Consider the following 71,852-nt stretch of genomic DNA (forward strand, 5'->3'; position numbering starts at 1 on the left):
GGCGTTGCAGAGTAGTATTTCATCCGGTTCGAGGTAAGTAACCATTATAAATCTGGAACTAAGGGTACAAAACCCTGGTGTTCCGTATCATTTTGATAAATGAGGTGACGCACATGTTAGGTGACGAGCGTGTAAGCGTGCACCGGTATGGATTATGACTTAGTCCATCCCGTAGCGACTATTAAGCCGCGTACTTGATTTGAAATCTTATGATATCCCGTATTTTAGAAATTTATACTGTATTATGGGTTGTATGCCATATTTGGGGCCTTGTGTCGACCTGTTGAGACCCTTAGGGGCATTTCTTTACTGTTTTCCCCGCTCTATTTGTTTGAAAGCATATCCTCAGTCATGTTTTACCTGTTTATTATTTAAACTGGTTTTATCACTCTATTCTTAAAGTGTGAGAACTGTTTGGACTGAGTTCCCTGATTTCCACTGTTATGCCTAAGTGGCTGTGAGGTTAATGACTGAGAGAGGTTGAGGACCTAATGGTGAGGATTATAAATATATATCGGATCGGGTTGCACGCCACAACAATATTATATGTATATATTATGGATCGGGTTGCATGCCGTAGCGATACTTATATGGATTGGGCTGCATGCCGCAACAATATATATATTGGATCGGGCTGCGCGCTGCAGTGATGTGACGCTTGGGCTGTAGGAGCCCCTCCGGAGTCTGTACACCCCTAGTGAGCTTAGTCGACTATAATATGGATCGGGCTGCACGCCGTAACAGTTATTATGATCATTACTATTATGAGGTGTATTTGAGCCTTAGTGCTGAGTGTGAGTACTGAGTCACGAGTGACTAAGAGTCTTGCCCGAGAGGCTATATTTATGAGTGATACCTTGCCCGAGGGTCCTATTTATGATAGTTTTGCTGATTTCACTCTCCTTTTAAAATGAGCCTCTGTTGAATACTGCTAGGTAAATGATTTCAAAGTATTTCAATTGAAACTGAAGCTTTATGAGGAAACTGGTTTTAAAACTGTTGAGTTTGACTTGATATTCTATTGTTTACTCTTTTATATGATTTTTAACTACACGTCACTGCTTTCAGACCTTATTGACTTTAGTTACTTACTGAGTTGGCGTACTCACGTTACTCCCTGCACCTTGTGTGCAGATCCAGGTGCCCGAGCGGCTGAGTGAGGGTTCTCAGCATTTCCAGAGCTTATCGGAAATTGCAAGGTAGCTACACGGCGTCTGCAGCCCTGCTTTCCTCCTTCCTATCCTTGTTTTTCTGCATTTTTAGACTTGTTATGTAGTAGACAATCGGATCATTGTATTTAGAGGCTCTAGACTCGTGACACCAGATGTTTGGGTTGTATTGGTCTCTTTTTTGTAATGTTTTCCGCACATTTCAGTGATTTATGAATTCCTTATAAAAATTGAGACTTAATTAAATGTTAGAAAAATGTTTTTATTAAAAGGAATTGGTTGTGTTTTGCTTGTTGGGTTGGCTTTCCTAGTAATGTGATAGGCGCCATTACGACCAGGTAATTGGGGTCGTGACAAGTTAGTATCAGAGCCTAGGTTACATAGGCCTCGCGAGTCATGAGCATGTTTAGTAGAGTCTCGCGGATCGGTATGGAGATGCCTGTACTTATCCTCGGGAGGTTGCAGAACCTTTAGGAAAAAAAACTTCATACTCTTGAAATTCTTGTCGTGCTAATCTGTTGATCCGAGTACTAAACTTCTATTATTCCATTCTATCACAGATGGCGAGGACACGTGCTACCTGTCAGGATGGATGACCACCAGTACCACCAGCTGGGGCCACTAGAGGTCGAGGACGCAGTCAAGGCCATGGTAGGGGCATGAGTGTAGCCCGCACCGCAGCTAGGGCAGCACCTGCGGATCCACCAGCCACCCCAGTTAAGGATCAGGTCCCAGTTGTGGATGCTCCAGCAGCACCAGCTCAGGCACCAGCTGTTCCTATTGTGATTATAGGCCTAGAAGAGGCTTTAGCTCAGATTCTATCAGTGTGCCCCGGGTTGGCTCAAGCGGTCTCAGTTACTATGGTTGCGGCTACTTCTCAGGCCGGGGGAGGCACCTAGACTCCCATTGCTTGCACATCTGAGCAGGTTGTGTAGGGACTTCAGACACCGGGGGCACCTCCAGCCCAGCCGGTTGCACCAGCTCAGGAGTATGTGGTACCAGTTATGCCTGACGATGAGCAACATTGATTGGAGAGGTTTGGTAGACTTCAGCCTCCGACTTTCAACGGTACTGAGGGCGAGGATGCCCAGGGTTTCTTGGACAAGTGTAAGAGGATTCTTTGTATGGCAGGTATTCTAGAGACCAGTGGTGTAGTATTTACTACCTTTCATTTTTCTGGAGCTTCTTTTACTTGGTGGGAAACTTAAGAGAGGCATAAGCCTGTTAGTGCAACGCCTCTTACCTAGCAGCAGTTCTCTGTTCTCTTTCTGGAGAAGTATGTACCACAGTCTCGCCGAGAGGAGCTGCGCAGGCAGTTCGAGTAGTTGCGTCAGGGAGATATGAATGTGACACAGTATGAGATGTGGTTTTTTGAGTTAGCTCGTCATGCGGTATGGTTGGTTTCCACAGATCGAGAGAGGATCAGAAGGTTTGTTGATAGCCTCACATATCAGCTTCGGATTCTCATGAATAAGAAGAGGGTGTCAAGTGCTACTTTTGAGGAGGTTGTTGACATCGCCCGCGATATTGAGTCGGTTCGTCGCTAGGAGAGATAGGAGAGGGAGACCAAGAGGCCTCAGGGATCTGGTAGCTTTGGTAGTGCTCCTTCGAGGGGTCAGTTTCAGCACGGCAGAGGCCGTCTATTCAGGCAGGCTCAGTCAGCTCGCCCAGGTTATCATGGGGCATCATCGGGTCATGGTTCTCACAGTTCTCATCAGGGCCATTCCTCACTCAGTGTCCTTCCAGCCTAGAGTTCGTCCCATGCTCCATCAGTTCAGGGTTCTTCCATGCCAGGTCCTTCTACTAGTCATTCTGGTGTCAGGGGTTCCCTTCAGTCTCCGTCTCCAGCACCAGGGAGTTGTTATGACTGTGGAGAGTTTGGGCATATGAGGAGGCAGTGTCCTTGTCTTCTTGAGGGTCCGTCTCAGTAGAGGGGTCAGCCCTCAATTTCAGCTCCAGTTACTTCACCATCCGCTCAAGCAGCTAGGGGTGAGGGTTAGTCAACTAGGGGTCACCCCAGAGAGGGAGGTCGATCAGGTGGTGGTCAAGCTCGTTTCTATGCCCTCCCAGGTAGACCAGATGTTGTGATTACAAGTATTGTCTCAGCCTGCCATAGATATGCCTCTGTGTTATTTGATATCGGTTCCACCTTTTCTTATGTGTCATCATACTTTGCTCATTATTTGGATACGCCTTGTAAGTCTCATGTTTTATCTGTTCATGTATCTACTCCAGTGGGCGATAATGTTATCGTAGACGGTATGTACCGTTCCTATGTGGTGACTATTGGGGGTCTTGAAACTTGAGTGGATCTATTGTTGTTATGTATGGTAGACTTCGATGTTATATTGGGCATGGATTGGCTATCTCCGTGTGGTGCTATTTTGGACTGTCATGCTAAGACAGTGGCATTAGCTATGCCGGGTGTGCTACGGATTGAGTGGTGAGGTTCGACTGATTATGTTCCTAGTAGGGTAATTTCTTTCTTGAAGGCCCATCGTATGGTTGAGAAGGGTTGTCTTTCATATTTAGCCTTTGTGAGGGATGTAGGTGCAGAAACTCACAGTATTGATTCTGTCCCAGTTGTGAGGGATTTTCCCGATGTGTTTCCTGCAGACTTGTCGGGCATACCACTGGATAGGGATATTGATTTTGGTATTGATCTGGTGTCGGGCACTCAGCCCATCTTTATTCCACCGTATCGTATGGCACCAGCGCAGTTGAAGGAGTTAAAGGAGCAGCTTCAGGAACTCCTTGATAAGGGGTTCATTCGGCCTAGTGTGTTACCTTGGGGTGCGCTTGTTCTATTTGTGAGGAAGAAGGATGGCACTATAAAGATGTGCATTGATTATAGGCAGTTGAACAAAGTAACAATTAAGAACAAGTATCCTCTGTCTCGTATTGATGATTTATTTGACCAACTTCAGGGAGCGAGAGTGTTCTCCAAGATTGATCTTCGTTCAGGTTATCACCAGCTGAAGATCAGGGACTCGAATATTCTTAAGACGGCTTTCAGGACTCGATATGCTCATTATGAGTTCTTGGTGATGTCTTTTGGGCTGACTAATGCCCCATCAACGTTCATGCATTTGATGAATAGCGTGTTTCGGCCCTATATCAACTCATTTGTCATAGTTTTCATTAATGATATTCTAGTATACTCGCATAGTTAGGATGAGCACGCGGAGCATTTGAGAGTTGTGTTGCAGAGATTGAGGGAGGAGAAGCTTTATGAAAAGTTCTCCAAGTGTGAGTTTTGGCTCAGTTCAGTGGCTTTTTTGGGGCACATGGTGTCCAACGAGGGTATTCAGGTTGATCCAAAGAAGATAGAGGCGGTCCAGATTTGGCCTAGACCGTCCTCAGCTATAGAGATTCACAACTTTCTTGGTTTGGCGGGCTATTATCGCTGGTTTGTTTAGGGATTCTCATCTATCGCATCGCCCTTGACCAAGTTGACTCAAAAGGGTGTTGTATTCAGGTGGTCAGATGAGTGCGAGGAGAGCTTTCAGAAGCTCAAGACCACCTTGACCACAGCTCCAGTGTTAGTATTGCCATCAACTTTAGGTTCATATAACATGTATTGTGATGCTTCTATAGTTGGTATTGGGTCTATGTTGATGTAGGAGGGTAGAGTTATTGCTTATGCTTCACGTCAGTTGAAGCCCCATGAAAAGAACTATCCTGTTCATGATTTGGAGTTGGCTTCCATTGTTCACGCGTTGAAAATTTGGAGGTATTATTTGTATGGTGTGTCTTTGTGAGGTGTTTACTGATCATCGTAGCCTCCAGCACTTGTACAAGTAGAAAGATCTCAATTTGAGGCAGCGGAGATGGTTGGAGTTGCTAAAGGATTATGATATTATTATTTTGTACCATAGGGGGAAGGCCAATGTGGTGACCGATGCTTTGAGCCGGAAGGTGGTGAGTTTGGGGAGTTTGGCATATATTCTAGTTGGGGAGAGACCTCTTGCAGTTGATGTTCAGGCTTTGGCCAATTGTCATGAGGTTAGATATTTCAGATCCCAGACGGGTGTTGGCTTGTATGATTTCTCGGTCTTCCTTATATGATCGCATCAGAGAGCACCAGTATGATGATCTTCATTTGTTTGTTCTTAAGGACAAAGTTCAGAACGATGATGCCAAAGATGTGACTTTTGGTGATGATGGGGTATTGAGGATGCAGGGTCGGATATGTGTGTCCAATGTAAATGGGCTTCGGGAGTTGATTCTAGATGAGGCCCATAACTCGCGGTATTCCATTCATCCGGGTGCCGTGAAGATGTATCAGGATCTGAGATAACATTATTGGTGGAGGAGAATGAAGAAAGACATTGTGGGATTTATGGCTCGGTGTCTCAATTGTCAGCAGGTGAAATATGAGCATCAGAGACCGGGTGACTTACTTCAGCATATGGATATTCCAGAGTGGAAGTGGGAGCGGATCATCATGGACTTTGTAGTTGGACTCCCACAGATTTTGAAGAAGTTCGATGCTATTTGGGTGATTGTGGATCGGCTGACCAAGTCTGCACACTTCATTCCTGTGTATACTACCTATTCTTCAGAGCAGTTAGCAGAGATCTATATCTGGAAGATTGTTCGTTTGTATGGTGTCCCAGTTTCCATCATTTCAGATAGGGGCACTCAGTTTACTTCACATTTTTAGAGGTCTGTGCAGCGAGAGTTGGGTACTCAGGTTGAATTGAGCACAACTTTTAACCCTCAGATGGACGGGCAGTCCGAGCTCACTATTCATATATTGGAGGACATGTTGCGCGCTTGTGTCATTGATTTCGGAGGGTCATGGAATCATTTTCTACCGCTCACAGAGTTTGATTATAACAACATTTACCAGTCGAGTATTCAGATGGCTCCATATGAGGCTTTGTATGAGAGGCGGTGTAGATCTCCAGTCGGTTGGTTTGACCTGGGTGAGGCTAGGCTATTAGGTACAGACTTGGTGCAGGATGCTTTAGACAAGGTGAAGATGATTCAGGAGAGGCTTCATACAACGCAGTCGAGGCAAAAGAGTTATGCCGACAGGAAGGTTCGGGATGTGTCCTATATGGTTGGTGAGAAGGTTCTGTTGAAGGTTTCACCCATGGAGGGTGTTATGAGATTTGGGAATAAGGGTAAATTGAGTCCTCGGTTCATTGGGCCTTTTGAGGTGTTTCGGAGGATTGGGAAGGTGGCTTATGAGCTTGCTTTGCCACCTAGCTTATCGAGTGTGCATCCGGTATTTCATGTTTTTATGCTCCGGAAGTATATTGGCTATCCGTCTCATGTTTTGAATTTCAGCACGGTTTAGTTAGATGATGACTTGACTTATGATGTGGAGCCAGTGGTTATTTTGGAGCGTCAGGTTCGAAAGTTGAGATCAAAGGATATAGCTTCAGTGAAAGTGCAGTGGAGAGGTCGGCCCATGGAAAAGGCTACCTGGGAGACCAAGTGGGAGATGCGGAGTAGATATCCTCACCTATTTGAGGCTTCAAGTATGTTTCTTGACTCATTCGAGGATGAACGTTTGTTTAAGAGGGGGAGGATGTAACGACCCGACCGATCATTTCATGAATTACTACTCCATTTTCCCCATTTCTGCTTCTTATTGTTCTATTCAGCTGTATTATATGTTATCAGATTGATTGGTTCGGGTCTGGAGAGGTTTTGGTAAAGTTTGAGACACTTAGTCTCTTTTGAGTAAGCTTAAGTTGAAAAAGTCAACCAAATGTTGGCTTATGTGAAAAAAGGCTTGGATGGGAATTCTGATGGTTCGGATAGCTTCGAGTGGTGATTTGGGACTTAGGAGTGTGATCGGAATGTGTTTTGGAAGTCCGGAGTAGATTTAGACTTGAATTGGCGAAATTGGAATTTTGCCGTTTCCGGTTGATAGTCAAGATTTTGATATAGGGATCGGAATAGAATTCCGGGAGTTGCAGTAGGTCCGTTGTGTCATTAGGGATGTGTGTGGAAAATTTCGGGTCATTCAGACGTGGTTTGATAAACGTTTTGATCGAAAGATAAAGTTGGAAGATTTAGAATTCTTAGGCTTGAATCCGATGCAAATTTAGTGTTTTGATGTTGTTTTGAGTGTTACGAAAGTTGGAAGAAGTTTGAATGATGTTATGGGATATGTTGGCATGTTTGGTTGAGGTCTCGAGGGTCTCGGGTGAGTTTCGAGTGGTTAAATGGACCAAATGCATAGTTGAGAAGTTGTAGATTTTTTGCTTCTGTTCTTGCAGACTTTGGGCCTTCGCGTTCGCGAGTGGGCCCTCGCGTTTGCGAAGGGTTAGGATGAGAGGATGTTTGGCCTTCGCGTTCGTGAGGGAGGTCCCGCGTTTGCGAAGGGTTGGAGTCAGGAAGCATCGTATTCGCGAGATGGCTGACACGTTCGCGATGGTTTGAGATGCTGAGGCATCGCGTTTGCGATGGGGTGGTCGCGTTCGCGTAAGAGAATTTTCGGTCAATGGCATTTTGTGCTTTGCGAACGCAAGACTTTGACTGCGTTCGTGAAGAAGGTTTTCTGATTGCTGGGCAGAATGTTTAAAACGCCATTTTCTCGAGTTTTGGCCTAAGTTCACCATTTTTACTCGGTTTTGGAGCTTTTTGAGAGAGACTGAAGAGAGAATCAAGAGAACTTATTGGAGATAAGAATTTTGGACTTAATACTCGATCCTATTGTGATTTTTACCTAATTAAACATGAAATTCGGGGCATTTGAAGCCTAAATTGGGGAGTTAGGGCTTGGAAACTTAAGACTTTAATCTAGGGATTTGAGGAGGCATTTGTGGTCGGATTTTGGTGTTCTTGGTATGTATGAACTCGTGGGAGGATAAGGATTCCGTTAATGTGATTTTTATCGAATTTCGAGACGTGGGCTCGGGGGTCGAGTTGGTCCAATTTCTGGATTTTTGGTATAATTTGATTATTTTTGTTTGGGCTTTGAACCCTTAGCATATTCTAATGTTATGATTCTGATTTTGGGTAGATTCGGCGCGAGTTGAGGCCGAGCGGAGAGGAAAAGGCATTGTGGAGTAGTATTTCATCCGGTTCGAGGTAAGTAACCATTGTAAATCTGGAAATGAGGGTAGAAAACCCTGGTGTTTCGTATCATTTTGATAAATGAGATGATGCACATGCTAGGTGACGAGCGTGTGGGCGTGCACCGGTAGGGATTGTGACTTGGTCCGTCCCGTAGCAACTATTAAGCCGTGTACTTGATTTGAAATCTTATGATATCCCGTATTTTAGAGATTTATACTGTATTATGGGTTGTATGCCATGTTTGGGGCCTTGTGCCGACCTGTTGAGATCCTTAGAGGCATTTTTTTATGTTTTCCCCACTCTATTTGTTTGAAAGCATATCCTCAGTCATGTTTTACCCGTTTATTGTTTAAACTGGTTTTATCACTCTATTGTTAAAATGTAAGAACTGTTTGGACTGAGTTCCCTGATTTCTACTGTTATGCCCGGGTGGATGTGAGGTTAATGACTGAGAAAGGTTGAGGACCTAAATGGTGAGGATTATAAATATATATCGGATCGGGCTGCACGGCGCAACAATATTATATGTATATATTATGGATCGGGTTACACGCCGTAGCGATACTTATATGGATTGGGCTGCACGCCGCAACAATATATATTGGATCGGGCTGCGCGCTGCAGTGATATGACGCTTGGGCTGTAGGAGCCCCTCCGGAGTCTGTACATCCCTAGTGAGCTTAGTCGACTATAAACTATGGATCGGCCTGCACGCCGTAACGGTTATTATGATTATTACTATTATGAGGTGTATTTGAGCCTTAGTGCTGAGTGTGAGTACTGAGTGATGAGAGCTGAGTCATGAGTGACTGAGAGGCTTGCCTGAGAGGCTATATTTATGAGTGATACCTTGCCCGAGGGGCCTATTTATGATAGTTTTGCTGATTTCACTCTCCTTTTAAAATGAGCCTCTGTTGAATACTGCTAGGTAAATGGTTTCAAAGTATTTCAATTAAAACTGAAGCTTTATGAGGAAACTGGTTTTAAAACTGTTGAGTTTGACTTGATATTCTGTTGTTTACTCTTTTATATGATTTTTAACTGCACGTCACTGCTTTCAGACCTTATTGACTTTAGTTACTTACTGAGTTGGCGTACTCACGTTACTCCCTGCACCTTGTGTGCAGATCCAGATGCCCGAGCGGCAGAGTGAGGGTTCTCAGTATTTCCAGAGTATATCGGAGATTGCAAGGTAGTTGCACGGCATCCGCAGCCCTGCTTTCCTCCTTCCTATCCTTGTTTTTCTGCAGTTTTAGACTTGTTATGTAGTAGACAGTCATATTAGTGTATTTAGAGGCTCTAGACTCGTGACACCAGATATTTGGGTTGTGTTGGTCTATTTTCTGTAATGTTTTCTCCACCTTTCAGTGATTTATGAATTCCTTATAAAAAATTGAGACTTAATTAAATGTTAGAAAAACATTTTTATTAAAAGGAATTGACTGTGTTTACTTGTTGGGTTGTCTTGCCTAGCAATGTGATAGGCTCCATCACGACCGGGTAATTGGGGTCGTGACAAATTCGAATATCATATCAGTTTGTTAGTAATAGTGATTTTTTAAAGACGACACATAATGTAAATTTAAAAAATATTCTAAGATATCTTTCTCTTATAATCTATGTATTTGAGTTGAAAAAAATATATTTGAAATCGATGAGATTAACTTTCAAATTTTTTATACTCAACAAAGATGAAACATAAGAAAAAATTTGTTGTCATATTTTATTTCTCGTTTCTAGATCTTTCTAACATTTGTTTTTCAATATTTATTTTCTTTTATCTTATTTTTTATGTAATTATTTCATTTGTTACAAAAAATTAATTTATTTCACTATAAAAGGATGAGTTTTAATAAAAATTCTCTACATATGAACTTTAATTATATTTTTAGTCTTTGGTTGAAATTATTTCATATTTTTCTTTTGGCTTTATCTAATCAGCCTAAATAGGTGCTCACCCGACCACTTAAATTAAAAAACTGAATGATGTGTAATTTATATATAATCCATATATATAATATGTGTATAATCATGTGTTATCGATATATCATCTATTTATATTAGCTATAAAAAGTAAATAATAAATATGGCCGGATATTATGTAAATATTCTATAAGATTTCTGTTTTTTGAGTTTATCCATGATATAACTTCTATTATAATAATTTTGAAATTCTCTACTAAGTTTTTTCGAAATAATTTGCTTACACTTAAAAAAATATTTCACGTCATACCAATTTTTTCTTTATATATACTCTTTGTTACACTTAAAAGTCGCTATATAAACTATCAATTAGAAACCAATTTCTCTCTAGTTGAGTTTGAAAAAAAAAACCTTTCACATAATCTAATGATTCAAAACTAATATTCTTCAACGAAAAAAATATTATACCCTTGCAATATTGGCCTGACTACAGCTAAATGAATGGGTTTTAGCTTATACCCTTCAATTCCTTGAATGTGCTAAATTGAAATTAATGATAGAAATTGTATAGCTAACGTTTTTTGTTTGATGTCCATTTATGCAAATTGACTCTTCAAACAAATATTCTTCAAGAAGAAAAAAGAAACAATTTTTTTTATATTGACTGATTTTGTGATGTTTCTTTCTCCAGCATGTATGTTTACTTTATTATATATGTAAGTAAACCTTATTTGGTTTTGTAAACTCTTTTTTGTTATTTAGATAAACATAGACGTGTACCCTATATATTACATTTATTTTAAAAAAATTTCATTTTATTCAATTCTAGCTACAATGTTTCAAAGAACTATACTTATAAGATTTTAAATGTAAAAGAGTTTTATAGTTATATGGAGTAGGCTTTTTTTGTTGCTAGAGACGAAGTAATATTTAAATAATTAGAAAAAATAACAAAAGTTCATAACATGATTGCATATGATAACATGATAAAAAAGATAAATTTTATTTTTAATTTAAATTCGAATTTTAGAACTTTATCTATAAATTCAAATTATATATATATATATATATATATATATATATATATATATATATATATATATAACTAAAATAGTCAAATATAGAATAAAGTTACCATATACTATTGATATTTATTAGTTTGCCACTTGGTTTAACCATAATATCAGTTATATGGTAACTTTTTATATATATATATATATACATATATATAGAAGATGGGTAAGTTTAGTGTTAATAAGAGGGAGATATTTTTGGTTGGAAGTTATTCCCTGTCCTAAAAAATAAGCATAACTGAATGGAGAGATTGGGAGGCTTTAAGGATTAGCTAATTCCTATTTTAATGGGATCATGTTTCGTGGGTAAGTTACTGTTAATAGAATATAAATTGCAGCTGCCACATTTCTTATCTGGGTGATGCTGCTAAAAATATGCATGTATTATTTTTTAAAATCTTGTTGTTTACCTCGAAAATACAAGTAACAATTAGATTTGGTTTGTGGTCTTAAAGATATGTGATTTAATTCAATACCAATTAATAATCAAGAAATATGAAGTAGAAATGCAAAAGACAAGTGAATCAAACTAATATTACTTGAAAGCAGTGACCTCGAGCTTAGTGACCTCGAGGTGGGCTTAGAGCAGTAAGAACAATTAAGTAAGAAAAGTGAAGTAAGAGCAGTAAAGCTAAGGACAATTCTGATAAACAGTAGGCAAAAAGGTAGAGAACATATTCTTTTATCAATGATTAGATTATGTTACAAATGATTGGGGTCCCCTTTTATATAATAGGGGAACCCCTAAATAAGGTATATTTCTATTTACAGTAAGGAATATTTTTGGTACAACTGTCTAACCGCCTAGTACGGAATCGTACAATTCTATTCCAGGATTTGCGCCATGACTTTGGGGACGTGGAAGGAATCTAGCTCATTCTAGTACAAATCCATAACGGTACAATTTCGGGGTCGAGCATACTTGGACCCGGTATTCCTCGAACTCCCATCCTCGGGTATTGCACTCTATCTTCGAGCTCAAGTTTGGTCAGCCGGTCTTGAACTCGACCTCACTTGGACTCGGGCCTAGGACGGACTCTCGAGCCTATAAATCGGAGGCATACGATTTTGACCGTATACAGATAGTCCCCGCGTTTCTTAGAATAAGATGATAAGAAACGATTTGAACCTTGATTTTCCCGAGCCTCTTATGATGATGTCATGCCCGTGACGTAGGAGCTTGAAGTGATTGAAAATATCATGTCAGCACGCTTCCCCAAAACATCAAATGCTCGCCAGCACTGGTCGGCCACTAGCGCCGCCGAACCGTCGTCACCCCTCTATAAATACGAGGCTACTCTGTTGAACAAAGAGTTGTACTCATTTTATCTCCATTTACTTTGATTCTTTTCCTTCTTTGTTTCTGTTTCTAATCATCCGCTTCCGTGGTTCGAACCTACGACCTCCTGTTTGTATGGCAGCAACTTTACCAGTTACGCCAAGGCTCTCCTTTTCAAAGCTTCCATTTGAAACAACGAGAGAAGGGCGCAGAATCCTTCTCGCATTAGAAAATATGCAAACTTCACCCTGCCGCTCATCTCTTCTTAACTTCAACCTGGTGTGGCACTTCATTCTTTTTGCTTTCCATGGAGTGAGATGGCACTATTATCTACTAACTTTTGCATCCTACACTGGTACAATGTACCAAGGATAAATATACTTGGATCGTTGCTCGTGCATCTTGCAACCTTTTTTGTTTTTTCTTGTGATAGAAGGTGAAGCTACATCTTCTTGTCTTCCTTTCAGGTCCTTTTCTTCTACCGCTCTTTTTTAATGGATTATGGCCCAAAATTTCAAGAGAATGCTCAATCCCCGTTGCTGGAAATAAAGTTACATTTATCGAGGGTTTTCTGCCCCAAATTTCTTCAAGCATACAAACATTTCCAAAGATCAAAATGGGGTCCCCAGGAAGGAGGCTCCCGAAAATGCCGCTCTTGAGAACGTGGCCCTAAAAGTAGAATAGGTTATTGGTTTTTGTTTTTTGCTTCTTTGTTCCTGTATAAGGATCCTTCGTGGATGTTGTAAATATATTTTGTAACCATCTATATAAAAGGATCTATTTGTCTCATTTTTGGCTCGTGTTGAATTCCATTCCATCTTTATTCATGAAAAGTTTTGATTCCCTAACTTTGGTGATTAGTCCGAATATCGGACTCAGAACATAATAAACCCTTAGGTTTTTATTCGATCAATATAATACCCCTTAAGATTTTTGTTAATTCTCGAGCTAAGCTTAAATTGATTTGATGCGAGCTAGGGACATCAGGACTCCTGAGTCCGAGTTGAGTGAGGGCAAGGTTTCGAATTTGAAGTAAAGTTAGCCCTTAGGCTTCATAGACAGTCCCCGAGTGAGAATTTTCTCAAAATTGGGTAGCCCGTGAGCTTAGTAGTCGAGTGAGCACTTGCTTGAACTCAAAATAAAGTTAGCCTTAGGCTTTTTTATAGTCCCCAAGTGAGAATTTTCTCAAACTCGGGTAGCCCTTGGGCTTAGCAGTCGAGTGAACACTTGCTCGAACTCGAAATAAGACGATAAGAAACGACTTGAGTCTTGATTTCCTCAATGTCTCGATCATGATGCCGATCTCGTGATGTCAGTGTCTGAAGTGATTGAAAGGTCGCGTCTGCATAGTTTCCAAGGTCATTAATTAGAGGCGACTGATGGTCGGCTTTTTGGCTTCCCCAATACGCTTAAGTGAATTCTATAAATAGGCTAACTTCACAATTTTGCAAACTTTACTTTTTAATTCTTTACTAAATCTTGCTAGTTCTTTCAATTCCCTTAAACTGTACTTTTCTCAATTTATTCTTTACTCCATCAACAACCTTTTCTTCTTTACTTGAACTAAAATGGCTAAAACATCCAAAATCGTTCCCCAAAAATAAAAATCCTCTTCGTCATCACGACCATCCAGAAGTAAACCGGTGGTGCCACCTCGCATCAAGGAGTGTATTCCCCCACCGTGTGAAATAACATCCGATCTCAAAATTGAAAAACCTGTATCGACACCAGGCCAATGTGAGCCCATGTCTCGATATATCTGTTTGATAACCAAGGATGAGCTTAAGCAGGTAAAGAGGGAGTGCAAATGGGATGACAAAGATGTAGTGATTCCTTCCCTAGAGGAGGACATTACTACCCATAAAGCGAGGTACTTAAGTGTGAACACATACCCATTCACGCTGGGCCCGACAAATCCAGCTTTGGGTCCCATAGATCCAGTTATTCTCGACTTCTGCCAATGATACCAAGTGACGCTTGATCAGATCTACCCTTCATTCTAGAGAATTGTTCATTTGATCAGGTTCTTCTCGAGCCAGGTCGAGGGGATGCCTTTCACCCTCGACCATCTAATCAGGCTGTACAAACCTCGACTATACCGAGGTGGCTTGATAAAACTACAACGTCGATCCTCGAAATCTCTCTTCTCCAACATCGATGAGGACAAATACCGAGGATGGATGAGCCTATTTATCCGAGTCAGGACCTCTGACCTGATTCTGGTTGAGAGAATACCATTCCTCGAGGAATAAAATACTAAACGTAAATATACAGTAACTTTATGCCTTGCTTCTCTTTTTCTTTCATGGTTTTATCTTTTTCTCGATATAACCCATTTCCGATGGTGCACCTGTCGCTTGGTTTCCTAGAGCTGTCCTGAACCTAGGGTTGGGTTCACAAACTAGCCTCTACTACTTTCATATGTGGAACGCTAATGGAGCGATTTAGCCAAGGGCCGATGGGAGGCAAAAAACCGCGGTGAGTTTTCTTGTTGTCTTACTTGTGTTCCTCAATGCAATACTTACTTCATCTTTATGCAGGCCTTAGAGAAGCTGTCAAAATGCGGCCGCCCTACCTAGTGAAAAAGAGATCTCAAAGCCTCCCAAAGAAAAGAAGAGAAAGAGGGGGTCGTCTGCAAATACCCCGAAGCCGAAGAAGAGAACGATTCGAAAGCCTAAGGCCGATACTATGGCCTTATCTCTGGAAATGGCTCAATGCCTCCGGGACCAGGAAGAAGAAGAAGATGACGACTGCATGTTGGTAGCTCGTAAAAGAGGAAGCACTGGTGCTTTGAAGTCTGCCAAACCGGTGGCGGCAGATGCGGTTCATTTTAGGACCAAAGAAATTTCCGAGGAGAGCTCGAGTAAAGTCCATAAGCCATTAGGTAGCAAAAGAGCACCTCGTTTTGGAGGTCATTTGGAAGGTGAGATTGAGGGGCCCGGTCCCGAGCCCCTTCAAATAGAAGAGAACACCTAGAGTGGATTATTTGGGGTAATCAATGTGGATGATTCGCCGACTGGCATTGAGTTCTCCGAGGGGAAATTCCGAGATGCTCGGAATATGAGAACTTTCGATGTGGGGATGATCCACGAAGGGCATGATATCTTTCGAGAATGCCTAGCTGAGATCGATGATGGCCCCTACCCAGATGCTTCTTTTATTTTCGATGATGCCCGGCGACTCTTCAAACAAGTAAGTTTTTATCTTTTGAAATTACGCTTGTACTATATCCTTGTTATTCTGAGTCTAACCTATCCTTATTTGTGAAGGCCGTCGTGCTCCATAAGAAATCGTTCTCCAAGTCTCAAACCGAGCTTGCTTGATATGGGGCCGAGCTTAAGAAGATCTCTGAAGAAGGGATAGTCTTAAAATCATCTACGTCAAGAAAGAGGTGGAGGTAAGCGATCTCCGAGTTGAATTGATGAAGGCTTGTCAGGAACGAACCGAGCTTGTTGAAAATGTAATATAGCCTTTGAGGGCCTGTTATGTACTTGTTTGTTTTGATGACTAATGCTTCAATTTCGCAGTTTCAGCAGAAGGGCGAGTTGGTGGAGCAGCTTCGGGAGGAGCTTAAGATAAAGGAGGCCGAGACCCTAGGGTGGAGGCAAGGAATGGACAATCTCACCTCAGAGAAAGAAACTCTTCGAGAGCAGCTGACTTCACTCGAACACCAGTTTCAAAGGGTGAAGGAGGAGAGCCGAGCTCGAGTCCACGAAATTGAGGAGCTTAAAGCTAAATCTGTTGCTGAGCTGGCCAAGGCCAAATCTGACACTGAGGAAATTATATCTTCATATCGAGCCGACGCTGAAGCAACTAATGCTCGGCCAAAGGAGATGTTCACTACTGCCGAGGTCAGGTTATCGTGTACACTTGACCATGCCAGGTGACAGTCTCGAAGAGAAACCCTCGAGGAGGTGCATGTTCGCAGCTTCGATCTCTTGGCCGATATTGAAAAGACTAAGACTTCGGAAGAAGAGGCCTCCATTTTTCTTTCTAATGAAGAAGATTCAGCCAGTGGCTCTAATAGTGGGGGAGACGAAGATGAAGGCCTTGAGGGTGAGGCTCTCGAAGACGCAGCTCCCGAAGGAGATGCAACTGCTGAAGATGCGGCGCCGGAGTAGTTTTAGGTTTCTTTATTTTGCCTTAGTGTCTTTTGTGTAAGGACCCCTCACGGGTATTTGTAAATATCTTTTGGAAATACAAAGGAACTCTTCGTTTCAATCTTGGCTTGTGCTTAATCCCATCTTGTCCTTATTTATGGAAAATTCAATTGTACAACCCAAATGATCAGTCTAAGTATTGGTTTGAACTCAGAACATAATGGACCCTTAGGCTTTTTATTTATTGACATAATGCCTCTTAAGGTCTTTAGTAATTCTCGAGCTTAAATCACCTGGATACGAGCTCAAGATGTCAGAATTCTCGAGTCTGAGTCGAGTGAGAACGAGGTCTCGACCTCTATATGTTTTGGCACTTAGGCTCTTTAAGTTGGCCTTTAGGCTCTTATACATCGGCCCTTAGGCTCTTATATATCGACCCTTAGGCTCTTTAGGTTGGGCCAATTCGGCCTTTAAAGTGGCTATACTTTTTTCCTCTTTTCGGCTAAAAGACTTAGTAAAAATTGTTATGCCTTAGCATGTATTTTTTGTACCCATTGGGTTTTTCGAAGGTTCGACGTATTCGAACCTTATTAGCAACTTGTTTATGTAATAATAATTGAATACCTCTTGAGGTATTTTCCGAAGGCTGATGTTTATCGAAGCCTTTAAATTATTTGAGGGCTAAATTTATCGAAGCTCCTTATATTTTTCTTTTGCCGAGGGTAGCCTGGTTTAATAAGTTTTTCAATGTTTAAAGGCCTTTAATTTATGGCGGAAGTCGGACATCTCCAAGCCGCATTATTTTGGCTATAGCCTTTATATGACCGTAGTCTTTAATATGGCCGTAGCCTTCGGGTATGTCACTTGGACTTGTTTCCCGATAACTTTTCGAACTTGTTCGAAAAGTTAGTCTCCGAATATATTGGCCTTGGCCTTTTTTTTGAGGGGGTGCCTCTTTGAGGTCTTATGAGTTCGAGTTTTTGATGACTCAGATGTACTGACTGTCGATGACAGTCCCCGAGTGTTTCGGGGTGCATTTGTGTTTAGGATTTTGAGCCATTTCCCGTAGGATTATAAGTGTATAGCTCGTATAATAGTATACTTCTTTGAGACACAAAGTGTTTTTGATATTAACAGAATGCTTCTTCAAATAATTGATACATGCGTACATGCTTTGCCGTTGGGGCTTGACTATTCTATATGGACACGGTTCATCTGACCGTTTGGCCCATTATAAAGTTTTCCTATCGAGGTCCTCTTAGGAGTGAAGTATTTTCCTTGAAAATATAAGCTCCGAGGGTGATGCCCCCCAGTATTCGAGGTTGATTGAAAAGAAGCCTTGGATAATGTTGAGTTCTCCTTAGGTAGCACATAATTATTGCCTCGTTAAAAACCTTGCCGGTAAAACCCATTTGGGACAAAATCCGATCTAAGGGAAAAAGAGTACGACACATGCTTTAAAACCTAAGGCCTTCGTGTAAACAGTGTGTCTTCGAGATCGCGTGCCTTTAATAGCTTCAATCGAAAATTTGTAATAAGTTAGTTTTAAACTCAAATGGACAAAAAGGATAAAGTCATACCTGAGCAGTAGTACGTTTGAGTAATGATATGTTCCCATTGTTTGGCAGTTGTTAACCTCTCATTGTGCTAAGTTTGTAAGATCCTTTACCAACAACTATGAGGACTCGGTACGGTCTTTCCCAATTCGGGCCTAGTTTCTCTTCATTAGGGTCTCGAGTATTGAGTTTGACCTTTCATAGAACTAAGTCCCCGATTCCAAAGTGCCGAAGGTTGGTCCTTCTATTGTAGTATCTTTCGATCCTTTGCTTTTGCGTGGCCATCCGAACAAGCATTGTTTCTCGCTTTTCATCTAATAACTCGAGGCTAGCATTCATGGCCTCATGATTTAACTCCTCCGATGCATGTCGAAACCTGGCGCTTGGTTCTCTAACCTCGACGGGGATGAGGGCCTTAGAGCCATATACTAGAGAAAATGGGGTGGCCCCCATTCTAGACTTCGATATCGTCCAATACGCCTAAAGGACCTCGGGTAAAACTTCTCTCCATTTCCCTTTCGCATCGTCCAATCTTTTCTTCAAGTTTTGGATAATAGTTTTATTTGTCGACTCGGCCTGTCTGTTTCCAGTTGGATGGTATGGTGTCGATAAGATTCTCTTGATTCTGTGTGCCTCGAGGAACTCCGTCACCTTGCTGCTGATGAATTGTTTTCCATTGTCACATACAATCTCGGTAGGTATCCCGAACCGGCATATGATGTGGTCCCAAATAAAGTCGATAACTTCTTTTTCTCTAACCTTCTCGAAGGCTTGTGCTTCCACCTATTTAAAAAAATAATCAGTCATAAATAGAATAAATTTAGCTTTACCTGGGGCCGTTGGTAGATGGCCTACTATATCCATTCCCATTTCATGAAAGGCCACGGGGATAGGACCGAATGGAGTTGTTCTCTAGGCTGATGGATAATCGGTGCGAATGGTTGACATTTATCACATTTCTAACAAATTCCTTAGTATTTTTTTCCATGCTATCCCAGTAGTAACCTGCTCTGATATCTTTGCGAACCAAAGACTTGGAGTGATTCCCACGAGTGCCTTTGTGGATTTCTCGAAGGACATAATCGGTGTCCCCTGGCCCCAAATATACCGCAAATGGCCCATCGAACGTTCTCCTATACAATGTTCTGTCTTCATCCAATGCAAACCTAGCAGCCTTGGCTCATAGGGCCCTTAATTCTTTGGGGTCCGATGGTAGTTTTCCATTCTTCAAATAGTCAATATACTTATTCCTTCAGTCCCACCTTAGACTTGTTGAATTTATCTCAGCATGACCCTCTTCAACCACAGACCTTGATAATTGGTCAAAAGCCCCCGAGATGATGTCATCTTCATCGACCAAGGATCCCAGATTGGCAAGTGCATCAGCTTTGCTATTTTGCTCTTGAGGCACATTGGTCGAGAGTCCACTCCTTGAATCGGTGCAAATTTACATGTAACTTATCCAAGTACCATTGCATTCTATCCTCTCGAACCTCGAAGCTTTTGTTTACTTGGTTTACCATCAATAGCGAATCGCACTTGGCCTCGATGATTTCTGCCCCAAGTTTTTAGCTAGCTCGAGACCTGCAATCACGGCCCCATACTCGGCCTTATTTTTAGTTAATCTTGGAGTTTTGACAGATCACCTAATAGTATCACCTGTGGGTGGCTTCAAGACAATGCCAAGCCCGGACCCCTTCACATTCGATACACTGTCCGTAAAAGAGGGTCCATACCCCTGATGTTGTACCCGAGCTTAACAGGAGTTCCTTCTCCACTTTGGGTACGAGGGTCGGCATAAAATCAGCCATGAAGTCAGCTAGGATTTGAGACTTGATGGCAGTTCGGGGTTGATATTCGATATCGTACCCGCTAAGTTCGATTGCCCATTTAGCCAATCGGCCAGATAGCTCGGGCTTATGTAAAAAATTTCGAAGAGGGTAAGTGGTTAATACACATATAGGATGACATTGAAAATATGGTTTTAACTTTCGAGATGCGCTTATCAATGCAAGTGCTAATTTTTCTAAGTGAGGGTACCTAGTTTCAGCATCTCCTAGAGTTCGGCTTACGTAATAAACAGGAAATTGCGTACCTTGCTCTTCTCGAACTAGTACCCCACTTACCGCTATCTCGTACACTGCCAAGTATAGATAAAGTTTTTTATCTATCTTCGGGGTGTGAAGCAAAGACGGGCTCGACAAATATCGCTTTAATTCTTCTAGGGCTTGCTGACATTCTGGGTTCCATGCAAAATCCTTTTTCTTTTTGAGCAAGGAAAAGAACCAGTGACTCCAATTCGACGACCTCGAAATGAATCAACCCAAGGCAGATATTCCCCCTGTTAGCCTTTGCACGGCCTTCACACTATCCATGATCGTGATATCCTCCATAGCCTTGATCTTATCGGGGTTGATTTTGATACCCCGATTTGACACCATAAAGCCGATGAACTTACCCGAGCCAACTCTGAAGGAACATTTCTCGGGGTTAAGCTTCATGTTGTATTGCCTCAAAATTTTGAATGTTTCCTGCAAATGAACTAAATGGTCCTCTGCGCGCAAGGACTTAACCAACATATCATCAATATAAACTTCTATTGTTTTGCCTATTTATTCTTCAAACATTTTGTTAACTAGTCATTGATATGTAGCTTCTGCATTCTTTAGCCCGAAGGGCATTACGTTGTAACAATAAGTTCCAAATTTAGTGATAAACAAAGTCTTTTCCTGGTCCTCCGGGTTCATCTGGATCTGATTGTACCTAGAGTAGGCATCAAGAAAAGTTAGGATCTTGTGGCCAGCCGTTGCATCGATCATACGATGGATGTTTGGCAAGGGGAAAGAATCTTTTGGACATGCCTTGTTCAAGTCCTTATAATCTATGCACATTCTAAGTTTGTTTTCTCTTTTAGGAACTACAACTACGTTGGCTAGCCACTTGGGATACTTTACCTCCCGAATAGATCCTATTTTAAGAAGTTTGGTTACCTCGTCCTTTATGAAAGCATGCTTTACCTCGGACTGAAGCCTCCTTTTTTGCTTTGCCGGTTTGAACCTGGGATCGGTGCTTAGCCGATGTGTGGTGATTTTTGGTGGAATCCTTGTAATATCTAAGTGGGACCAAGCAAAGCAATCTATATTATCAATAAGAAATTGAATGAGTTTTTTTCCTGAGTTCGGGGGTTAATCCCGTTCCCATGTATACCTTTCTCTCAGACATGTACTCGACCAAAGTGACCTGCTCCAGCTCCTCGATAGTTGATTTGGTTGCATCAGATTCTTCGGGAATGACAAAGGTTCGAGGAGTAAGGAAATCCTCATCTTCTTCTTCTATTACTTGTTGCTCCAACTCCATCGAGGCTGGAGGCGGTTATTTCTATTCGGCCGCCTGCTTATCTTTGGTGCTCGACTTCTCCGAGGTTGAAGGCTCTAGAGCCGGCACCACTTCCTCGATTGCAAATATCTCCTTTGCAGCATGTTGTTCCTCGTAGACTTTTTTTACTCCTTCTTCTTTTGGCAACTTCATCATTTGGTGAAGAGTTGAAGGCACTGCTCTCATGTTGTGTATCCACGGTCTCTCGAGGAGTGCATTATACCTCATGTCACCCTTGATGACATGGAACTTCATATCTTGTATGGTCCCGGCTACGTTTACTGGCAAGATAATTTCTCCTTTTGTTGTTTCGCTTTCCATGTTGAAGCCATTCAGGACCCGAGATACAGGCAGAATCTGATCTTGTAGGCTGAGTTGTTCCACGATCCTCAATCTGATTATGTTTACTGAGATACCTGGATCTACGAAAACACATTTAACTTGAATTTTATTCAAAAGGATAGATATTACCAGGGCGTCGTTGTGAGGCTGAGATATGCCTTCTGCTTCCTCATCACAGAATGAAAAGATGACCTCGGGCACATAGCTCCGAGTCAGTTTTTCTCTGGTGATTGATACTTTGGTGCGCTTGAACACAGGTCGTTGAGGGACATCTACTCCGCTAATGATTATGTGGATCACATGTTGTGGTTCTTCTTGCTCATTTTTCCTTACATCCCTCTCTCTGAAGTGATTCTTAGCCCGATCACTTAGGAATTTTCGAAGGTGGCCCTCGTTGAACAACCAAGCCACTTCTTCCCTTAGATTCCTACAGTCTTCTGTTCTATGACCATGTGTGCCATGATACTTGCACATCAAGTTCGGGTTTCTTTGAGAAGGATCGGTCTGTATTGGCCTGGGCCACTTGGTGTCTTTGATTCTCCCAATAGTTGAGACAATCCCTGACGCATCTATGTTGAAGTTGTACTCTGATAATCGAGGGCCTCTGCGGGGCCGAAATGTTTATCGAAACCGCTCTTACTCATGAGTCCGAGAACTTTGACCTCGATCGTTTCTCCGATCGCTCCGAGGAGTGTTACGTCTTGGGCCTCTATTTCTTCGATTGACATATGGCTGATACCATTCTTTGTTAAATCTCGATTCCCAGTCTGTGTCCCTCGGGGACTTGGATGCAAATCTGTTAGGATGAACTGAACCCGAGCGGGCTCCCAACTGGTCGTCTTCGGCCCTAATTTTTGACTGGTAACTATTGTACATATCCGACCATGTCACAACTGGATATTCGATCAAGTTTTGCTTTAATTATCGAGATGCAATTGAGCTCTTTTCATTCAAACCCTGCATGAAAGCTTGTACTGCCCGGTCATCCGAGATCGGTGGTAACTCCATTCTTTCCATCTGAAATCGGGACACGAACTCCCTTAGCATCTCGTCGTTCCTTTGCTTTATTTTGAAGACGTCCAATTTTCTCGTGGCCACCTTTATGGCCCCGGCGTGTGCTTTCATGAAGGCATATGCTAACATAGAAAATGAATCAATAGAGTTAAGAGCTAAGTTGTGATACCAAATCATGGCTCCCTTTGATAGTGCTTCCCCAAATTATTTTCAACAAAACTGACTCGATTTCATCGTCATTCAAGTCATTTCCTTTGATCCCACAAGTGTATGAAGTAATATGCTCGTTTGGGTCGGTTGTCCCGTTATATTTTGGTATATCGGGCATGCAAAATTTCTTGGGAATGGGCATCATAGCCTCACTCGGGGGGAATGGTTTTTGTATGAACTTTTTGGCGTCTAGACCTTTCAAAACTGGAGGTGCCCCTGGTATTTGGTCAACACGGGAGTTGTAAGTTTCCACCTTCTTCTTGTTGTCTTCAATTTTCTTCTCCCCGAACTTGATCCCCTTAGTAAGCTCCTCGAGCATTCTCATAATCGTGGGGTCAGTCCCCGAGCCACTTTCGTCGGTCCTTTCTAGTCCTGGTTAAGTACGCCGAGAGTTTACTGGTTCAGTTGTGTTTGGAGTTTTTTATGACTCTGAAGTTGAGCGATGGCGATTTGCTGAGCTTGCAGCATCTCGAATATCACTTGGAGGCTGACTACCCCTTCTCCCATTCCTTGTGTTCTCTGGCCACCGGATCGGGCTTCCCTATGTATATTTTCTTCGAGGTCTGCACCTAGATCTGCATTCAAAGCAATGTGAGAACTAACATCAATAGGTTCCACATTTGGCACTTCCCGTGGGTTTATCGGTGGTACACTAACTATTGCGTTGCTATTTTCTCCAAGACCTTTGTTGTCATGAATGAGTGCGTTTTGTGAGCTAGACATGTTTCAATCCGAGAATCAAAAAATCTTGACAAGAAAAAATGTAAAGGCAACGTGTGTAACGAGAATCAGTAAAGAAATAATCACTATTATCTTTAGCCCCACAGTGAGCGCCAAACTGTTTATCTCAAAAATACGAGTAACAATTAGATTTGGTTTGTGGTTTTAAAGATATGTGATTTAGTTCAATACCAATTAATAATCAAGAAATATGAAGTAGAAATGAAAGAGACAAGTTAATCAAACCGATATTACTTGATAGCGGTGACCTCGAGCTTAGTGACCTCGAGGTGGGCTTAGAGAAGTAAGAACAATTAAGTAAGAAAAGTGAAGTAAGAGCAGTAAAGCTAAGGACAATTCTGATGAATAGTAAGCAAAAAGGTAGAGAGTATATTCTTTTATCAATGATTAGATTATGTTACAAATGATTGGGGTCTCCTTTATATAATAGGGGAATCCTAAAATAAGGTATATTTCTATTTACAGTAAGGAATATTCTTGATGCAGTTGTCTAACCGCCTAGTATTGAATCGTACAATCCTATTCCGGGATTTGCGCCATGATTTTGGGAACGCGACAGGAATCTAGCTTATTCTGGTACAAATCCATAGCGGTACAATTTCGGGGTTGAGCATACTTGGCCCCGGTATTCCTCGAACTCCCATCACCAGGTATTGCACCCTGTCTTCGAGCTCAAGTTTGGTCAGCCGATCTCGAACTCGACCTTGCCCGGACTCGGGCCTAGGATGGACCCTCGAACCTATAAATCGGAGGCATACGATTTTGACCGTATACACTTGTCTAATTATGGAAGTTGCTCAATGCAAAATATCATGTCGGTAAGGAACTCTTCCTGTTTAATAGGCATTACACAGCGCGAATCTAGCTTATTTGGGCTTTAACAGTGATCATCGGATACTGAGTGGAAAGAAAAAAAAAGCGATCTTTACACAAATAATTATCGATTTATTGTTTACTTTTTCTAGCGTGTATATGACTATTTTCGTTTAAGCAATTGAGTGAACAACTATTTATACTAATAAAAGAGAGAGATGATAATGATGAAGTAAATTAATAACTATTCATAAGTATGGCGAATAGGAAATAGGCAATAATCATGCGTAATGTTACACCTCTTTTTTTTCGGGATTTTGCAGGTGGGAAAAGGCTAGTTTTAGGCCTGTTTTGCAACTATTTTTCAGCTGGTGTTGGATCGTTCTTTGGGGCTGTTTCGGGTCATTTTCGGGGTCGTTTCGGGTTGTTTCATAGCTGAGTTTTGAGCTGACTTTTGGGAGGCGTTTCAGCTGGTTTTGGGTCGATTTTCATGGCTTTTCTGGGCTGTTTTTGGTGGTTATCGGCAGCTGATTTGCGGCTGTTTTCAGCTGCATTTTTGCCCTACTTTTGATGCGGTTTTGGACTGGAATTTGGCTGGTTTTTCAGCTGGGTTTTGGAGTTATTTTGGGGATGTTTAAGGTCAGTTTTTGACTGCTTTCTTCAGCAATTTCACGGCTGATTTCGCTGCTCTTTGGGGATGGATTTTGCAACTAATTTGGGGCTGTTTTGGGGTTAAACAACTGCTCGTTTTTTGGGCTGAACTTTATCGCATTTTGTGAGTGTTTAAGGCTGAAGTTTGTAACTGGTTTTCATGGAGTTTCCGGGAAAGAGAGTGAAGTTTTGTATGGATATAAAGACGGAGAAGGGCGGTGTTTTCAAAGATATGAGTGTGTCGATGTTAGATGAAGAAGAAGACTGTAAACCCAATGTTGAAGAGTGAGGGGTCCATCCCGTTGGTTGGCAATAGTTGGCAATAGCCTTGTGCCTATTTTGCTTGTGAATTTACTTTGGCAGAGAAGCTTGGCGGAAGATTTTATTTGGAGCCAAAGTATGCAAAGTTGTGGAGGAGAATTAAAATTTTCCTGTAGCACACTTGGAGCCCAAGGTTAGTTTCTCCTATAAAAGGAGAAGCTCTCTCACTTCTTCAAACATACCAAAAAGCATAGAGAAGTAACAGAAGTTAGAGAGAGTAATCCACAGATCGTGGTCTGTGAGATAAATAGTGAGTGTGAGTAATATTATTGTGAGGTATTTAAACTAAAGAGTATTATTTCTTTCGAAGTTGTAGTAGCCTCTTGACACTACTAATTTATAATATTATAGTGGTAATATTGCTCCGCTCGGGTAGTATATTTTACCCAGTTAAAAGATTTGGTATTTTTGTTACTCTCTTATGTTATTATTGTAAGCACGTGATTTTTGCTTCACGGACAATCGCTCCAAAAGAAAACAAAAATAGTGACAAATGACTCCGTTGTACAATTCTTTCGATTTTTCGTGGCATGTGCTGTTTAGTCATTTGTGGTTCGGTCCATGTTGCATCTGATCTTATCAATCAAAATACAAAGTATGTCTGTCATGGCAATCAAACCGTAATTCGATCATTGAAAGAAAATTCAAAAAAATATATATATGTGCATCGTCCGTTCTAGGTGGTGATTTAACATACTTAAATATTTTGTGATAATTGTGTTAAAATGTTACATTGTTGTTTGTTTTAATTTCATTGTTTTATTATTATTATTTTCATTTTTTGTTTAAAAAATAGAAAACAAAAGAAAAGAGTGAATGAAAATCTGTTTGGGCCCAAGAAATAAAACAAAAATAGGCCCAAACCAGCACACAAGTCCGGTCCAAACCAGGCCTACCCAGGAACCCCCCAAAACGACGCCGCATCAGGCGTCTGATCTGAGCCGTTCAACCACACTAATCCAACGGTCCACCTCAGCACCCGTAACCCGACCTGTTTAGCCGGTCCAACCCAACCCATCACTTAAACCCAAACGACCCCGTTTTAATACCAAACGACCTCGTTCTCACCCCTCACCATCAGATCCAAGCCGTTGAGATCATCTGATCCAACGGCTCAGATCTAAACCCCTAGACCATATATAAGCTTTCTATCACACCCCACGCCCCCTATCCGAACCCCCCCTTCACTCATCTCCTTCCCCAAGCCTGAAACCCCCCAAATCCTAGCAGCCGCCCTGATTCCCCTTTCACCAGAACCCGGCGGCATAAACGCCGATGACCCCCTCCTGAACAGCCTAAGACCCCCTCACTCTCTTGAACATGGATCTATTACCCCTAGCCTCAAATCCCCTTCCTTCATCTCGAATCTTCATTTGAAGATTCGAGTCGAACCCGGACCTATGCCAAACCTCACAATCTTCATACCAGACAATCCCCTGACCCCCTCGTGACCAAACCAGGCTTGGTTTGGTCCGAATCTACCCACAACTCTTAGAATCTCAAATCTGAGAATCCAAAACCTAGAACATGAATAGCCTTGGAAACCGGCCAGTCTTAACAAGGGTTGAGGTCTAATAGACCTTAATCAAGGTGTTCTCATGTGAGAACATCCTGATTAAAGTATGTTCGGCCTCAAGGGGTCAAAATTGAGTCGGATTTGGTTCAGTTTTGTTTGGACATTTTTCGGTAAGTTTTCTTTTCCTTTTTGTTTTATTCAACTGCTAGTTAAGTTGTCAGCATGTTTCGTTGTGTATGTTTGTTATTTTTTTTGTTATTTTCCATTCGGATTTCTTCCATCTATGTCAAAGACCTTTTATTTGGTCAGTTGATTTTCTGTGTGTTCTGAATGTATTCTGTGGTATACATGATCGTCAATTAAATTAGTCGTCAAATGAGTTAATTCATATAGGTTCCCAGTGATTGAACAAAGTTGTCTGAAGTCATTCGGGACTCTGTACGTGTTGTTTACATGAACGATTGATTGTTATGTGTTACGATTAATATAGTCGAGTCGATGTATGTCGTCAATTAGTTTCAGTCATTAATGGTAACAACTTGATCCGTGTTGTTTATTGCTGCTGTGATCGTATTTGAATTCAATTAGGAACTGAGTGTGTTGCCTGAGATCTATTTGAATTGAATCAAAAATATTTGAGGGTGTGTTATAGTTGCAGTCCAGGCTGTGTGTTTTTTTATGGATAACATGTTCTCTTGGCTTAGACTGTGGGCAACATGTGTATGATTAGCTTTAAGGAATTAAAATAATTGGACAGCATGTGCTGTCAGATTATATTCTTGCTGCCCATACTTTGGCTAAATAAATAAGGGATTAGGACACTTTAACAACAAAAAGAGAGAGGGGCTGTCAGGGATTTCATGGGAGTTTTGTTATTTAAAATAAGTGAGTGGAAAAACAACAGGGAGGGGGAATTATGAGTTGTCCAGCAGGCTGTAAAGTGCTGAGGTTAGGCTATAAGAAGGGGGATTCTTTTTGAAAGAGGAGGGTTTTTTTTGCTGAAGAGGACTGGAAGAAAGAAACATAAATTCAGAGGATATTGTAACCAAACATTGTCTGTAAACTACATAAGAGCTCACATTGGTCAAGCTGTCTTGGCCAAGTTCTGTTGTTTACCCTTTCGAGCTGGTCGTGATTGTCAAACTGTTGGTATGGTTACTTTGAATACTCTGCTGTTTTTGCTGGTTCATTACTCTGTTTCTGGGACTGTTTAGTTTGGTGCTCGACCAACTATTGGGTTTTTCCTCGTGGTGGAAACTGTTGTTGTTACTGCATTGTTGCTCCATTGTTGCTGTGTGTCTGTTTTTGTTGCTGTGCTTGCTGACTGATCCTCTTCCTTCTTTTGTTCTCTATATCAGGTACACGACTAATACACTGTCAATGTAATTGGAAAGTTGAGCATGAATACAAAAGAAAAGACTTGAAGAATGACTTTTATACATAGATTGTTACACTAAATGTCATGTACTGTATAATAATTTTCATTCCTGTTTGGACAATAGAAGTAGCCTGCATGCTTAGTATATATCAATGTAGATTAGTGAATGTTAGTTCACATATGTATGTTGTTAGATGAAAATATTCCCACTGCAATAAGTTGTATCTTAGACTCAGTTTGATTGTGTAGTATATTCTCTAATGTAGGCCAAGTATGAAAACTATCCACTACTAATTAAATTCTTTCCCTTCTGTCAAATTGTCGCATATAAACTGATAAACTCATTTTAAGAACAAAGAACCAGTTCAGGGCCTCAACCTCATGAAGGTCGAGCCCAGGTCGAAACAGACCAAGCAGGCCCGCATCAGATAAACAGTGGCCCAAGTCTGGCCAATCCCGCATGAGCTGGATTTGGGCCCATAATGTTCGATTAGTTGTCCATGTGCGTAATCACATTTTTTTTATTTCTGTAAAAGCATTTTGAATCCTGCTATAAATAATCCTGCAAGCATGTAATTAACTAGGACTATCTCCGTTTTCTATTAGTAGAGACAAACGCGACAAGAAACGTAGTTGCTATAGGATATCCTTTTAAAATAAGGACGAGATGAGCCTCGACAAAGAACAAAGAAAAACGCACAAATTGCGGGGCCCTCGTTAAATATATATATATATTGAAGCATTCAGTCCCTAAGGTGGGTCGTTTTAGCAAATCTCACGACCTCCCGGAATAATAACGCGATAGCCTCTTTAAGCGCGTATTTAATAATTTTACCTTCTTAAATTCGGGTGCGCATTTATGTGATCCAAATCCAAATCTCGACGGATTCGAAATGTGTTTCTAATCACGGGTACATTGATTGTGACGTGGTTCGAGATGCATGTCCATGACGTCGCAAATTCCTTTTAAAAATAGAACGAGACGAGCCTCGACAAACAAAATGTACAAAGCTGCGGGGCCCTCTAGATGTATGTATATATCAAAGTATTTAGAATTCGGGATGTGCCGTTTAACGAATTTTTACGACCTTCCTCAAAATAACAAGACGCTAGTTGCTTTAGGCGCGCCTCTAATAATTTATTTTCCTTAATTCGGGTGCACATTTATGTGACCCAAATCCAAATCTCAACCGAGTCGAGATATATCGATAGCCACGGGTGCATTGATGTAACGTGATTCGAGATATGTTTTTACGATGTTGCAATTCTTGTAAAATAATAATAACGACAAAAGCGGTTAAAAGTTAAAATTTGCACATATGTTCAATTTGTATAAAATCAGATAATCAAGCCGAATACAACAGTTGAGCAACCGTGCTAGAACCACGGAATTCGGGAATGCCTAACACCTTCTCCCGGGTTAACAGAATTCCTTATCCGGATTTCTGGTACGCAGACTATAATATAGAGTTATCCTTTTCCTCGATTCGGGATTAAAATTGGTGACTTGGGACACCCTAAATCTCCCAAGTGGCGACTCTGAAATAAATAAACTCATCCCGTTTCGATTGTCCTTTAATTGGAAAAAACTCCCCTGCCCCCTCGCGGGTGCGGAAAAAGGAGGTGTGACAGCTCTGGCGACTCTGCTGGGGATGAAACCCAGAACCACTGGTTCAGGGTTCAAGAATTCGAGCTTAGAATAATTGTTATATTTGGCTTTATTATCTGATCTTTATTACATGTTTTTGCATAACGTGCTAAATGTTGTCTTTTACCGCTTTGATATTATTTGAACTGTATATAAACTGTGCCGAAACCCTTCTCTTCTTACCCCCGGGGAGAAGCTCGCTGGCCGAGACTCCCTATTCTGTTAGTGTCCATACCTGAAATAAGAAAGAGGTCGGACAAGTTACAAAGCCGGACGATCTCGCGGGTCTCCGGTACGTAGCCCCCTCCTCGACTCGAGTTGTCCGCTCGGGTACATAGTCTAGAACAAATACCCAGGTTGTGAACCTAGTATAACGAAACTTCATACCGGATCCCTAGTAGGAACGCTTATTTGCATCATGTTGCATTTGACTTAGAGGACTCAACACAGGGGTTGGGTCCGTCTAGGACTAGCAACCTGAAATGAAAAGACCATCCTGCTGCATCCTATTTATTTTGCGCATCTATTTGCTTCAGTTCCGCATGCTGACCGGTTTCTAAAAATAAAAGGGAAAAATAGCAGCGTAGGGAGATAATTACTTCTTTTGGAAAAACCAATGTCCGAGTAGTGTCGAAACCTCGCCGAAATTTCTTCTAAAAAATATATATATAAAAAAATTGTTGTCTTCTAGTTGGATTTTAAGAAATAATATAAAATTTTTCTTTTTATCACTTTCAAAATCAAGAAAAAGAGAAGGTATTTATTTAAAAGTAAAAAAATATATATATATATTCTTTAGTACCCCTTTTATAGATTCAGACTAATAGTCCAAATATTTCCTAAAAAAAATAAATATTTTCTTTAGTCTTTACCTCTTTTCAAAAAAAAAAAAACTAATAATAATAATAATAAAAAATATATATTCTCGTTTTCTAGGTTTAGTTGATTTTCTCTATTCACGATAATCCCGAACTACGCCGGTTTGATTCTCACCGGATGTGAGATACGTAGGCAACCCTCGTCGGGTTCAACCCCATTTTTGCTAAAATAGCCAAAATCAATAAATAAAAAAAGAAAAAGAAAAAGATGTGTCAAATTTTAAAAGAGTCATAAATAAGTCAGGTGATGCTGTTTTGTCATAAATAGCCGAATATTCCCGAAAAGGGACGCCGGAAGGCTGACTTTGCATAAACAGCCACCTTTGGGTCTTGTTTAGCATTTTTGTCCAGTTGACCCACACAGCCTTAAAATCTTCGTCCCCGAAGTGTTTAAAAGGCCGTGTTCAAAACTTGATCCCCTTTGTAAAATATTTTTGAGTCAAGTCATTTTTGTTAAAATCACCTTAATAAATGTGCAGGATGAGCACGATGCAAAATGAACATTTTTCAATAATGACCAAAATCTCTGTCAAGTTACGGCTATGGTGGAATGATCTAGGTGTTGAAGGACAAAATGAGGTCAAGAAATATCTGAAAGGTCTCGTGGGTTTGTTGGAAATCCAGCCTCGGGGAGATATCATAAGAGCTTTGGTTACCTACTGGGACCCGGCGCACAATGTTTTCCATTTCTCTGATTTTGAACTCACCCCGACTTTGGAAGAAATGGCCGGGTACATCGGGAATGCTGAACTTCCGTTGAGGCAAAAATACTTGGTCGCCCCAAGAGTTGTCACGGTACATCGGTTCCTAGATTCATTGAAGATACCCAGAACGGTCCACAACCCGGATCTGGCAGCCGGATTTTGTACTCCATGCTTCATATATGATAGGTACGGTCATGAGGGGGGATTCAATAATCCAATCAACAAACTGTGCAGCAAAGGTGTTCGTCAGAAGTGGGACAAACACAGACGGGTAGCTTTCATGATGATGTTCCTGGGCCTTCTGGTATTTCCAAGGAAAGACGGAAACATTGATTTGAAGATATCCGGGGTCGTCAGCACTTTACTCACGCAAAATGACAGTACTCTCGCACCTATGGTGGTATCTGACATCTTTCGAGCTCTTACAGCTTGTAAAGCTGGGGAAATTTCTTCGAAGGTTGTAACTTGCTCCTACAAATATGGATGACCGAGCACCTCTGCCATCATTCCGAGATTTTGAGCCATGGTTCCCCAGAAAAGACTTGCATAGAAGAATTTTACACGAGAACCAAAGAGATCAGTTTGCCCAAAGGAGTCCTGGCATGGACCTCGTTCTTTCAAGCTCTTACTGCCAGCCAAATACAATGGACGCTAGGATGGTTGCCTGTTGATGAGATCCTATATATGTCGGCAGCTAAAACTCATTTCTTACTGATGGGGCTTAAGAGCATTCAACCTTACGCACCCTGCCGAGTTTTGAGACAGTTCGGAAGATGCCAGACAGTACCTCATGAGGAAGATCTTAGCACTCAAGCAGTTGAGATAAGTCCTAACGGACAATTCCCAGAAGCGAAGATTCGCCAAATCTGGAGTGAGTGTCAATATTTGAAATCAGATACTTGCGTGCGGGATCGAGCCAAAGGAGAGACGATGCCAGGTTACCTTGCATGGTATAGAAGGGAATTTGAGCATGAAAGGCCGGCTAAGAGACCCCACATCTGGAATTTCACTGAATCATCGCAAAAGCAGTGGGATTGGTTAGCGAAGGAAAGAGGCTATTGCGCCGAAATCAGCAGGTTGAAGCGACAAGTGGAAAGCTTGAAATATGAGCACAATGTGCAAGTTGCTACCAATCTGGGAGAGCGGAATGGGTTAATTCAGGAAAACGAAATGCTCAGAGCCCAGATCAAACAGATAAGGGTGGATGCGGATAAACAGCCAAGGCGTCGATCAGACGAGCAGCTGATAAAAAGGCTAAAAAGTGAAATCAGGGAATGGCAAGATGGTTTGGAGAAATCCGAAAACGTCATAGCAGAGCTCAGGGCACAGTGGGATACAAGAGCAGATAAGCATCGCCGATACCTGAATCAATTGGAAGGCGACCACGAGAAAACTGTTGCTAAAATGAAGAGAGAGATGGCTACACTTGAAATCAAAGCAGCTAATCAGGCCAAGGATCTCCAAATTGAGAGCAGATACTGGTACAACTTGTTGGCCCGAATGAAGTTAGAAGTACGACAACTGAAGAATCAGCATATCCAGGATGCTCAGGTATTCAAGATGTGCAGCGATCAGATAAAATGCCTACTTATAGAGAAGAAGCAAACCAGAAATAGGATCAAGGCCATTGCCCATGCCATCACCCGACGATGTCTACGATGTGAGAACATGACCAGCGTTACCGTCCTCTCGGCAGTGATGAGTTATGTCAAGCAGACCATGCATGAGCTGGAGCAACTTGAGAGGGATCTCGCACCTAGGACCGCGGCAAGGCCGAACGACGCCCCGCGGACACCAATTTTCAAAACCATAATGTACTCATAAGTCAAAGTCTGTATCTTAGCACTTTTTGCTTGTTTTTTAGGGTGATTTCTGGTCTATTTTTGAGTCTAGGCTTATTTTCAAAGTTTGCTCTTTCGTTTGCAAAATGTAGTTTGTAAAAGGCCCTTTCAACAATAAAAGGTTGTTTACTTTTACGCTCATTTGTGCAGAACTACTCCTGGTCTAATTCGCGCGGGGACGTGATACGTAGGCAATCCCCATAAGATTCGACCGCTTTTAATAAAGAAAGAAAAGAAAATACAAAAATAAATAAAAGGGGAACAAATGAGCAAACCGGGATGACGCATGTTGTTCGAAGCAAAACATGTAGAAACGGTTAACTGCCTAGGAGCATTGCATCCTCTACGTGTTATGATCAAATCTGTTAAGCTCTAACGCTAACAAAGTTTGTTGTTATCTGATCAGACAAGTTAGTTGTTAAAGAACTCTGGCAACACACTCCTATCAAACCAGATCCAAAGGACCGATAGCAACAAGCATGACTACTTCAGAGAATAGTAATGAGGAAGAGAGGCCGATGAGCCAGTTGCTAAAAGAAGCGATGGAAAAGATTGAAAGGATGGGACTAGAGATGAATGCAATGCAGCTAGCCATAGCCAAAACACAAAAGAGCCCTGAAACACTGGGACACATGCCAGAATACCCTCACTCCGGCCCTTCCACAAGCCGCCCAAATCCCCTTTATCATCAAGAAAGAAGCCCTCATGATTCCCAAGCTCCACCACCCCATCAACCTCTCCCAACACCCAATATTCCCATTTTTGTGGGACCAACATCAGCCCCTTTGCAAAGAACGACCAGTGAGCCATTGTTTCAGGCTCACGATACACAATACTACCCCCCCGAGCCTACGTTTCATGCCCCCGAACCACAGGCTTACAATCCACATTTGGAAGTGCCGGCAGAGATTGAGAAGCCGGCTAAGGCCCCTGAACAGGATGAAGTATTGAGAAAGTTCAAAAGCCTGGAGCAGTCCTTCAGGAACTTGCACGGGCTGGGCAATCAAGTCAGCGTAGCATACAAAGATCTGTGCCCTTTCCCAGACGTCCAACTCCCGGCTGGGTTCAAGATGCCTAAGTTTGATTTATATGAAGGGCACGGTGATCCCATGGCACATTTGCGGGGATTCTGTAGCAAAATGAGAGGGGCAGGCGGCAAGGATGAGCTGCTGATAGCTTATTTCGGCCAAAGTCTGAGCGGATCTGCACTAGAATGGTATACCAGGCAGGATTCCAGCAGGTGGTACACGTGGGATGATCTGGCGCAGGCTTTTGCAGGTCATTTCCAGTACAATCTCGAGATAGTCCCTGACCGTCTCACATTATTGAGAACTGGGAAGAAACCCGGGGAAAGCTTTCGCGAGTTCGGATTCCGTTGGAGAGAACAAGCAGCTAGAGTCGATCCTCCCATGAGAGAGGGAGAGATGGTGGACTATTTCTTACAAACATTGGATCCAACCTACTTTGGCCACTTGGTGACAACAGTTGGAAAATCTTTCAACGAGGTGGTCAAGATAGGGATCATGATAGAAGAGGGTCTGAGGTCTGACAAAATCTTGAATTATTCGGCACTCAAGGCCACGACCCAGGCTATTCAGAGCGGCACGGGAGGTGCGCTGAGAAGAAAGAAAGAAGAGGTTGCCACGATCGAGGCAGGCAGTTGGTCCAGGGCTGGCAGGCCACACTACAACCAACCCAGATCACACAGGTCAAACTACCCATACAACCCACCACAAAATTTCTATCCACCTCGAGAACCACATTGTTCCGTACACCAGGCCCAGGCATACACCCAGCCTCCGGTTCGCCCGCAATGGCGCGCGCCGGCTCCCCAGAACATATATGCACCACCACAAAACACCTATCCTCCACCAAGGGCGTATAGAAACCCTTCAGGGGCAGGCTTTCAGGGAAATCTAGATGCTAGGAATGACAGGTTGCGGAAACAGAGAACTTTCACGGAGTTAGGAGAAACCTACACCGCTTTGTTCCACAAGCTGAGGCAATTGGGTTTGGTTAGTCCTATCCAGACTCGAGAACCAAATCCCCCACCTCAGAATTTGGATCGATCAATAAGTTGTGAATACTGCTCAGGGATGCTCGGGCACGATACCGAGAAGTGTTGGAAATTGAGGCATGCCATACAGGATCTTATTGACACCAATAAGATCGAGGTCCAGACACCGGAGGTTCCTAACATCAACCAGAACCCACTGCCAGCGCACCACGAGACTCACATGATTGAGTTGGTGTATGAGGGAGGAGAGTTGAGAAAACCCTCACAAACGGTGATGATGATCCAGGCCGCCCCGAAAGAAGTCTCAACCAGTGGAGGAACGAGTGTACAGTCACAGGGAGAAGGCGTCAAGCCGGTGTGATATTGGGAAAGAGCCCGTCTGCCATACCAAGCAAACCCGAGCCAAAAAAGCTGGTAATATCAGGGATTCCGCCCACACCTGATATTGTGTTAAAGGGGGCATATAGAGAACTGGTAACCATAAAGCTTGTGGTCCAGCTGCCGATGATTGATAGCAAGGCTGTGCCTTGGAAATATAAAAAAGCAGTAGTGATGTATAAAGGAAAACAGGTGGAAGAAGTTAGTTGTGAAGCGCAAGGGCTGACTCGATCAGGTCGATGTTTCGCTCCAGTAGAACTAAGGAGAACCAACCCAGCTGCAACCAAGAAACCTGTGTCCGAAGAAGAGGCTGAGGAGTTCCTGAGGAAGATGAAAGTACTGGACTATTATGTGGTCGAACAGCTGAGGAAAACACCGGCCCAGATCTCACTGCTGTCATTACTGATCCATTCTGAGGAGCATCGTCGGGCCCTGATGAAGATATTGAACGAAGCTCATGTACCCAATGAGATTTCTGTAAACCACCTGGAAACCATTGCCAACAAGATTTTCGAGGTGAACAGGGTAACATTCTCAGATGATGACCTGCCGGTGGAAGGTACGGAGCATAACAAAGCTCTATACCTAGCTGTCAAATGTGAAGACTCGGTGGTAACTCGAGTATTGGTGGATAACGGCTCAAGCGCCAATATTTGTCCATTATCCACTCTGGACCAGTTAAAGATCGACCGCGGAAGAATCCGCAAGAATAGCATCTGTGTCCGAAGATTCGACGGAAACGGAACAGCCACTGTGGGGGATGTTGTACTTGAACTGACCATTGGTCCAGTCTTGTTCACCATGGAATTTCAGGTGTTAGACGCCACAGTATCTTATAACCTGCTGTTGGGACGACCATCGATTCATGCAGCCAAAGCGGTGCCCTCCACCCTACATCAGATGGTAAAGTTCGAGTGGGAAAGACAAGAGGTCGTGTTACACGGCGAGGATACAACGTGCACCATGGGCAGAGCCATTGTACCTTTCATAGAGACCGCTGATGACAAAGGTCCTTGGGTCTACCAAATTTTCGATACAGGGTTGGCCAACAAAATTTCTGAAGGAGAAATCATCCCACACCCTAGGGTAGCTGCCGCAACAGTCATGATGGTCTCAGAAATGCTGGGTAATGGATTCGTGCCGGGAAAGGGCCTAGGAGTCAAGCTTCAGGGGATTGTCCAACCTATCACCTTGCCTAAAAATCTGGAAACTTTCGGATTGGGGTTCAAACCAACCGCAGCAGATAGGAAGCAAGCGCGAGAAATGAAGAAGAGGGTTTGGTTTCTGCCTAAGCCAGTGCCACGTCTCTCAAGGTCTTTTGTCAAAGCAAATGCCAAGGGGTTGCCAGTCCCGAAGATCCTAGGACCGTTGATTGGTATGGATGGGGACCTGAATCAGAGTTTTGAGAGGCTATTCGCTGATGTCAGTATGGTAGAAGCTGGAGAAGGTTCCAGCAGAACAGAGATACAGTTTGTGGGGCCTGAGGCCAAGACCAACAATTGGACAGTTACTCTTCTTCCTGTCCGAGGGGAGTCTTGGTAGTAGGCTTTGATTTATGTTTTGTGTGTTTTGTTTTGTCCGGATTATTTCAGGGTGTAATCCAAATTTTACTTTTGTTTTGTAAAAGTGTGAACCCTTTTATCCCGCAAATTTAATAAAGTTCTCTCCTTTTGCCTATTTTAATTTTGTTTTGTTCTTTTCCTTTCTGAACAGTTCTCTTTTTACTGGTTCTAATGACATGGCATGCACAGCGGATCTTCGACCTAGTCTAATAAATCAATCTGAATCTGACTCAATGATGCAAGAGGTCGTTTGTGATGATGAATCTGAATGTGATGAAGGTGAAGCCTTCGAAGAGATAAACCGAGAACTATGCCAATTTGAAGAAAAACCCAAGCCTAACCTAAATGACACTGAGGCTGTAAATCTAGGAGACGCTGATAACGTCCAAGAAACCAAAATCAGCATCCACATTGAGCCGAAGGTCAGGGAAGAATTGATCAAAACCCTCATGGAATTCAAAGATGTTTTTGCATGGTCATATGACGATATGCCTGGATTAAGCACCAATTTAGTGGTTCACAAATTGCCCACTGACCCGGCATACCCTCCGGTCAAGCAAAAACTAAGGAAATTTAAAACAGAAATGAGTGTAAAAATCAAAGAAGAGGTGATTAAGCAGTTGCAGGCAAAGGTCATTCGGGTCACTCGATATCCCGAGTGGTTGGCCAATGTGGTACCAGTTCCAAAGAAGGATGGGAAAATCAGGGTGTGCGTCGACTACCGCAACCTCAACAAAGCAAGTCCCAAGGACAATTTTCCATTGCCCAACATCCATATCTTGATCGATAATTGCGCTGGGCGCGAGATCGGATCCTTTGTAGATTGCTATGCGGGTTATCATCAGATCCTAATGGACGAGGAAGATGCGGAAAAGACAGCATTTATCACGCCATGGGGAACCTACTGCTATCGGGTAATGTCGTTCGGATTAAAGAACGCCGGGGCAACGTACATGCGAGCAATGACTGCTGTGTTTCATGACATGATACACAAAGAAATCGAGGTGTACGTCGATGATGTGATCATAAAGTCTTGGCGTCAGGAGGACCATGTAGCAGACCTAAGGAGATTTTTCCAAAGACTCCGAAGGTATGATATCAAGCTTAACCCGGCCAAATGCGCATTCGGGGTTCCATCAGGAAAGCTGCTAGGATTCATCGTCAGTCGACGGGGGATTGAGTTAGACCCATCCAAAATTGAATCCATCCGAGATTTGCCACCGCCAAGGAACAAAACAGAGGTAATGAGTTTGCTGGGTAGACTCAATTACATCAGCAGGTTCATCGCTCAACTCACAGCAACTTGTGAGCCCATATTTCGGCTGCTGAGAAAGGATGCTGCGGTAGGTTGGACGGCAGAGTGTCAGGAGGCTTTCGACCAATCAAAGGGTATCTGTCTAATCCACCCGTATTGGTCCCGCCTAAGCCAGGGAAGCCCTTAATTCTTTACCTGACGGTCTTGGAAAATTCATTTGGTTGTGTACTGGGGCAACATGATGACACAGGAAGGAAGGAGCAGGCCATCTACTATCTTAGCAAGAAATTCACAGTACATGAGGTCAAGTACACTCAACTCGAGAAAACATGTTGCGCCCTAACTTGGGTAGCTCAGAAGTTGAAGCACTACCTGTCTTCATATACTACTTATCTCATATCCCGTTTGGACCCATTGAAGTATATCTTTCAGAAACCTATGCCCACAGGAAGGTTAGCAAAATGGCAAATTCTGCTCACAGAGTTTGATATCGTCTATGTAACGAGGACAGCCATGAAAGCCCAGGCGTTGGCCGACCATTTGGCAGAGAATCCCGTTGATGAAAAGTACGAGCCCTTAAGAACGTACTTTCCCGACGAAGAGGTAATGCATACAAATGAGATGGAATTAACTGAGGAGCCGGGTTGGAAGCTTTTCTTCGATGGAGCTGCAAACGCGAAAGGGGTTGGAATAGGAGCAGTACTCATTTCTGAAATAGGACGCCATTATCCTGTTACGGCTCAACTACGCTTCTATTGCACCAATAATATGGCCGAGTATGAAGCTTGCATTCTGGGTCTGCGCTTAGCTGCGGACATGGATGTCCAAGACGTCTTGGTCTTGGGAGACTCGGACCTCTTGGTACATCAAATTCAGGGTGAATGGGAAACACGAGATCTAAAGCTCATACCATACCGACAATGCTTGCATGATCTGAGCAAGCGATTTCGATCGGTGAAGTTCAAACATATCCCGAGAGTTCACAATGAGGTTGCGGACGCCTTAGCCACCTTAGCATCAATGCTGCACCACCCTGACAAAATGTATGTTGATCCTCTGCATATCCAGGTCCGTGATCAGCACGCTTATTGCAACGCCGTAGAAAAGGAACCGGATGGCGAACCCTGGTTCCATGATATCAAGGAATACCTCAGAATGGGGACATATCCAGAACAAGCCACTGGAGACCAAAAAAGAGCCCTTCGGCGTTTGTCGAATGGTTTCTTCCTCAGCGGAGGAGTGTTGTACAAAAGAACCCCGGATTTGGGATTGTTGAGATGTATAGATGCCGGTCAAGCCACGACGGTTATGGCAGAGGTACATGCTGGAGTTTGTGGGCCACACATGAGCGGATATGTATTGGCAAGGAAAATCCTTCGAACAGGGTGTTATTGGCTCACCATGGAACACGACTGTATCACTTTCGTGAGGAAGTGCCATCAGTGCCAGGTACATGGAGATCTGATCCATTCCCCGCCGACAGAGTTACATACAATGTCAGCACCCTGGCCGTTTGTGTCATGGGGCATGGATGTCATTGGACCTATTGAGCCGGCAGCATCCAACGGTCATAGGTTCATTCTAGTGACCATTGATTACTTCACCAAATGGGTTGAGGCTAAAACCTTCAAGTCGGTAACTAAAAAGGCAGTGGTGGATTTTGTGCATTCCCATATCATCTGCAGATTTGGGATCCCAAAAGTAATCATCACGGATAACAGTGCGAATCTTAATAGCAGCCTGATGAGAGAGGTATGCCAACAATTCAAGATTACACACCGCAATTCCACCCCATATCGTCCCAAGGTGAATGGAGCAGTCGAAGCAGCCAATAAGAATATCAAGAAGATACTGCGAAAGATGGTGGAAGGGTCCAGACAATGGCACGAGAGATTACCCTTTGCTCTGTTAGGTTACCGCACTACCGTCCGGACTTCTATAGGTACAACTCCTTATTTGTTAGTGTATGGAATCGAGGCCGTAATACCAACAGAGGTCGAAATTCTATCCCTCCGGATTGTCGCTGAAGCCGGGATTGATGATGAGGAATGGGTCAAAGCTCGATTGGAACAGTTGAGCCTGATAGATGAGAAAAGATTGGCAGCAGTGTGCCATGGTCAGCTGTACCAGAAGAGAATGGCAAGAACATACAATAAGAAGGTGTGCCCTAGGAAGTTTGAAGTAGGGCAGCAGGTATTGAAGAAGATCCTCCCACATCAGGTCGAGGCAAAAGGCAAATTCGCCCCAAATTGGCAAGGGCCTTATATCGTGACCAGAGTATTGTCCAACGGTGCTTTGTGTTTGACAGATATCGAGGGGAGATGTGTCGACATGGCTATCAATTCTGATGCAGTCAAGAGATATTATGCGTAATTTCTTTAATTATGGCAATTATTGGTTCGTTTGTTTGTATTTGGCATTTATTGGATAATGAGATGACGGAGGCAATTCTTTCTTCTATCCAAACACTTTTAACCCTTGCTTCCCCTTTTGAGCCTTAAGTTATTCTTTCATACCCCTCTTTTGGAATCACTAATGGAAAAGACATGGAAAAAAGGAAAAAAAAAAAGAAAAAAAAAAGAGAAAAAGAAAAGAAAAAATCTTTAAAGGAAAAGGAAAAGAAGGAGAAAGAAAAGAAAAGAAAACAAAGAAAAAAGAAGATAAAATCATAAGAAATACAAAACCATGGGAACTACGTTTGACCTGATTCCTCAAAGAGGATACGTAGGCGCCTCACGGCTCGGTCATAAAATGCATCATAGTGAATATAGGATGCATAATGTACATAGTGTACATAATAGGCACAGTGTGCGTAACGCACGTAGCTCAACACAAGTATAAAAAATAAAATTCCCCAAGCAAGAAAACTGGGGCAGAGGTTATGTTTTAAGTTCCAACAAAGGTTTGATTCCAAAAGTTGTAGCAGATCACCCATCAAATTATTTCATTTTTTGATAGCCTTTCTTTAACCCCACACCAAAACCAACATCGACGTCCAAAAGACCTCCCGATCAATATCCAAGAGATGCTAAGTCAGGCAAATAAAGCCGAGAATAATACACCGATCCCCAGCAAAGAAGAGGATCGTAAGACTGGGAATGAATTGATGGTCAAAGGAATCTCCAGAAGAGAGGGTCGTATCAACAACACCCCGATTCCTCGATGAAGAAATAAAATGAGAGAGTCTTATCGGTGAAAACCTTCACAGGCACCGAAAGGCGACGTAAGATGAGGGATATAAAATGAGAGAGTCTTATTGGTGAAAACCTTCACAGGCACCATAAGGCGCCGGGAGATGAGAGAAAAGAGAGAGTCTCATTGGTGAAAACCCCTCGAAGGGCACTATGAGGCGACAAGACAGATCAACAAAAAACGACCACATTCGCAACGAAATGGACACTCATTTATCATCCCCAGCAAGTCAGACCACCGGAAAAATCGATTGATACAAATAGGCTAGGTCGGGAATCTATGGTGCACGTCATGATCACGGGGACCAGTCATGTCCTCCAGATAAGTTCTTCTGAGTTTCTTCTCCCACCAAATATTGGTTCAGAAAGATTTTTCCTTTTTCTATCTTTTATTTCTCTTCCTAAAAATTTGTCTTGAAAAGGATTTTTCAAAGCTTACTACCAGAGACCGAAGGGGAATTCATCCAATGCAGGATAACACAAACAATCTTAAAGGCCGGCCCCAGGCAATGCAATGATCGTGCCTGGCAGTTTTGGAGGAAGTAAGCTCCTAAAGGGAGTGGTTTCGGGATTAAAAACAGACTCCCACAGCATGTGCTTAAAGAGAAAGCTGGAAAGGGGATAAATTGAAAACCAGCCCCAGCAGGCTAGAAACCCCCAGCAAGCAATTTTGTCCACCAACCAATTATGGGACATAGAGCAAGAAAAGGGGAAGAGAGGAAAAAATCATCCGCCGGAAAGGCACCTTCTACCACCACGATTAAAACTAACTAAATCCTTTTGTCTGCTGCAGGAAAACAAAGGATTGATGATGGCAGCAAGACGCAACGCCAGGGAAATCACCAAAAACCAGGGGCAGAAAATTTTCTACCGATTGTTGAAAATTTTCTCAGAAGAACGGGGAAAACAATTTCAATACATTTAAGTTCTAGGTCGCCCACCAGTAAAATGCAGGAATACGTTTAAGTTCTAGGTCGCCCACGAGTATAATGCGGGAATACTTTTAAGTTCTAGGTCACCCACCAGTATAATGCGGGAATACATTTAAGTTCTAGGTCGCCCACCAGTAAAATGCGGGAATACTTTTAAGTTCTAGGTCGCCCACCAGTAAAATGCGGGAATACATTTAAGTTCTAGGTCGCCCACCAGTATAATGCGGGAATACTTTTAAGTTCTAGGTCGCCCACCAATATAATGCGGGAATACTTTTAAGTTCTAGGTCGCCCACCAGTATAATGCGGGAATACATTTAAGTTCTAGGTCGCCCACCAGTATAATGCGGGAATACATTTAAGTTCTAGGTCGCCCACCAGTAAAATGTGGGAATACTTTTAAGTTCTAGGTCGCTCACCAGTATAATGCGGGAATACTTTTAAGTTCTAGGTCGCCCACCAGTAAAATGCGGGAATACATTTAAGTTCTAGGTCGCCCACCAGTATAATGCGGGAATACTTTTAAGTTCTAGGTCGCCCACCAGTATAATGCGGGAATACTTTTAAGTTCTAGGTCGCCCACCAGTATAATGCGGGAATACTTTTAAGTTCTAGGTTGCCCACCAGTAAAATGCGGGAATACATTTAAGTTCTAGGTCGCCCACCAGTAAAATGCGGGAAATATATTTAAGTTCTAGGTCGCCCACCAGTAAAATGCGGAAATACTTTTCAGCTATAGATTTTGGAATCAGTAACCCCACCTGAAGGCGGAGGGTTACAACAGAGATCCCCAAGCAGGAAACAATAAAATCCCCAGCACCAAGAAGCAGAAGGCTGCAAAGGTAAGCGCGCGATTCAAAAGGAAGAAGGAACGCGTCTCAAAAGAAGCAGTTTGGGAACGTTATAGCATACCCAACATAACAATTTTGATGAAGGAAGCCATACCACTGAAGAAACCATTGAAAGGTTTAAAGAAGAGGGCCATGTTCCCAGCAGATCAAGCGAAGTGATGAAAACTGGTATTCAGAAAAGGCGAAGGACCAGTATCATCCCCCCAAGTTCACAAAATAAAGGCATCAGAGGAAAGCGCTGGTCGACAAGAAAGCAAGGCAACAAGAACAAGTCGAGGATAGATGAGATCTCATGATCTATAGTCTAGTTTAGCTTCTTGTTTTTCCTTTCAGAACAATGTAACAAGGAGATCAGTGAGCGGTAGCATCCTACAGCAGCATGCAACAGCGCACAACAGCGGCGAGCACTACAATCACACGGTAGTCCCAGCTACCAAAATTTCCAAACTACATTGACCTGATTCCTGCTCAGCCCAGGATATGTAGGAAACCTCTGAAGCAAAGGTTCGTCAAATCTTTTTTTCAAAAAATGCTTCACACGGAGTACTCGGACGAGCAAAAATCGCCCGCTTTATCTTTGCGCGAAAACCCTTCGTTGTCTTCGTGCAAAGAGGGGCAGCTGTAAGCACGTGATTTTTGCTTCACGGACAATCGCTCCAAAAGAAAACAAAAATAGTGACAAATGACTCCGCTGTACAATTCTTTCGATTTTTCGTGGCATGTGCTGTTTAGTCATTTGTGGTTCGGTCCATGTTGCATCTGATCTTATCAATCAAAATACAAAGTATGTCTGTCATGGCAATCAAACCGTAATTCGTTCATTGAAAGAAAATTCAAAAAAAATATATATATGTGCATCGTCCGTTCTAGGTGGTGATTTAACTTACTTAAATATTTTGTGATAATTGTGTTAAAATGTTACATTGTTGTTTGTTTTAATTTCATTGTTTTTTTATTATTATTTTTATTTTTTGTTTAAAAATAGAAAACAAAAGAAAAGAGTGAATGAAAATCAGTTTGGGCCCAAGAAATAAAACAAAAATAGGCCCAAACCAGCACACAAGTCCGGTCCAAACCAGGCCTGCCCAGGCACCCCCCAAAACGACGCCGCATCAGGCGTCTGATCTGAGCCGTTCAACCACACTAATCCAACGGTCCACCTCAGCACCCGTAACCCGACCTGTTTAGCCGGTCCAACCCAACCCATCACTTAAACCCAAACGACCCCGTTTTAATACCAAACGACCTCGTCTCACCCCTCACCATCAGATCCAAGCCGTTGAGATCATCTGATCCAATGGCTCAGATCTAAACCCCTAGACCATATATAAGCTTTCTATCACACCCCACGCCCCCTATCCGAACCCCCCTTCACTCATCTCCTTCCCCAAGCCTGAAACCCCCCAAACCCTAGCAGCCGCCCTGATTCCCCTTTCACCAGAACCCGGCGGCATGAACACCGATGACCCTCTCCTGAACACCCTAAGACCCCCTCACTCTCCTGAACATGGATCTATTACCCCCTAGCCTCGAATCCCCTTCCTTCATCTCGAATCTTCATTTGAAGATTCGAGTCGAACCCGGACCTATACCAAACCTCACCATCTTCATACCAGACACTCCCCTGACCCCCCTCGTGACCAAACCAGGCTTGGTTTGGTCCGAATCTACCCACAACTCTTAGAATCTCAAATCTGAGAATCCAAAACCTAGAACATGAATAGCCTTGGAAACCGGCCAGTCTTAACAAGGTTTGAGGTCTAATAGACCTTAATCAAGGTGTTCTCATGTGAGAACACCCTGATTAAAGTTTGTTCGGCCTCAAGGGGTCAAAATTGAGTCGGATTTGGTTCAGTTTTGTGTGGACATTTTTCGGTAAGTTTTCTTTTCCTTTTTGTTTTATTCAACTGCTAGTTAAGTTGTCAGCATGTTTCGTTGTGTATGTTTGTTATTTTTTTTGTTATTTTCCATTCGGATTTCTTCCATCTATGTCAAAGACCTTTTATTTGGTCAGTTGATTTTCTGTGTGTTCTGAATGTATTCTGTGGTATACATGATCGTCAATTAAATTAGTCGTCAAATGAGTTAATTCATATAGGTTCCCAGTGATTGAACAAAGTTGTCTGAAGTCATTCGGGACTCTGTACGTGTTGTTTATATGAACGATTGATTGTTATGTGTTACGATTAATATAGTCGAGTCGATGTATGTCGTCAATTAGTTTCAGTCATTAATGGTAACAACTTGATCCATGTTGTTTATTGCTGCTGTGATCGTATTTGAATTCAATTAGGAACTGAGTGTGTTGCCTGAGATCTGTTCGAATTGAATCAAAAACATTTGAGGGTGTGTTATAGTTGCAGTCCAGGCTGTGTGTTTTTTTTATGGATAACATGTTCTCTTGGCTTAGACTGTGGGCAGCATGTGTATGATTAGCTTTAAGGAATTAAAATAATTGGACATCATGTGCTGTCAGATTATATTCCTGCTGCCCATACTTTGGCTAAATAAATAAGGGATTAGGACACTTTAACAACAAAAAGAGAGAGGGGCTGTCAGGGATTTCATGGGAGTTTTGTTATTTAAAATAAGTGAGTGGAAAAACAACAGGGAGGGGGAATTCTGAGTTGTCCAGCAGGCTGTAAAGTGCTGAGGTTAGGCTATAAGAAGGGGGATTCTTTTTGAAAGAGGAGGGTTTTTTTTTTTGCTGAAGAGGACTGGAAGAAAGAAACATAAATTCAGAGGATATTGTAACCAAACATTGTCTGTAAACTACATAAGAGCTCACATTGGTCAAGCTGTCTTGGCCAAGTTCTGTTGTTTACCCTTTCGAGCTGGTCGTGATTGTCAAACTGTTGGTGTGGTTACTTTGAATACTCTGCTATTTTTGCTGGTTCATTACTCTGTTTCTAGGACTGTTTAGTTTGGTGCTCGACCAACTATTGGGTGTTTCCTCGTGGTGGAAACTGTTGCTGTTACTGCATTGTTGCTCCATTGTTGCTGTGTGTCTATTTTTGTTGTTGTGCTTGCTGACTGATCCTCTTCTTTCTTTTGTTCTCTATATCAAGTACACGACTAATACACTGTCAATGTAATTGGAAAGTTGAGCATGAATACAAAAGAAAAGACTTGAAGAATGACTTTTATACATAGATTGTTACACTAAATGTCATGTACTGTATAATAATTTTCATTCCTGTTTGGACAATAGAAGTAGCCTGCATGCTTAGTATATATCAATGTAGATTAGTGAATATTAGTTCACATATGTATGATGTTAGATGAAAATATTCCCACTGCAATAAGTTGTATCTTAGACTCAGTTTGATTGTGTAGTATATTCTCTAATGTAGGCCAAGTATGAAAACTATCCACTACTAATTAAGTTCTTTCCCTTCTGTCAAATTGTCGCATATAAACTGATAAACTCATTTTAAGAACAAAGAACCAGTTCAGGGCCTCAACCTCATGAAGGTCGAGCCCAGGTCGAAACAGACCAAGCAGGCCCGCATCGGATAAACAGTGGCCCAAGTCTGGCCCATCCCGCATGAGCTGGATTTGGGCCCATAATGTTCGATTAGTTGTCCATGTGCGTAATCACGTTTTTTTTATTTCTGTAAAAGCATTTTAAATCCTGCTATAAATAAGCCTGCAAGCATGTAATTAACTAGGACTATCTCTGTTTTCTATTAGTAGAGACAAACGCGACAAGAAACGTAGTTTCTATAGGATATCCTTTTAAAATAAGGACGAGATGAGCCTCGACAAAGAACAAAGAAAAACGCACAAATTGCGGGGCCCTCGTTAAATATATATATATATTGAAGCATTCAGTCCCTAAGGTGGGTCGTTTTAGCAAATCTCACGACCTCCCGGAATAATAACGCGATAGCCTCTTTAAGCGCGTATTTAATAATTTTACCTTCTTAAATTCGGGTGCGCATTTATGTGATCCAAATCCAAATCTCGACGGATTCGAAATGTGTTTCTAATCACGGGTACATTGATTGTGACGTGGTTCGAGATGCATGTCCATGACGTCGCAAATTCCTTTTAAAAAGAACGAGACGAGCCTCGACAAACAAAATGTACACAGCTGCGGGGCCCTCTAGATGTATGTATATATCAAAGTATTTAGAATTCGGGATGTGCCGTTTAACGAATTTTTACGACCTTCCTCAAAATAACAAGACGCTAGTTGCTTTAGGCGCGCCTCTAATAATTTATTTTCCTTAATTCGGGTGCACATTTATGTGATCCAAATCCAAATCTCAACCGAGTCGAGATATATCGATAGCCACGGGTGCATTGATGTAACGTGGTTCGAGATATATTTTCACGACGTTGCAATTCTTGTAAAATAATAATAACGACAAAAGCGGTTAAAAGTTAAAATTTGCACATATGTTCAATTTGTATAAAATCAGATAATCAAGCCGAATACAACAGTTGAGCGACCGTGCTAGAACCACGGAATTCGGGAATGCCTAACACCTTCTCCCGGGTTAACAGAATTCCTTATCCGGATTTCTGGTACGTAGACTATAATATAGAGTCATCCTTTTCCTCGATTCGGGATTAAAATTGGTGACTTGGGACACCCTAAATCTCCCAAGTGGCGACTCTGAAATAAATAAACCCATCCCATTTCGATTGTCCTTTAATTGGAAAAAACTCCCCTGCCCCCTCGCGGGTGAGGAAAAAAGGAGGTGTGACAATTATTATTTATCGTAGATATTATTCCTGGGACGAATATTATTTTCTCAACATCATGGTATCAGAACCATGACGAATAATGGTTCACTGTCTTTTCAGTACCCCCATCTCACAAAAGATAATTATGAGAAATGGTGTCTACGTATGAAAGCCATTCTTGGCTCCCAAGATGTGTGGAAATCGTAGATAGAGGGTATGCAAAACCTGATAATGAAGAAGCTCTGTATCAAAATGAAAAAGATGTCTTGGCAAAGACAAGGAAGAAGGATCAACAAGCTCTTATGCTCATCCACCAATGTCTTGATGATGCTATGTTTGAAAAGGTGGCAGATGCTACCACCTCAAAGGAAGCTTGGGAGATTTCACAAAATTCTCTTCAAGGAGTTGACAAAGTAAGGAAGGTAAAACTTCAAACTCTAAGAGCTGATTTTGAAGTTTTAAAAATTAAAGAATCAGAATGCATTTCGGATTATTGTTCAAAAGTGAAGGCTGTTGTGAATCAATTAAGAAGATATGAGGAGGACATAGAAGTTGTCCGCGTGGTAGAAAAGATCCTTCACACTTTAACACCTAAATTTGATTTTGTGGTGTGTGCTATTGAGGAGTCTAAGATTTAGACTCTATGATGGTGGAGCAATTAGAGAGTTCTTTACAGGCCTACGAAGAAAAGATAAAAAAGAGTCAAGAAGTGCCACTGGAGCAACTTCTTAAAACTCAGGCATCCTTCAAGAATTATGGAGGTGAAAAGAGCTATCGAAGGAATGGACGGGGACAAGGCCGTGGCGTTCATGGAAGAGGAAGAACTAATAGTAACAACTTCAACAATGAAAGTAAAATCCATCAAACATTCAGAGGTAGTGGTCGTGGACAAAGAGGAGGAAGAGAACGTGGCTACTTCCAAGAAAATAATGGACAAAGGTATGACAAATAAAAAATTAAGTGTTATAATTGTCATAAATTTGGCCATTACTCTTGGGAATGTCGTAGCAATGTTGAAGAAAAAGCTAATCTTGTTGACGACAAGAAAGACGAAGATGAGTCAACGTTGTTGCTAGCACTCAAGGAAGAAGACATGGATGATTGTAGCTCGTGATATTTGGACAATGGAGCAAGCAATCAAATGTGTGGATGCAAAGAGAAGTTTGTGGAGATCAATAAGGCGGTGAGAGGTAATGTGTCCCTTGGAGATACCTCAAAGATTCAAATCGAATGGATAGGTACGATTCTGATCTCCTGTAAAGATGGTAGTCACCAGCTAATTCAAGATGTTTATTATGTCCCAAAATTAAAAAGTAATATTTTGAGTTTGGGCCAATTTCTTGAAAAGGAATATGGCATCCACATGAAAAATATGCATCTTTGGCTTAGGGATTCAAGTGGAATTCTAATTGCTAAAGTGCATATGGCAAAGAATAGATTATTTTCTTGGAATCTTAAGACAATTGACGCAAAGTGTTTGAAGGATAATGTGTAAAATGAATCATGGTGTTGGCACATGCGATTTGGGCACTTGAATTTGAAGAGCTCAAATCAATAGGAGAAAAGAATATGGTGCATGAGATACCATCCCAATCAATTGTGTGAGCTTATCTTCTTGGAAAACACGCGAGGAGGAGTTTTCTGAAGGAGTCCATGTCAAGAGTAACCATGCTACTCCAACTTTTTCACACTGATGTGTGTGGGCCAATCAATCCACCTTCTTTTGGTAAAAGTAAATGCTTTCTTCTTTTCATTGATGATTTTAGCAGAATGGCTTGGGTTTATTTCTTGAACCAAAAATCTACAGCTTTTGTTGCTTTTAAAAATTTCAAAGTACTTGTGGAAAAAGAAAGTGGCTATGAAATAAAAGCTTTAAGGACCAATAGAGGAGGTGAATTCACTTCAAAAGAATTTAATGACTTTTGTCAGTCTCATGAAATTCTTCGCCCTCTAACGGTACCTTATTCACCTCAACAAAATGGAGTTACAGAGAGAAAGAATCGAATGATTCTTAATATGGCTAGATGTATGTTGAAAGCTAAAAGTATTCCCAAGGAATTATGGGCCAAAGCTGTTTCCTATGCAGTTTATTTGAACAACAAGTCTCCAACAATAAATGGTAGAGATCAAACCCCTCAAGAAGCTTGGAGTGGAAGAAATCCAAGTGTTAAGCACTTGAGAATATTTGGATGCATAGCCTATGCTCATGTACCACAACAAGAGAGAGAGAAGCTTACGATCGAAGTGTCAAGAATATGTTTGTTGTCTATGATACAAGTTTAAAAGACTACAAGTTATACAACCGAAGTAGCAACAAAGTGGTGGTAAGTCGCGATGTTGAATTTGATGAAGAATTGACATGGAATTGGGAAGCTTAGGAAGGAACTTCATATAATTTTCTTCCATACTTTGGTGATGAAGAAGAACTAGAGACCGTGGAACATGTGTAGTATAAAAATCCACCTCCTTCTCCATCCAATGTTGCATCTCCTTCTTCTCAAGAAAGTTCAAATGAACAGCCGCAAAGGATGAGGCGTATTCAAGAGCTCTATGAGGACACCGAAGAAGTTACTAATTTTGATTTTTTATGTTGTCTCTCTGCTGATAGTGAACCAATGAACTTTGATAAAGTTGTTACAAACAAAGGTGGAGACAAGCCATGGAGGAGGAGATCGAGCCAATAGAGAAGAACAACTCCAGGGAGTTAACAACTCTTCCCAAGGGTCATCGAACAATTGGAATAAAATGGGTAAACAAGACAAAGAAGAATGTTGATGGAGATGGGAAGAGATACAAGGAACGACTTGTGGCTAAAGGCTAGAAGCAAAGGCAAGGCATTGACTGTGAAGAAGTCTATGCACTTGTTGCCCGCATGGAGATAATTCGTTTGTTGATCTCTTTTGCGGCACAAATGAAGTGGAAGATTTATCAACTAGACGTCAAGTCAGCCTTCTTGAATGGCTATCTTGAAGAAGAAGTCTATGTTGAACAACCACTGGGAATTATGGTCAAAAACCATGAATATAAAGTGTTGCAGTTGAAGAAAGCTTTATATGGATTGAAGTAAGCCTCATGGGCATGGAATAGTTGCATCGACAAGTATTTTCAAGACAATGGATTTACTCGTTGTCTTCATGAATATGCTCTTTACCTTAAAGTTCATACTAATGGAGATATCTTGCTTGTTTGTCTCTATGTTGATGATCTTATTTTTACAGGTAATAACCCAAGTTTGTTTGAAGGCTTTAAGAAAGATATGTCCCGTGAGTTCGAGATGACGGATGTAGGGCTCATGTCATACTACTTGGGCCTAGAAGTGAAGCAGATGGAGGATGGAATTTTTATCTCTCAAGAAAGCTATACAAAAGAGATATTGAAGAAGTTCAACATGCTCGATTGTAACCCCGTGAACACGCCAATGGAGAGTGGGACAAAATTGTCCAAGTTTGATGATGGAGAAAAAGTAGATCCCACATTTTTCAAAAGTCTTACGTGAAGTTTGAGGTACTTGACTTGTACCAAGCCAGATATACTCTTTGCAATTGGAGTAATAAGTCGATTCATGGAAGATCCTAACTCTACTCACTTGAAAGTCGCTAGAAGAATTCTTCGTTACCTAAAAGGTACGATTGATTTTGGATTGTTTTACTCTTCTTATAGTGATTTCAACCTTATGGAATTTTGTGATAGTGATTATGGGGGAGCTATTGATGATAGAAAAAGCACAATTGGTTTTGTGTTTTTCTTGGATGATTCTGTTATTTCTTGGAGTTTAAAGAAACAATCAATTATTACTCTCTCAACTTGTGAAGCTGAATATGTAGCAACAACATCCTGTATATGTCATGCTATTTGGCTGAGAAGATTATTGAACGAGATCAATTTGCAACAATTGAAGCTACAAAGATTTTGATTGACAATAAATTCGCACAAGCACTTGCGAAGAATCTAGTATACCATGATTGAAGCAAGTATATATATAGATACATTATCAGAGAATGCATTGCTAAGAAGGAAGTCGAGCTCAAATATGTTAAATCTCATGATCAAGCTGAAGATATCTTTAAAAAGCCTCTCAAGTTTGAAGATTTTCAGAGATTGAGATCAAAACTTGGAATGAAAAATAAAAATCAATAGCCTTGTGCCTATTTTGCTTGTGAATTTATTTATTGGTAGAGAAGCTTGGCGGAAGATTTTACTTGGAGCCAAAGTGTACAAAGATGTAGAGGAGAATTAAAATTCTCATGTAGCACACTTGGAGCCCAAGGTTATTTTCTCCTATAAATGGAGGAGCTCTCTCACTTCTTCAAATACACCAAAAAGTATAGAGAAGTAACAGAAGTTAGAGAGAGTAATCCAAAGATCGTGGTCGGTGAGATAAATAGTGAGTGTGAGTAATATTGTTGTGAGGTATTTAAAATAAAGAGTGTTATTTCTTTTGAAGTTGTAGAAGTCTCTTGACACTACTCAGTTGTAATATTATAGTGGTAATATTGCTTCGCTCGGGTATTGTATTTTACTCCTTTCAAAAATTTGATGTCTTTATTACTCTCTTACTTTATTGTTATTTATCGTAGATATTGTTCCTGGGCGGCATATTGTTTTCCCAACAAAGAGGACCCTTATGGAATATTTTTACAGAGGGTGAGGAGTAACAAAATGAGTTGGCTTTGGCTAGGGGAGAAGGACCGGGAATCCGTTGGGGAATTCTTGTGAGGGAATAAAATGTGAATGTGTAGGTGTGTTATCAGGAGCGGACCTAGCCTTGCGGTTGCGGTTTCGGCCGAACCCAGCAACTTTGATTCAAACTCTATGTTTGTCTTGAGAAATCCATTGAATATATACAAATTAGTAATTTAGATCCCAGTAGTTTAAACTGATTGAAAATTCAAACCCATAAACTTCAAATCCTGACTCAGCTTCTGTGTGTGATCACGTGAGTGCATGCGAGGAGAGGATAAATTTTGTTACAAAGTGATGGTGGAGAATCTTTGCCAATTGGCGAATATTCATTGGCTCTTTTCTTTTTTATTGATTTTCTTTACTTGGTAATAATAATAAACATAAAATTACAACATACTCAATATTTATTTCTTAAAAGACTCTAACTTAGAAAATACACTAAACTAAAATAAAAATATATTTTTGAAAACTTTTTTTTCTTTTCTACAAAAATAAAAACAAAAGCTACTACTCTGAAAAAATATAAAATATTTTTGTGGTTTTCAATTTTATCAACTAAACTTTACTAAAAGTAAAAACAAAAGTTCTAAATGCCAAAACTAAACATAAAAATATTTAAATACTAAAAAGTGATAAAATTTTCAAATATGATCAAAAATTAGGTGCTCACACATGATGTATGTTAGATGGTGATAATGATGTAAATTAATAACTAACCATAGCTATTACTAATATATAATATATGAAACAATCACAAAGTAATCCAGTCCATGAGGAATCTATTAATATTGTTTGTTAAGTTTGGCATGGATCAATCTTATAAATATGGTACACCCCATAAACAAAATAGACTCATTCGGATCACTGTCTATTCTACCTTAAGATAGAAACTGTGGGAATGGCTTCAAAATTGTTTCCTTTTCTTCTCATTATCGTGGTGATTGGTAAGTCTTCTTCCTATAAATTTTTTGTTCTAATTTCCGAATGGTCTGCTTGAAAAATAATCAGCATCTCTTTAAAGTAAAAAGGGAAAGTGCAAATATAATTAAATCGATGGGTTTAACATTGAAGTCATACCTATAGGGTACAAAAATTTGTAAGCTTACCTATTTTAAGATCTATTTTAGACGAACTGGTCTGAAGTTGGAAAAATCCACTATCTCAAGTTACAAACTTCAAACATAAAATGGGTATGAACTTAGCCTTACCAAAGTTTCACTCCATAAATAAATGTCCTAAGTTTTGGCTTGAGAAAAGCTATGTCTAAAGTTTGACTTGACAGAAGCAAACTTCTGAAAGAATTGAAGTTTGGCTTAACTGAAATAACTTCAGATATTTTTGTCTCAAGTTTGACTTGTTTCTTCATTCATTTCACTCATGATACCTCAATTTAATTTGTTCCTTTGAGATTAGTCCAAAATAAATAGAAATCTACAGGAGAAGAAGAAGCGGAGAAGAAGCATCGTTATCTAAAGGCATATTTAAATTGGGTACCAGTTATAAATTTTAAAAATTGGGTGTTAAATGGCGACGACCAAATAAAGTGCATTGTAAAATTTTTATGGAGAAAAGAATCTTTTGCAAAATTGAACCTTTTAGATCACGGTCTAAAGATTCTTGAATAAATAAATTTTTTTTAAGAAAACGTTAAAGATCACAATCTAATATATTGGATGTTATTGCAAATTTTATTTTAGACTACAGTGTAATCTTTGTGAGCAAACTAAAACATACTACGACAAACAATCAAACATTATACACAAATCTAATCTTGTCCGAAAGAAATAATTTTTGAAGGGCTATATTTGCACAACTTCTTTAAATAAGAAAAGTTCTAAACAGTGGCTTGAAACAAGAACATTTCTGTAAATCTACACGAATTAATAACCGATTAGATCTAGACTACTTGTTTAGTCCCACTGACTTAAATCCGTTATGATCCTAACAAACATTGAACGAATTATATCAGTGAATCTTCATATGAATAGCCGGTCAGTTTCATTATTTACTTTTTCAAGTGGCTATATATAAATTATAAACTAATTATACATAGTTATACACATATTATACATCTACTATTTAGGTTAATTCTTTCTTCTTCTTCTTCTTTATATCATTATCTATTTATTCCGTCAAAATTTTCATGTAACCTTTACATTGATTTTGACAGGTATGTGAGGAAGGCTGAAACCCAAAAACAGTGTTGCTTTCCATGCGAGACAGATGCAGATTGCGACAGGCAATGTGGAACTTTTATTATGTTCCGTTGTTTCCTTAACCAATGTTCCTTATGTCCCATTTTTGGCCGTTCTTCACATCCTGGATTTACTATTGCTTATAACAATCTTTCTCCACATTAAGCCCACTGCCTCATCTCTTGATTTACTGTCAACAGACTGTTGGGAATAAACCCCTTACCAAAATAATATTCACGGTAATAAAGCGGAATAATAATGTAGCACCGAGATACGGTAATTAACAATAATAAAAGAGTAATAATGACCCCAAGATTTTTACGTGGAAAACCCTTCTGAATAAGGGAAAAAACCACGACCCCGAGAGGAGCAACTGATATCACAATAGTAAGGAATTTTACACTTTGTAGGTCGGAGATAAATACTCCAAAGACCACTACAACACTCAAAAGAAATAACCCTCTTTTGATATTCCCACCTCACTACAATATCGCTCACTCTCTATTTTCCTCACAGACTATTTTCTTATACCTTGTCTGTGAAACCTCACTCTTTCTTTCTCTCTTTGTTGGTGTGTAGAAATGAGAGTTGAAGCTCTCCTTTTATAGCCAAAGCTTCACTCTCTAAAGCCTACCATATTTGACAATTAATAATGTAGCACCGAGATACGGTAATTAACAAGAATAAAAGAGTAACAATGACACCAAGATTTTTACGTGGAAAACCCTTCTGAATAAGGGAAAAAACCACGACCCCGAGAGGAGCAACTGATATCACTATAGTAAGGAATTTTACACTTTGTAGGTCGGAGATAAATACTCCAAAGACCACTACAACACTCAAAAGAAATAACCCTCTTTTGATATTCCCACCTCACTACAATATCGCTCACTCTCTATTTTCCTCACAGACTATTTTCTTATACCTTGTCTGTGAAACCTCACTCTTTCTTTCTCTCTTTGTTGGTGTGTAGAAATGAGAGTTGAAGCTCTCCTTTTATAGCCAAAGTTTCACTCTCTAAAGCCTACCATATTTGACAATTTACACACACTTTTCACAATTCAACAAAGTTGGCTACCAAACCAAAGAAATTCAACAAGGTTGGCTACCAACCAAACCAAGTCAACAAGGTTGGCTACCAAACCAAAGAAAACTCTTATTAGGCACATGCCTAATACTTCTTCAATGAGATGGACATCATCACAGACCTCCAAATAGCAATACTTGAAATATTAATATCAAATTTTTAGTCTTTTCATTGCTATCATATTGTTTTTCAACCTGTGACTAATTTCACTGAAGAGGAAGCGCTCCGTGTTAAGAATTTTTAGATGGCTAACCGAAGCACCGCGCACTGTGCAAGTGACGAGTATAGCCTGTTTGGCCAAGCTTTTGGAATGAAAAAAGTGCTTTTACGGAGAAACAGAAAAAAATAGCTTCTCTCCCAAAGCACTTTTCTGAGAAGCATTTTTAAGAAGAATACACTTAGAAGCAGTTTTCAAAAGCTTGGTCAAATACTAATTACTACTCAAAAGTGTTTTTCTAATTAATTAGCCAAACACAAACTATTTTTTCCGTCAAAAGTACTTTTTTTTAAAAGTACTTTTGAGAAAAACACTTCTCAAAATAAGCTGATTTTAGAAGCTTGGTCAAACGGGCTAGTAATCTAATTGGTTTTGTCACATTCTCAATGCAATTGATCCAATGAATCAAGTGAGCCAACCAGATTAACGTGGATATTTCTTCACATTATTCATACTCATTTTATCATAAAAGAAATAGAGAAAGAGAGAGAAATGAGGAGAAAGACTTGTATATTGACAAAGCAACAAGAGCAAGAAGATCCACAAAATTGAGGCCGGAGAAATAGACCCTTTTGACTGAGGAAAGCATAGAAAAAAAAATCTAAAATATTGAAATAAAAACTGAGGGACCATATACCATAAATATACAAGCACTATATTCCACAACTCAAGTCCCTCTTCTATTTTACTACTCTGTGTAAAGAATGTGAAGCAACATTTTGCCTTCACCTAAGAGCATTCACAAAAGCCATCAAGGAATCTACATCCCTCTTTTCTGATGGGTACTTAATAGGCTGTGAAGAGTGCTTAGGAAAGAATAGTATTGTGGGAAAGCTGCCAAGCTGCAACTCTTGTTGTGCAAATGTTTTCTGCTCACCATCTGCCCTGAACTTCCCAATCTTCACACCAGAACCCTCCAACTTCTCTGCCAATTCCACATATGATCCTTCCATTGCCTGCAGGAAATGAAAAGAAACATCATCAAGCTAATCCCACAAAGCATTCTTGAAAATGAAAAATAAAATGTTGGTGATTTTTATCGCCTGCCTAAACCTTAGTCAACAAAGTTGTGCAGAAAATGTGCTTGTGGGAGTTAGCAGGTATATACGATAAAATTAGATGATAAATTACCTGGCAGAAGCGGCACCACGGAGCATAAAGAACAACAAGCCAAGGCTCTCTCCGGTCTTCCAATTTCAATAGGTTCTCAATTCCAGGTCTACTCAAGGTAACAATGTCCTTAGTGTCAAAAATATCAGCAACATTGGCACTACCATTTGCTTGCACAGCACTGTTACGATTACCATTTACATTTTCGTCTTTGATGTTTCCTTTGTGCAAGCCACATTCCTTGGCCTTGGCGTCCTCCCACCACCACCTTCCTTCTCTCTCGTGTTGTCCGGGTAGGACTGGCCTTGTGCAAGGTTCGCATCCAATGGAGACATAACCTTTTGAATGCAAAGAGTTCACAGGTACATTCATCGCACGTAAGAAGTTCCATACATCCTTGCCGTCCACATTAGCCACCGGGTTCCACTTCACTAAACTTCCAATTCCACCATCCAACCCCTCGAAAACGGGGTCTACTTGGACAACAGGAATTTCAGATCGAGTTCCAGGGGACTGATCTTTTCGTTGCCCTGTGATCCAGGCACGCAAGCCTTTGAGGGCTCTCCTCAGGGGCCTAACTTTCCTAACACGGCAGCATTCTTGGTGGCCATCTTCATAGAATGAGAAAAGACCTTTGCTCCTCACTAAGGCCTGAACTTCTACAGCATCAGGAAACATGTATTCAATGCGAATACCATAGTGCTTCTCGACAGCATCAAAGAGTTGGTAGGTCTCTGGATTCAACCTCCCGGTATCAAGGCTGAACACTCTAAATGGTCGACCGGTTAAATGAGCATACTCTATCAAAGCGACATCTTCAGCACCACTGCAAGAAAATGTAATGTTCTGAGATGCACCTTACTGGAAATCACCATAAAATAAATATCAGATAAGATTCTGGTATTTAAGTAAAACTGCTCATATATCACGACTCTGAACTTAATTCCATATCTGGTATATGGCCAACAAATCAATTGGCAGAAAGGACCATCTATAGGAAAATTTTAGTGGGAATTAAGCAGACTGCTATATAGATAAAACCAGCAAATTGTAGAGCAACACGAGATCCTTTGGGCATAAGCAATCAATACAAAATCAATGACATTGATTGGAAACTTTCCTGTTGGGAATATGATCAACTTCTACAAATAATTCACATGTGAAATAACATAAAAGAAGAAAACTTTGCACTAGCTTCGCATACACAGATTCAATAATCCAGTATACAAGAATGCATTTCATTCAAGAACGTTCCTTACCCATGTTATTCCGAATAGAAATTTTCAAAACATACACAAAAGCTAAAACAATATACACGAATAACCTATTTGATTTACACGAATCATGAAGTTAACTCTTTCTTTTTCTTTTTGAAAAGGGTCGTGTCTGAACCAGCTTACATGCACCTCAACTAAATTCACCGGGTACCTACTACCTCCAACCAACACAAGTATCCGCTAACTCTGTCCGCAAAGGCACAGATAGATGAGAAGAAATTACCTAGTAGTTTTAGCTCCTTCAAATTGCTATAATCCCTTTTCAATCTTAAAAGTTCTTGTATTTTACTTTCATGGGGTTCTCATGAATCTCATCTATTCCTAATTTTCAACTTAGCATGCACATTCACTGGAAGCATAAGCACAATTAAGCATTATATATGACAACTATTTGGTCCAAAGTGTATCAACTGGAAGCTCTCACATTAATTAGACAAAAATACAACCAAGAACAGAGCATCACTAGTACAGGAAAGGAACAAGATGTACCTGAAAGCAATGGCAATATCATTTCCAAAATTTTCAAGGGCCTTATCCATAATCTCAAGAGGTGAGGCATTTTCAAGCTCCTTCGCCAGTTTCTCATAGTCCTCTGCCTCTACTTTCTCTTCCACCTCTGCCATATTCACCACAAAAACAAAAACAAATCGATCAGTTTCTTATAAATCCAATCAATTACAACCACAAAGTCATGAAAACTCAACATACCAGGTAGAGGAGCAGCAATTGTTGCTGCTGATGGAACTATCGACTCATTCCTTTTAGGCTCAGCGTTTAATGGCTTCACCACACAACGCCTCTGAGAAAAATTCAATGCTTTCAAAGGAATTTGTGGCTGATCCAATAGCTGAAAGTTGCCCAATTGGGATACTGCAAAGATTAAAAAAAAAACAGAAAATGTAAGGAAAAAAATCCAAGAAACGGAAAAATAATTGAACCCCAGATGATAAAATTATCATTTTAAGTGTAAAAAATTGAAACTTGGAAAGGATACAGAAATGGGTACCTTTGGGTTGTTCATAAGAAGACGAAGAAAGAGAGGTATGAATTGCAGTTGAAGAAGTGAAAGCCAAAGCCATTTCTCGAACAGATGTTATAAAACAAAGAATTTTCCAAATGGAAGAGAGTAATTTACAGCAAAGAAAGCTTAATTTGTTGCAGAATTCTCTAAGTTACAATGAAATTGATGTGATTTTTGGCAGGGTATTTCAAGATTTAGAGAGAGAGAATTGAGGGTAAGGATTATAAAGGGACCAGAAAAAAGGGCGAGGTTGTAGGTTCATTGAACCTGGACGTGTTTTGGAATTCGAATGCAAAGTCTGATGTAGCATTGTTTTATGGTCAGTGTGTGATGTGTCCATCAGCGCTTCCGTCATGCAGCTAGTTGAGAGGGGGTGGGGTGGAGGACGAAGTACATTTTATAATTTTCCAAAAAGTTCCAAATTTGGTAATTATCTATACTATATTAAACACGAAAGCCCTTATCGAAATATTGTTTGACTTTTTTACCCTTTAAAAAGAAAATTTGTACTTTGGTTAATTTTCCTAATATTTAGGAATAATTATTTAATATTTTTCCTATTATTTGGGACGGTTTCTTCCAATTCTAGAATTCCTACACTTTCCATTAAGATTTAGGAGTACTAAATAAGCTTTCAATTCACAATAGGGTAGTCTCGATTACTTTATACTCCTTTTAGGTTAGGCGGATTTTTGTTGTTTAACAAAATTTTCTCTTTTAACTCCATTTGTATTTATGAGAAGTTCACGTTATCTTTCCCAACAATTTAACATGACAAAACAAAGTTGTTATGGGGAATAAAAAATTAATTTCCTTCAATTGATATTTTCTTTAGTTCAAGTTTGATTCACAGGTTATTATTATTATAGTTATCTCACAATTCCAAGTAATGTAAAGCATGTGCCATTTTATACATGAAACAAAACAAAATAAAAAAGAAACCGAGATTATAACTGGTAGAAAATCATTTATATGTATTTAACGGGAATAAAAATTAAATTCAACTACATAAGAAATCATAATAGAATAGAAGTTAACAATCAAAGTATTCTTTTAAAATTTCTCTCAAAATGCTTTAAGGAAATATAAGCAATTAAAATATATTTTTGAATTAAATCGAACTTAAGTTTAAAAGGTTCCTATTTAAATGAGAACCAAAACAAGAAAACTAAAATGATACATTGTATAAATTGATGAAAAGAATAAATTTTAATTTTGATCTTAACATAAATTTCATATTCGAACTCTTTTAATATAATCTATCAAGTAATCTAAATATAATCATATATTCTTGACACTAAAATGATACATTGTATTAATTGATGAAAAAAAAAATTTTAATTTTGATCTTAACATAAATTTTATATTCGAACTCTTTTAATATAATCTATCAAGAAATCTAAATACAACCATTTATTTTTATTTTCATAGAAAAATAATTTTCTGATGCATAAGGCTAACATTTGGGATGCATAATTATGCATTTGGACAAAGAAAGAAAGCTCCGACTAAAAGTAAATTTTTTTTATAGATTAATCGTAATTTAGTTAGTTAATTATTCTACTTTTGCAATAATAATTTATCTTTTCTAATATATTGAAAATAAGTCTTATATATTATTTTTTATTGATTAAAGTAATCGAATATTTTGCATTTTGCTCATGAGGAAATAAACGTTTTGTGTAAGTTAAATGACTATGTTTCTGTCATTTTAGAATGAACTTTAGAATATATGTATTATAAAAAAGAAATCTCTAAAATATGCAAGGGTTACGTGCTTTTACTGTAACTAAAAAGTAAGTTCAACTGTAAATTTGAAGTAGTAAAATTATATAATTGGAATATATTTTAAGGTTAATGATGAGTTAGGGCTTATATGGGATAGCGTTTCTTCCTTTATTAAGATAGTTAAATAGGATAAATACTCATCATTTCATAAATTTACAACAACAACAACAACAACAACAACAAAAAATTAACCTTTATTTTATAATTGAAACATAATTTTAATATGATGTTCATGTCATTTTTAAAAGTTTTTATTCATTAAGACGGGGTACACGCGCAAAGCGCGTACTCTAAAACTAGTATTTGAAAAAAGGAGCAAGCATATAAAATCTAGGTAATAGAAATTGCTCAATTTTGTCATCTATTATACTTTGGTTCCACAATTTTAAAACTTAATCATCAGCAAATCATCCTATATCAGTCAAGGCCGGCTTGACATAATTGAAGGCCTAAAGCATTATCACTATTAGAGGCCCAAATTTTTATAATTGATTTTTAGTAATTATTTTTCTATTAATAATATAGTTAATCGATTTAATCACTCTTGAAACGTTGATCTTATATATTTTTATTTTGAAAAACTTCTTTCCATTGAGACAACTGGTAGACATTTTAAAATAAATCAAATCTTCGTATATAATTAAATATATTGGTTAATGTATTATTTTCTATTTGTACTAATTCTTTTAACACTTTTAATTCAAAATGTCTAAGTCATCAACATTAGAATAGCTATTATGCTTTAAGGATCATCAAAGGTTAACAATATTTTTTCCTTTCAAATTCTCATCATTCAGCAATCTCAATTTTAAAATAAAAATACTTATAGGTTTTAGTGGTCAAAATGTATATAAAAAAAATGAAGATTACATCAAGTTTAAAAAATTATAAAGATATGTTTACTTTATTAGATGATTTTTCTATTCCTCAACAATCACATCAACTTCACAACGATAAATTTTCACTATAAAATGCTTAAACACTTTAAAGGAAAAACTAACACATAACTTATTGCTTCTAAAATTGGGGCCCCCTTGAATTTGGGGGCCTAAGGCATATGCCTTATTTACCAAGCCTTTTGAGTCGGCTCTAATATTGTACATTGCACGAATATCTCAAGTTAAATATCACATAATTTATATAAAAATAGTAAAACTTTAATCGCATATTTGTTCTAACACTAACATTTGTCAAGGTAACAAACTATAAGTACTTAATGTATATTATAAATTACTATTATTAGTAAACTAATATTTGAATCAACACGTAATTGGCCATTACTTATCCCTCCAAAGGATCACAACAGCTACTTATAATTTGTGATTGCATTAACTTAGTTTATAAGGTAAAAGTATGTTATTTAATCGTATCTTTCTTAATATTTCTTTATTATTTGGGTATATTTGTAGTTACCCTTTCATTGGTATAATGTTACTCATAAGCTCTTAGATGATAAACCATTAAACCTTATATTCTGATTTTGTTATCTTGTATGTTATAGAACTTATATCTCGTTCATACATAAGGCTAAGCGGTTTCCATCCATTCTTAAAAAGTTTTTTTGCACGGTCACTTCAATTATTAACCGAAAGAAGATAGCATGTACGTTACAAAAAATAATTTGTGAAGATAGCATACAAATCACGAAAATTAGAGTATAGTATTGACGGTCTAAAGTACTATCCAAAGTTCTACAGCTTTATGCTTGACTAGTTGACTTCACCCAAAAGGAACAATATAACATTGGTTTTTATGTTCTTAATTCTTTTCTAGTACACTAAACAAATAATAAATATTTCAGTTTTCATTACAAATTAAGAAATCAAATTTCTGATTCGAACCATATGTCCATATTTCTCTTTACACTTAGTGCTTATAATTTCAACAAAGATATCAAAAACATAAGTACTACTCCATAGCCACCAAATAAACCATCAAAACATTTGGCGGATCAATGAATTAGTTCACAAAAAAAAAATATTTGGAGTAAGTTTAGAAGCAAAATGTTAGACGCATAAATCTAATTGTAAGGCCATAAGTATGAGAAAGTGTAATAACTTACGAATGGCTTTACAGATAGCATCCTGTTGAGTGTTGCCCGTGAGTTTGTGAGGGTAAAATCCTTAACATATTCAATATATTTTGGGGCAGAATTTGAATGAAACCAAATGTTTGTATATTCCATGTGGTCGAAATTTTTATGGTCCTGGATGTCACTGGCGTGTTTTATGTCACACAAAAACAGCCCGTGCGGCAGCCAAGTCTCAACTTGACTTCAGCCTGCTCCAATACTTAGCTAAAATTTCAGTAACTTTGGACTTAGAATAATTTAGGTTGTTTTTCAATATAGTAAGTTAGGATTGATTTTAGGCAACGAATAATAAATGAAGGGACAGAAAATATAGATGAACACAAGGCACACTATACATGAAACTCTTTTCCCAACTTTGTATTTAACTCGAGCATACAAAGAAACTCAACTCAAGGTACATCCGGGTACAAAAAGAAGATCGCTCTTGACCCTCACAAGACTACTCTTAGTCTTAAACGTTTTCACTCTTTGAAAACATACTTAGGACTCTTTTCTAACTCAATTGTGCACTCCACACGTTTTTCTCTCATACAAAAGCATAAGGGTGCTGCTCATTTTATAATAGCATGAGACAACCCTCTTTGCCCATTTTTAGGTTTAGACACTTGTCCACTCAGCCCATTACTTTAGCCTAGTGTAGTTGACAACCCTCAACTACTAGGATCATGTAAATCATGCTAAAGAATAGTGGGATCATGGCCCAAAAAACGTGCTAGCACTCCTGGCAACATTTTAGCAAAGATCAACTGCTGCCCATGTGCACAGCATGTGCCGTAACCGTCCTTGACTTAGTCAACCCAAACCTTGCCGCCCAATTTTGTGCCTTAGCTTGAACTAGGCGCCAATGCCATGTACTCAGCTGCATTGTAGCCACAATTTGTCTATGCCATTGCCCACGAACTTGTCCAGTTTACCGCAACTCAATGCCATGACAAGTCTGCCTGCACACTCCCTTTCCGTTGCACTTTGGCCTGCCTTTGCCACTTCGTTTTTGCCTTTCCTTGGCATGAATGCCTTATGCCTTGATGTCTTTTCCATGATCAAGTGTCATCCTCAGCCAGCAACTCAATGTCAAGCCCTTGCCAAGCTGCCTCGCCTCCGTCAAAGCCTTGGTCATCACTTGCCCGTTTCCCTTTTTTAACTTGGTGCTACTCGTGCACCTGCCTTGCAACACTCTTGCTGCCTCATGACAACGCTCTCATTGTCAAGTCAAACTCAAAGTGGCTGAGGTCTAACAAACCACCCACACCTTTTGAAACTTGACGTCCTCATCGAGGTTAGCTCAATTTATGAGTCCTAAGGGGTTGACAAGCAACGCCCATTGGCCTTCCTTCTCTTCAGCCACAATTGCATTGACACTAACAGTTTGTTTATCATTGGTCATTATCTCCAATGCAGCCCTCTTATCCATGACAGTCATAGCATTTAGCACTGCCTTCTTCGGGCAGTCCCTTACTCGATATGGTCCATCACAAAGGAAACAACCACTGAATTTGCTGCCCTTCTCCTTGCATTTTGAAGTTCCAGCCTCATACTTTCCCTTCCCCTTGTCTTCATTAGCATTGTTGTTTTCACATTTCTTCCACTCCTTAGCCTTGTCCTTCATTCCGTCATTGGACTTTTGAGCATAAATCTCATAACTCAAGTGAAAATCGCCTGATGCATCAGCCGCAGCCACAACACTTGCGAGGTTTTGAATATTCTACCTTCGCAACTCAAGTTGTGCCCACTGTTGCATCCCGCTCATAAAGTTGTGCAACTTGTCTTCTTCCGACATGTTGCCGATGCTCAACATCAAAGAAGTGAACTCTTTCACATATGCTCTAATTGATCTAGTTTGTTTCAACTTTTTCAGTTTATCCCTAGCAATCCAAGATGTATTGCTAGGAAGGAACTGATCCTTCAATTCCATTTTAAGTCGCTCCTACGACTCAATCTTTGGTCTGCCCAAACTTTCATCTTCAGTCACACGAGTGCGCCACCATAACTTAGCATCGTCAGTCAATACATGCTAGTCAATGTTACTTTCTGCTTCTCGTCTTGCACACGAACAGGATGAAAGTACTGCACCATATCCCAAAGAAAATTCTCTAATTCACGTGCACTCCTTGCACCACCAAATTCCTTAGGTTTAGGAATTTTCACATTGAGATGTTCAACACCACATTGAAGAGCATCCTCACCCACAACTCGTCGTAGCACCACTGTCTCGGCTTTCAGATCTGCATTCTCTTGACTTAGCCTTGCCAATTCTGCCTCAAGGTAGGCAAGCCTTGTCACGAGAGTCTGAATTTCTTCACCATCACGAACATTTTCCACCAATGCCTCCAGTTTCGTTAGCCTTTCCCGCAGTTCGTTGTTACCACCAGCCATGTCTTCAAACAAGACCACAAAATCTACCACTGCATCGTGTCTCCGTCACGAACCTGGATCTGATACTAGTTGTCATGGGTGTGTTTTATGTCACACAAAAATAGCCCCGCGCGGCAGCCAAGTCTCGACTTGACTTCAGCCTACTCCAACACTTAGCCAAAATTTCAGTAACTTTGGACTTAGAATAATTTAGGTAGCTTTTCAACATAGTAAGATGGGACTGATTTTAGGCAATGAAAAATAAATGAAGGGACAGAAAATATAGATGAACACAAGGCACAATATACAGAAAACTCTTTTCCCAAATTTGTATTTAACAAGAGCATACAAAGAAACTCAACTCAAGGTACATCCGGGCACAAAAAGAAGATCACTCTTGACCCTCACAAGACTACTCTTAGTCTTAAATGTTTTCACTCTTTGAAAATAGACTTAGGACTCTTTCCTAACTCAATTGTGCACTCCACACGTTTTTCTCTCATACAAAAGCATAAGGGTGCTGCCCATTTTATAATAACATGAGACAGCCTACTTTGCCCATTTTTAGGCTTAGACACTTGCCCACTCAACCCACTACTTTAGCCTAGTGTAGTTGACAACCCCCAACTACTAGGATCATGTAAATCATGCTAAAGAATAGTGGGATCATGGCCCCAAAAATGTGCTAACACTCTTGCCAGCATCTTAGCAAAGATCAACTGCTGCCCATGTGCACAACATGTGTCGTAACCGTCCTTGACTTGGTCAACCCAAACCTTGTTGCCCAATTTCGTGCCTTAGCTTGAACCAGGTGCCAATGTCATGTACTCATCTGCATTGTAGCCATAATTTGCCTATGCCATTGCCCATAAACTTGGCTCGTTAGCCGCAACTCAATGCCATGACAAGTCTGCCTGCACACTGCCTTCCCGTTGCACTTTGGCCTGCCTTTGCCACTTCGTTTTTGCCTTGCCTTGGCATCAATGACTCCTGCCTTGATGCCTTTGCCATGATCAAGTGTCATCCTCAGCCCGTAACTCAATGTCAAGCCCTTGCCAAGCTGCCTCACCTCCATCAAAGCTTTGTCCATCACTTGCCCGTTTCCCTTTTTTGACTTGGTGCTACTCGTGCACCTGCCTTGCAACACTCTTGCTGCCTCATAATAGAGCTCTTGTTGTAAAGTCAAGCTCAAAGTGGCAGAGGTCTAACACTAGACTACCGAACATAAGCATAATTATTAGCTATGTGCGAACTCTCGTCACTTCGTCCGTACGTAGCCCCCACAAATAGAAGCACATATTAATCAATTCGCCTATGAGGTTAATTCCCTCTTACAAGGTTAGAAAAGAGATTTATCTCGTCTCAAAGCTTACTTTCCGGTCTCAAATTCATTCTAAATCCTCAACTCGGTGCTGAACAATCCAAAACTAGTCAAATGGTATATATATTAATCAATACATGTCCAAAAGTTCATATTCCAATTATTAAAGTTGTCACACTTCCTTTTTCCTAAGGGGATAGGGAATTGTTTTCAATTAAAGTGACATTAATCAAAATGGGATTATTTATTTAATTTCAGAGTCGCCACTTGGAATATTTTATGGTGTCCCTAGTCACCGGTTTATTTTAAATCCTAAATCGAGGAAATTGACTCTTATTTATGGTCTATGAACACAGAAGACCGGATAAGGAATTTTGTTAACCCGAGAGAAGGTGTGAGGCACTCCCGAGTTTCATGGTTTTAGCACGGTCGCTCAACTATTAATAATTGGCCTAATTATCTTATTTATTACATGTTTTAAATCTATTGTGCATTTTTAACTTTATAACCACTTTTATTTATTTATGGAGTTTGTTTGAGCAAGTCGCGATGTCGCACACTCATTTGTTTTGTATACATTGCGAATCGTGCCACGGGAACCGTACCCTCAATCTACAACATATTTATTTTTATTATTATTTGGAACTATAAGGTCGAGTCACGTGAAACACACACTCTAATGGGATTTATGTATCACGACTATGTCACGGGAACCATACCAATAATCACGATAATATTTTATTAATCGCGCCCAAAGCAAACTAATGAAGAGGCACATCGTGATTGGGGACATCTCGTCGACCAATTACAACCGAAATGGCATCAGCCTTAGCAAACAAGAATAAGCAAAAATAAAAGGAAAACAACTTCCTAGAAACAAACCAAATGTACAGATGAAAATTAAATCTATTAACTATGGTATCTCATTTACAAAGATAGTTAGGGTCAAAGCTTACTCGTGGTTAACCAACCCTCAACAGTAATATACAATTACCAAATTTTATAATTTCCACAACACAAAAATACCCCAAAAGATTCAATCTTTGCATGAAATTACAACTACTTTCAATTCAAGAACACAAAATACCAACTCATACTACTAAGTAAGTAAATTAAGAAGCTACACAAAATCTTTCACAAAAATTATTCGGAGCCCAATTGAAATTGCACTCAACTAATACAAGACACAAAAAATTACAACAAATAAAGGTTAAGAATCTTTCTTGCGGGGACCCAAGAGCAAAAATCAAGAAAATTCTTACCTTAAATCTTTTTCATTTTTTCCCTGTTTTTGTTCGATCTCACCCCTTTTTCCTTCTCATTTTTTTTCGGTCCAGATTCCCCTCCACTGTATCTCGTCACTCTCTATCTCTTTTCCCTATTTTGTGTGTGTGTATTTCGATTGTGGTGTGAGGTTAGCCGGATTTTGTAAGGTGGAGTTATGATTTTTTGCAAATCGGATTTTCGAGGAGGGGAAAAACGATTGGCTCCTCTTGAATAAGAGAAATGAGATATAAAAAGATGTAGGGTTTTGGGAGGAGGAAATCTGATGGGTTACTATTTATCGGGCTCAGGTTTGGCCCACTTTGGGTCATGACTTGGACAAAGCAAGACTTTAGTAGAAATAGTCCGAATTAAAACTTTCTTTCCTTTTTTTTTTGTGATTTTGATAAAGATACTACTCCTAGATTTGATAGCAAGATAAAAATACTAATCACTCAAAATTTACTTAGCAAACTAATATATTTTTTTTAGAAAACCTTTTCTTTATTTTTAAATGAATATAAAAAATGTGACTTTTTTTAATCATTTTAATTTTCTTAAATAAATTATATATTAAAGAACAAATAAGAGCTAATATATTTGATTAAACATAAAATATATTTACTTACTAAAAGTGATGAAAAACTCAAATATAGTCAAAAATTAGGTGCTCACAGTTATCCCTCTTTGCTTGGAAACATGAAGAGTTTTCAGGCAAAGACAAAGTGAGCCATGTGACTAATTTTGACTATATCGTTATTCAAAGGAGGAATAAAGTAAAAGAAAAAGGTGCAACAGAGTCCTGGTTTTGGACAGCCTACATATCCCGGGTTATAAAGGAATCAGGTCACATGTAGTTCAAGGAGAATGATGGAGTGATGAATTTGAGAGTCGAGTCAGGTCCCATCGAGGCTACGGTCTGCGGTTCCTGTTATTACATCAGAATCAAAATCTAAAAGAACTAAACAAACCTATCAGTTATGAGTTCCAAGATTCCTATCTATAAGTTTTCTGAAGCTTAATCTTGAGTCTTGAATGGTTCTTCATGCAGACTTTTGATTTGAACCTTGATGCTTGCTAGCTGCGGGTGCTGATTCGTTCTTCCATGGCTTCTTCAGATCAAGATCGAGCATGCAAAGCTTGTGACTTCAATCACGTCTTGAGCAGTCCACATCTTTTCTCCGCTTCTGCACTTTGAGTTCACTTCTTTTTCTTTTTTCTTCTTTTTTCTTTTATTCTGGATTGAGACTCCTTCTTTTTGTCGTCTCGAACCCTGTGCCTCGAGGTATAACCTGCTCAGGCACCAAAACAAACGAACGAACGAAATTTTTCTCCCCCAGTTTTCACTAGGAAAGTTTCATGAGTTATTTGTATCCAAAACTCTATACTACTTCATTATTGAAAGCAATAAAAATCAGGATTATATATCCTTGGGAAAAAGAGATTAGGGAGTGGAGACCCTATATCTAAAATGAAATCAACTAGGGATTGGAGACCCTATTGTTGGAAAATCATCAACTAGGGAGTGAGGACCCTATGTTGGCATCAACTAGGGTGTGGTAACCCTATGTTGGCATTAGGTTATGATGGCATCAACTAAGGAGTGGAGACCCTTTGTTGGCATCAACTAGGGAGTGGTGACCCTATGTTGGCATCAGGTTATACTGGCATCAACTAGGGAGTGGAGACCCTATGTTAGCATCAACTAGGGAATAGTGACCATATGTTGGTATCAGGTTATGCTGGCATCAACTAGGGAGTGGAAACTCTGTGTTGGCATCAATTAGGGAGTGGTGACCCTATGTTGGAAAAGGAGACTAGGGAATTGCGTACCCTATGCTAAAACAAACCAAGAAGGATTTTTTTCAAAGGCATGAACAAATGACTTATTTTTTTTTTAAATTCCTAGGAGAAAAATCATCAGACTAGGTTTTTATATCTTAGGAGAAAAATTCATCAGACTAAGACATCTATCCTAGGAGAAAGTTCATCTAACTAGGTTTTCTAATTTATTATCTTAGGAGAGAGATTCATCAGACTAGGTTTTCTTATTTTAGGAGAAAAATTCATCAGACTAAGATTTCTATCCTATGAGAAAGTTTATGAGATTAGGTCTTTTTTTTGGGCATATTAGGAGAAAGATTCATCAGACTAAGATTTCTATCATAGGAGAGAGTTCATCAGACTAGGTTTTCTATCTTAGGAGCAAGATTCATCAAACTAAGATTTCTATCAGACTAGGTATTTTTTTTGTTATCTTAGGAGAAAGATTCATCAGACTAAGATTTCTTGTCCTAGGAGAAAGATTCATCAGACTAGGTTTTTTTTGTTATCTTAGGAGAAAGATTCATCAGACTAAGATTTCTATCATAGGAGAAAATTCATCAGACTAGGTTTTCTTATCTTAGGAGAAAGATTCATCAGACTAAGATTTCTTATCCTAGGAGAAAGGGTCTCAGACTAAGACTTCTTATCTTAGGAGAAAGATGTCATGACCCTAAACCCAGACCCGGTCGTGATGGCGCCTCTCGTGGAGACAATGAAAGCCGACACACTCCCAATCCATTTTAAGCAATTAAAATAATACAAATTAAGTCTTTAACATGATTAAATCCCCAATAAACAGTGAGACAATACAATTTATGGAATAGACACAACCCGATGTCACCAGTCATGAGTAAAGTGGGTACTCCAACTCAGTGAGTAATAATAATAAATGAAGGTTGAGCCATAAGAAATCACGTAAAAATACAACAACAAGCCATACAGAGGCAGAGTAAAACCAGTAAGTGCGATAAAATAGTGAAATCTCTTAAAAACATCTTAGCTCAGTTTAAGCTTCTTTAAAATATCTTTTTAATAGTTAAACAAGTAAATGAAAGGCAGCTAGAAAAGATAAACACATAAAAAATACGCCCCTCGGGCACAATGTCAACAGAATCCGCCCCTCGGATAATATCATGGAACAACACCAGCCCCTCGGGCTATATCT

At 40.1% G+C, this 71,852-nt stretch overlaps 5 protein-coding genes across 5 annotated transcripts; 3 read left to right on the forward strand and 2 right to left on the reverse strand.

Annotated features, from left to right (window-relative positions):
- Nucleotides 1-15,173: 15,173 nt before the first annotated feature.
- LOC138885936 (uncharacterized) lies at nt 15,174-16,606 on the forward strand. Its single transcript, XM_070166942.1, has 3 exons — nt 15,174-15,308; nt 16,013-16,336; nt 16,442-16,606. The coding sequence occupies exons 1-3, from the start codon at nt 15,174-15,176 to the stop codon at nt 16,604-16,606; spliced, it is 624 nt and encodes a 207-aa protein (XP_070023043.1).
- Nucleotides 16,607-21,519: 4,913 nt separating this feature from the next.
- On the reverse strand, nt 21,520-23,407 carry LOC138885937 (uncharacterized). The gene is made up of 2 exons (XM_070166943.1): nt 23,097-23,407; nt 21,520-22,462 (listed from the first exon to the last, which is right to left on the reverse strand). Exons 1-2 carry the CDS (start codon nt 23,405-23,407, stop codon nt 21,520-21,522), a joined length of 1,254 nt encoding a protein of 417 aa, XP_070023044.1.
- A 27,706-nt stretch (nt 23,408-51,113) lies between these two features.
- On the forward strand, nt 51,114-51,950 carry LOC138885938 (uncharacterized mitochondrial protein AtMg00810-like). Its single transcript, XM_070166944.1, has 2 exons — nt 51,114-51,270; nt 51,673-51,950. The coding sequence occupies exons 1-2, from the start codon at nt 51,114-51,116 to the stop codon at nt 51,948-51,950; spliced, it is 435 nt and encodes a 144-aa protein (XP_070023045.1).
- Nucleotides 51,951-52,016: 66 nt separating this feature from the next.
- LOC138885939 (secreted RxLR effector protein 161-like) lies at nt 52,017-52,367 on the forward strand. Its single transcript, XM_070166945.1, has one exon. It carries the CDS (start codon nt 52,017-52,019, stop codon nt 52,365-52,367), a length of 351 nt encoding a protein of 116 aa, XP_070023046.1.
- A 4,762-nt stretch (nt 52,368-57,129) lies between these two features.
- On the reverse strand, nt 57,130-60,240 carry LOC104249938 (5'-adenylylsulfate reductase 3, chloroplastic-like). The gene is made up of 5 exons (XM_009806471.2): nt 60,030-60,240; nt 59,732-59,893; nt 59,513-59,639; nt 57,768-58,572; nt 57,130-57,592 (listed from the first exon to the last, which is right to left on the reverse strand). Exons 1-5 carry the CDS (start codon nt 60,100-60,102, stop codon nt 57,362-57,364), a joined length of 1,398 nt encoding a protein of 465 aa, XP_009804773.1. The 5' UTR covers nt 60,103-60,240; the 3' UTR covers nt 57,130-57,361.
- Nucleotides 60,241-71,852: the final 11,612 nt, after the last annotated feature.

This window comes from Nicotiana sylvestris, chromosome 2 (genome assembly GCF_000393655.2).
Source record: "Nicotiana sylvestris chromosome 2, ASM39365v2, whole genome shotgun sequence".
NCBI classification, from domain to species: domain Eukaryota; kingdom Viridiplantae; phylum Streptophyta; class Magnoliopsida; order Solanales; family Solanaceae; genus Nicotiana; species Nicotiana sylvestris.

Bases quoted from the DNA above. Each gene is read 5' to 3' on its own strand.
- LOC138885936 (XM_070166942.1), top strand. From the start codon at position 15,174: ATGGCCTTATCTCTGGAAATGGCTCAATGCCTCCGGGACCAGGAAGAA. The intron at 15,309-16,012 runs GTTCATTTTAGG...TCAATTTCGCAG, and splicing joins AACCGGTGGCGGCAGATGCG to TTTCAGCAGAAGGGCGAGTT. The intron at 16,337-16,441 runs GTCAGGTTATCG...GATATTGAAAAG, and splicing joins AGATGTTCACTACTGCCGAG to ACTAAGACTTCGGAAGAAGA.
- LOC138885937 (XM_070166943.1), bottom strand. From the start codon at position 23,407: ATGAGAATGCTCGAGGAGCTTACTAAGGGGATCAAGTTCGGGGAGAAG. The intron at 22,463-23,096 runs GTCAGTTTTGTT...TCGGCCCCGCAG, and splicing joins TTGAATGACGATGAAATCGA to AGGCCCTCGATTATCAGAGT.
- LOC138885938 (XM_070166944.1), top strand. From the start codon at position 51,114: ATGGAGGAGGAGATCGAGCCAATAGAGAAGAACAACTCCAGGGAGTTA. The intron at 51,271-51,672 runs GCTAGAAGCAAA...TTATTTTTACAG, and splicing joins GGAACGACTTGTGGCTAAAG to GTAATAACCCAAGTTTGTTT.
- LOC138885939 (XM_070166945.1), top strand. From the start codon at position 52,017: ATGGAAGATCCTAACTCTACTCACTTGAAAGTCGCTAGAAGAATTCTT.
- LOC104249938 (XM_009806471.2), bottom strand. From the start codon at position 60,102: ATGGCTTTGGCTTTCACTTCTTCAACTGCAATTCATACCTCTCTTTCT. The intron at 59,640-59,731 runs GTATGTTGAGTT...TGAATATGGCAG, and splicing joins AATTGCTGCTCCTCTACCTG to AGGTGGAAGAGAAAGTAGAG. The intron at 58,573-59,512 runs GTACATCTTGTT...ATTTTCTTGCAG, and splicing joins GATATTGCCATTGCTTTCAG to TGGTGCTGAAGATGTCGCTT.